The sequence below is a fragment of the Pseudorasbora parva genome, chromosome 7 (assembly GCF_024679245.1).
Source record: "Pseudorasbora parva isolate DD20220531a chromosome 7, ASM2467924v1, whole genome shotgun sequence".
NCBI lineage: Eukaryota > Metazoa > Chordata > Actinopteri > Cypriniformes > Gobionidae > Pseudorasbora > Pseudorasbora parva.
The window spans coordinates 26688233-26746769 of record NC_090178.1 but is presented as its reverse complement, the minus strand read 5'-3'; the positions used below and the strand labels follow the sequence as shown (position 1 = coordinate 26746769).

Genomic DNA, 58537 nt, shown 5'->3' with positions numbered 1-58537 from the left:
TTATCACATCAGTTCCATCAGCTGACTAGTCATGTATCTGTTGAGAAGCTGTGTGAAAACACTGAATATCTTAAAAAATACCATAACTGTTGTGTATTGACATTGCATTATCTTGTGTTGAATTATGTCTCATATTAAATTCTGCTTTTGCTCAAACAATTCAACAATCTTTACTGTTTGGTTTTCCCTGTTGAGAAGCAGCTAACCACCCGTAGATGGTTTTATCTGGTTTTATCGCCTGACCAAGCTGGAAGACCAGATGAGACCAGCAAACAAGCTTGTTTGATTGTGTAATACTTTTTTTGCTTTGGTGCTTTGGGAAAGGGGGTGAGGATGAGTGGAAAAAACATTATTGTGCAATGTCAAATTAAATACACAAACTACACTGAACCTTTGAACCTCTGTGAAATCACTGTTTATTACAAATAAGGAGGGCAATAGAAAAATAGATAAACATTTGTACACAACTTCAATTCAAATGTTAAATGGGATAGGCTCCATCTCACAGATACGTTTATAACTGAAATCACAGGGCACGTCAAACCAGGTTTTGGAGCGTGAGTCCAGCACTGCGCAGTCTTCTCCATGATCCCCACCTGACTGGTGATTATTGGGCTCTTGCTCACCCCAGTACCTACAGAGAGCAGCAGTGAGTCAGAAACAACCAGGAATACATCATAATCCCACCAAGTGATGTCAATTTAGCAGTTGTGTTGTTAGATTTAACACATTTTCAGACCCCCCCCCCAAAAAAAACAACAACAACAACAACAACAACAAACAAACAAACACTTATATTTAACTATTTTTAAAATTTATTTGATGACTTTTAGCAATTTTTCAAAAGTTGCTAACTCAAAAGGGTGTAGGCCACATGTTTTCCCTCTATACAAAAAGCAGGTAAACATTTTGTTTTAAACTGACCATTGAAAAAGTATAAAGTATGATTCTAAAGTATGAATGTGTGAATGAATGCACTACATACGCTATGTTATCATTATCATATGGCCTCATGGAATAGAAAAGTGTCCATTGAATATGCACTTCATAATATCGCTAGAAGTAGCAGGTCATCACCTTTTGCCTACTGTTTTTCGAATACTATGTATTTGGACATACTACTTTGGCATTATGTTTTAAATAGGCTACTATATAGTAGGAAAGTAGGGGAGACCGGGTATAGTTGTAACGCGGGGATAGTTGTAAAACTACCAGTCCACGAATCACGGATAAGGAGTCAGTTTCAGTTTCCTCTGGCTTTCTTTACGATCCCACATGGAGGTTTTCCAGTCTGTAATGCTATCTCTCCTGAAACTACAGCAGAAAATCAAACTCTGAGGTAAGAAAGGAAAGTAAAGTAAAAAAAAAAAAAAAAAAAAAAAAATCTGTTTAGTACTTATACCATTGTAGATTATGTTGAGTTCATATCAGGTCAAAGTGTAGCTTCTCTATAAAGAATGGTGTATCAACCTCCTGCTTATTTCAAAGCACGATGCTAATACAGCTAGCTAAGCAATGAGTGACAATGGCGGATTAGGTTGTTTACATACAACTAAGAAGATTTTAGAGATTTTAATCATTCTACAGAATGCCTATGTTTGCCAGCATCAGTTATGTTGCTTCATTGCCATTCACAAATCCCTCACACTCACAAATCACACTCAAAATCTTGATGTAAGAAGTAGGTTATCTGGATACTTTGTATCTCTTTTATGAGTACTGTGCATACTGTTACATACACCTAGCTAGCTTATATATTATGGAAGTAGGCCTATGCGATGTCGGATGCAGCCATAAAGATAATACGGTTTTAAGTCATAATAACAACAGTATACAACAAGTGCTGCGTAACATGCATTATGTAACATATGCCATTGGGCGATGAAATCACAACATAATTTAGCAAATTTTAGCAATAAATCTATTTTGCAACAGTGATCCCTTAGGGAAACCACCATTGATGTTTTGACTGTCACTGAGATGTTTAGAAAGAGTTCTAAAATGTTAGAAATAGTTTTTGAATCTATATTAATCAAAGTGTGTGTGTGTGTGTGTGTGTGTGTGTGTGTGTGTGTGTGTGTGTGTGTGTGTGTGTGTGTGTGTGTGTGTGTGTGGGCTAGTAATCACTACATTATGGGGACAAAATGTCCCCACAAAGATGGCAATATCTGAAATCCTTGTCGTTGTGGGGACATTTTTTGGTCCCAATGAGGAAAACATCTTATAAATCATACAGAATGAGATTTTTTTTAGAAAAGAAAAATGCAGAATGTTTCCTGTGATAGGTAGGTTTAGGGGCAGGGGCAGTGTAGAGGGATAGAAAATACGGTTTGTACGGTATAAAATCCATTACGCCTATGGAGAGTCCCCATAAAACATGGAAACAATACATGTGTGTGTGTGTGTATGTGTGTGTGTGGGCATGTTTTTGTGACATATGAGGACACAAATATGTATAATGACATGGGTATGACATATTACAAGGAGAGGGTGAAATATGAGGACATTGGCCATGTCCCCGCTTTTCAAAATGCTTATGAATCATACAGGATGAGTTTTATTTTGAGAAAGTAAAAATGCAGAATGTTTGGTGATGGGTAGGTTTAGGGGCAGGGACAGTGGATAGAAAATATGGTTTGTACAGTATGAAATCCATGTCCAAATAATGTCCCCATATGTCACAAAAACAAATGTGTGTGCGTATGTGCGTGCGTACGTCTTATTAACCACTGTGTTGTCGACCCATTTCCACACTCCCTCAGTCTCAGTGTCTGATAAACCAATCCAGAAATGATAGTCGAATCCACCACGACTGCGTGCGACACTCTCAAGTGTGTGCTGTATTAAAAAAAGGAAAAATATCAATAGTGTATGCCTACTATATTGAATAAATATACCACATTGAATAACATTAATTATTGAAACCATTTTAGAAGTGTATAAGTAATCCGTTAAAAAACACTGCCACACACTTACGTGTTGTTCATGGCTGTGCAGTATAGTCAGATGGCCGCCCATCGACGCACAGCTCTCTTTGCTGTGCTGCCAGTCAAGTTTATCATCACTAAAGAAATAACACCTCCCTTCTAAATGTATCCAGTCCTCTGGGCATGGCCTACATTTGATCACTGTGGAAGAGAGATGTTAATGATTCTGAATGGAAACCCTCGGGCGTTGAATACCATTCAGCAATACACTTATTTTTGTCCCATTCCCATATCATTTTTTCCTCACCTGTTTTCGAACAAGTCTGTCCCAGAGTTGTGTATTCTGAGCAGAGGCGAGAGAAACGCTCCTGCATGGCAGTTAGTCTGAGAGACAGAGACGCAGCCTCAGATTCATCACTCTTGACTGGTTCTACAGTGACAGACGGCCTGCGACTGTTTACCACTGCAGAGACACAGAGACAGAGAGGTGATAACATCAATATATTAACCCAGCAGTCATCAGACTCCAAAATCTTCCTCTGTTTTAAAAAAAAAAAAATCCACATTTAAGTTGAATCCACTCAGCCCTTTATTATTTATCAGTAAAACAGACAGAAATATTTGGAATTTAGATTATGAATTTTGTCTGCATATAGGCCCTTAATGCTGTATACAAAAATTCTATTCTATTCTATTCTATTCTATTCTATTCTATTCTATTCTATTCTATTCTATTCTATTCTATTCTATTCTATTCTATTCTATTCTATTCTATTCTATTCTATTCTATTCTATTCTATTCTATTCTGTAGGATATACATAATCAGCACCTTTTCACTCATTGGCCAATATTACCGGGGTCTTCAACGTTTTTCAGGGCAATGACCCCTTAGGCGATAGAGACATGGAGCAGAACCCCCGATACAAAACTTGTCAAACAAAGCTACATATTAACGATATCAATAGAAACAAACCATATAAAGTTATATTATGTTAAGACAGTAGATCAGAACTATGAACATTACTTTTTGTTGTTACACATAATGCTTTACTGTCTGTATATTACTTTTTCATTGTTAAAATTGACATTTATGCATCTAAACAAACAACATGTTGTTTAAATGGATATTTAAACAAATTAAGAAAAATCTTCATCCTATTCAAAAGTTTCCACCCCCCGGCTCTTAATGCATTGTGTTTCCTTCTGGATCATCCGTGAATGTTTGAAGCTTTTTTTAATAGTTGTGTTTGAGTCCCTCAGAAAAGATGGATCTCAAAATCATAGTCACTGCTGGAGAGGGTTTAAATATACAAATGATGCTGAAAAACTCTAGAATTATATATCATAATATTATATAATTATAATATTATATATAAACATTTTATGTACAATATTTTATTCAGTTCAAGACTAAAAATAAAAAGAGCATGCATTCCCAGATTCTGCAAAGGATTCAAATACTTTTTCTTGCTATATCTTAAAGGATCTATATCTCCATTGTTATATTGAACAGACACGTTCAGTATTTAATTGTAGTGTCTGTTCTCTATCTCCATCACAGTAATCCAGTAGCAGTGGCTTTAGGAGTGGCCTCACAGAGCAGCGAAGCATTCTGGGAATTGTAGTCTTTCATGTCCATGAGACAAAAATACATTCTCAGTCTAGAAGGCACCAAATTCAAAAATAATTTCACATTTCTACTACATTAATGACACAGTTTAAATACAGTTAATATGTATGCTTATTTTCCATAAATGTACTATCTACTATCTTTGACTATCATCTAAAGTCACTTGTAGCATTAATGTGATTGTAGTATTTAGTGTTTTTTATGTAATTATTTAGGCAAATTAGTTAAAAATATGAATAGCTTTTCAGTATTTTCTGGAATTTTTTATATTGATTCTATTCTATTCTATTCTATTCTATTCTATTCTATTCTATTCTATTCTATTCTATTCTATTCTATTCTATTCTATTCTATTCTATTCTATTCTATTCTATTCTATTCTGACAGCCAGGCACACTTTGAAATCACCAGAGGCAGACAGAGAGGCATGTTGATGAGCATAATGTGTACGTGTAGCGGTGTGTTTACTTACAGAGAATGCCAAGTGCTATGTTTGCACAAACCGAGGTCAGTAGAGCAATGAGCAGGACAAGTGAAGCCTGTCCCCTCAAACACTTCGTCCCTTTCTGAACACCTGGTGAAGCAAAAAATCATTAATTATTACTCTGACTTGTCCCACATGTCCCTTTGTATTCGACTCCCCCTCAAGTTCACAAGTTCACATAGCACTCACATTATTAACACACACACACACACACACACACACACACGCACACACACACGCATGCATTACCTTGTTTGCCCTGTGATGTGAGTATGGGTCTGTTCCCACTATGAGAGATATCTTCTGTGAACTCTTGTAAACTGGTGTAATTTTCAATATCTTCCATCTTAAAACATAAAGCTCAGTAAATCTGTCGACCACAGTCTTCTTTATTTAATAGCAGAGCTTTTTAAGTAGTCCGCCTGATACAAGTAATGTCTTTATCTTGCAGTCTTGTCCTCCAGACCACCAACAATGAAATCCATGAAGAGGAGAACAATCAAAAGTAAACTTCCCTGGAAGAATTAAGAAGAGAAAGTTCTTCGTGAGTTTTTCTGCTCAGACTTGTACGAGCTGCTCCTTTTTACAGCTCGCTCGGCTCCAACTTTTAACCCCTTTTCTCTCCCTCCCCCTTATGTCTGTGGTCATGTGCACATTTCAGGGCTGGAGCACCAGCAGGAAGAGTTAGAAGAAAGAAGTTTATGCAATACTGATTTTTTTTGAGTCAATAGTAGATGTTCTAGCCAATATAGTGAGCTAAGTTTTCTTTTCTTTTTTCAGATGTATTCCTGTAAATTGTTTCATACTGAACATGTTGTGAAATCCAGCTGTACTCAAAACACCAGAAAGTAAAAACAAAAGTGAAAACACTAGGTTTTTCATTCCATTTTCTGGGAAGTAATCTAATTATTAAATATACTTTTAACTGGTCCGCACAAAGCAGTGCATATCACAGATTATAAAATGCAACTAACCATATAAACCTGCATAAATAGTTCACCCAACAATTGTAATTATATCATCTTTTACCCAGCATCAAGTTGTTCCAATCCTGTATGGATTTATTTATTGTGCTGAAAACAAAAGATGGTATTTTGAAAAATGTAGATAACTATACTTCCTGATCTAATGACAACAAAAAGATATATGAAGCATTTTTTTCATAAGACTGAGTTCATAAGACTGTATATTTTGATGAGGGTTAATTCACCCAGACAATAAAATTGTGTTGTCATTTACTGACCCTAGAGTTGTTCCAAACCCAAGTTCTCTTTCTTCTGTTCAACAGAGAATCTGAAGAATGTTAGTAACCAAACAGTTGCTGGTCCCTGATTACTTCCATATATGTGGAAGTCATCAGGGACCAGCATCCTCATAAACCTCAAAAATATGTAAGGTAAGAAAATCTGACCGAGACCTCATTCTGTGGCCAGGGTTGAACACTATATCACTAAAGGTTTTGGCAGACTCTCTGAGACTAATGTGACATACAACTGCATGGAAAAACAAAAAAAAAGTCAAAAGCATATTCAGCACTGTCACAAAATGATGACGCAAGCTATTGGTCAATTCATGACTCAGAATTCATACAATTCTTTTATGCCCTGGTTAAATATGACACTGCTGTTTTAATATTTAGAGTGCTGTAATGTTCATTTTTTCCTTTTCTGGATCAGAATATAGACCTTTTAGTCAACCTAATGTGTGTACACAACCTCACACCATTTTTCCTGTGGAGATACATTTCTTTTTGCTGTTCTGTGACTGTCTCTTTATTTCAAAACTCAAGTTTAATTGCGTTTAACTTTTCCCATGTGTGACTGAGCCATTCCCCAGATAGGAGTCACTTTCCTATTTGAGATAAACAGGACATTCACTTTTTAGATAAAAAACCCTGAATGAGTACATTTTTATGAGGGAGTACCTCTGACTCGTCTGACTTGTGTTTGGTGTTGGATTGGTGTTTTACATCGCTTGTCTGCTTCCCCCCCCCCTGTCAAAGAAAATTAACTTCCATTCCACTGCTGTGGGAAAATACAAACTGAATGATCTTTTCATCTTTTCACCAGTGCATTTCAAAAATCACAGCAGTTGATCTGTTAAGACAAATTTATTAGATTTTCCTAATTTGTAAGTTGCTTCAGAGAAAAGCTTCTGCTAAATGAATACATGTGAATGTAAAACTCCATTTGTAGTTTATACTGACCATTCCCTTGTGTATATTTTAACATGTAATGCTCTGTATGTATGTCTTCTCAGATGTTTGTCTCTTGCAGCTGTCTGTTTATCATAAAAAAGGTTATTCTGCATGGCCTCAGCGGCATTCCTTTCTCGTCTCCAGCTGTTTCTTCACTTCCTGTTCCTGCTTTCTAAAAACAGCTGCATCTGCAGCTACATTATCTGATTTTAGTGTGAAAAATCACTTTGAGGAATCTATGATGTTTACATCATTACATCACAGTTATCTCAAAGTGATTTTTGTATTGGTCTTGAGGTTTTTTTAACGTCAGTCATACGTCAGTTGTTGTTATCATTCAGTTCCGTGTTATCTTTGGCAAAAAAACAAACAGACAAAAGCACGTCCTTTAAGATTAAAGACTCCGGCAGACTTCCTTAAATTGAGTGCCGTTGAATGAGCTCAATTCTACAAACTTTGTAATGTTCTTGAAAAAGATGAAACGCTTGATTTTATTTTCGTTTTAAAAATGTGTCCTTGAAGTTTCCCTCCGTCCACCAAACACTCAGAATACCGAAAATACTCAAAATGTTAATACCATTATTCCTATAACATTAGTCGTGTATTTTTCCATGTGTGATTCTGTGTGATAAAAATAGTAAACATAGGGTTTCTTTTCTTTCTTTCTTTTTCTATTTTCATTAAAGTTTTTTCTTTTCTTTTCTGTAGACACCCAGTATCCGCTTATGCTCCCCAGACTTAAATCCTTGTCCTAGAGATTTATTTGCACTAGGTGTGGTCCGGTTTATTGGGTACATTTTACTCTGCATCACTGCTGGTTCCTCAAAAGAAAGTGAGATGTGCATGTAGCACTCGTCTAAGAATTAGCAATAGTTTAATACATTGCTAACTGTGTAATGCAGATAGAATTGAAATTTGTCAGAAGATTTAGAGATCGCTAAGGAGGCATAGTGGGCAACAAACAGACACAAGATTAAATTAGAAATAGAAATATAATTGATTCCCCTTAAAAATAAATAGAAAGTTAATCGAAGAAAAGAAAAGTAAAATACAAGATCACATGGACAATAGACAATAAAACTGACTATGAAAAATGCACTAGTTTTGTTTTTCCTAAATATATGCACAGACCAGCCAATTCAATCCTCAAAAAAATAAAATAAAGCAATATACAAAAAGAAGTTATAATGTCTCTCTCAAAAGACCTTAAGTGTTCACACAAGGTTACAATGTCCCTTGATCTGGGTTTTAGATTAAAGGGTTATTTCAGTGATTTTGCATTTAGCTTTGTATTTAAACTTGGTCATTAATGTTGTAGAAATGTGAAATTATTTTTGAATTTGGTGTCTTCTAGACTGAGAAAATAGTGAAAATGTATTTTTGTCTCATGGGGATGAAAGACAACAACTCCCAGAATGCACTTGCTTCGCTGCACTATGAGGCCACTCCCAAAGCCACTGCTGCTGGATTACTGGATCACTTTCCCACCGTGTTAATTTTCATAAAATCAGTTCAGTTAGAGAACAGACACTACAATTAAAAACAGAACGTGTCTGTTCAATATAATGAGCCGTGCGAGGGTCACACAGCACAAACGCAGCAGGAGTCAGATTACATTCATCAGGAGAGCTGAGGTAAGCGCAGCCGGGGGATACATTCACAAAGTTTTCAGTTTATGCCTCTGGAAAACAACCCATTCTCACTCCCAAGGCGTCAAAATCCGAAGCATGGTCAAGTGCCGTCACAATAAAGACGCAAAAGGTGCCCCTAGGCGTCATTTTAATGCACTGGGTGCTCCATTCATTTAGAAACCTTTGGCGTCATACACAGATGCACTGAGTATGGGAACATTATCGGCATGATGAAATTTTATTGGTTTATGATTTTGCTATTATGATATGTTGGAGTGTGATTCTCAATATAATCATCAAGCATAATTTTATTTACATTTATTTTATTTACGCTGTTTAGATACATTTTAACATGTAACCCAACCCCATCATCCCAAAACCTACCCATTTGTGTGAAGATGATGTAAAACACAGGATATAACAGGCAGATACGAATGCATCCATAATTTATTTAAAAAGTACAAATAATCCAAGTTTTCGGAGGCCAAACGATTGATTTGTGTGAAGGAAATCCCCAAAAGTGATCAGCGTCTTCATCCGCAGAAGATCATGCACATCAAACTTCAAATATTGCCACCCGTTACGTCAGATTTCATAGTGAAATTGCATTGGCTCTCCTATGTGCTGTGACCAACTGGGTCATTACCTCAACTTTCATTGTAAAATGTCATTGGTTCTCGTATGTCTTGTGACCGATTGCGTCATGCTCAAGAGTTGTGCGTATCATTTGAATGAGATATGAATATATTCACAGTGCAGCGGGATCATCATTTCAGCGATTAAAACATTAAGATCAACTCTGTTCTTCACATGAAGATATCGTATGACTTCAGAAGACTTGGAATGCAACATGAGTTAATACTTTTATACTTTTTTTTGGTCAGTTTTTGCAATAAATACTTGTGACTGTACTTTTATTTGTCTGTTGTGTTTTATATTGTTTAGATGTGGGTAGGTTTAGGGTAGGAGTTGGGTTAGTTGATCCAAAATATATAAAAGTGGCCTTTAAATATTAATAAAATCATGTCTGCTTTTACAAATGCAAAGAATTGAATGCGTCTGTGTATGACGCCAAAGGTTTCTCATTGAAATGAATGGAGCACCCAGCGGGTCGAAAAATTATGCCTAGGGCCACTTGACCATGCTTCGGATTTTGATGCCTTCGGAGTGAGAACGGGTTGTGGAAACGTAACTTTCAGGAATTAATTTGAAAATTTGAAACACTCACTTTGCTCTTTGCTCTGCACCGCTCTGTATATGGTCCAGCTGCCCAAGCCGAGAGCTGTGAATGAGATCCTACCTCCCATGGATAACATCTGGAAACAGTGCCTTCTACTGGCTGTAGTCTTTAGCCTCTGGCCAAAACATCCTCTGATGACGCAAAATGATGATATTTGCATCATCGGAGGATTTTTTCCACAAATACATAAATCTCTTGTCTCAGGGGATATGAGGGGGGAAGCACGATCATTCAAATATACTCCCGGGTTTCTACTGATACAAAGCCTAAAACGCTGAAGTAACCCTTTAAGAGTTCCTTAGATTTAAATTTGTCTTGCTTCACAGAGCAACTGGAAAACTCAAGGAAAGGATATCGTCGTCCTCTCCACATTGTATTGTCTTCTTCCCTGCTACAGGTTTGGCTGGCTCACCATCAAATGTAATGTTCACAGGGTGTCACAAGATTGCTCGGGTATCATGTTTCCAAGAACAAAGAAGGCAGAAAAGAGAAGAAAAAAAAGAAAAGAAGAACAGAAACAATAGGAAGACAAAAAACTGGCCTCTTAATTAATAGCTTTCGCTCTTATACAGACACGTAGCCAACAATGGCGGTGGTGAAACTCTTTGTGATAAATTTTTGCTCTCACACAGGCACACTCCATGACAGGCGTGAGTTAATTCATTTTGTTTTATTAAATTAATAAAATTTAATAAAATAAAATTTGTTTTATTAAATTAATAAAACAAAACCACTCTGGAGCACAGCACAGGAAAATAAACAGAGGACCTCAAAATAAACCAATACCTCAACAATGACGAACAAAGAATTGGGGCTATTGCACAAACAAGGGATTAAGCCGGGATATCTTGCTGATCCTGGCTCTATTTATCCACTTACATAGAGTTATTTTTCATTATTGTTATCGTTTTTGCTGTGAGTGTGCCTTCAGGGTACGTTTACACAACAGCGGTGTACTAAATTTTGCATACAGATGACAAGCTCATCAAGACATCCCGGCATTTGTGCAATAGGCCCCTGAACTCAACAGGGGGTTTAAATATACAAGATAAGGATCTAAACAGAAAACAGAACATAATATAATAAGATATTGAGAATATTATAACATAAGAAACAACATCCACAGTACACAGTACAAAGTGACCACAGCATCTGGGTATTTGTCTACTCTTAAATGAGTACTAAAAATCTATTGTCACAAACAGTTTTTTGCTTAATATATAGTAGGGAAGTAAGCAATTTCGGATGCCGCCATTTGGCCTTCATAGGATGAACTTTTATTGTTTCACTTTGAGCATTTGTAAGAACAAGGTTTCGTTCACAGTACAAAAAAAAACAAAAAACAACAAAAAAACAAAAAACAAAAAACAAAAAACAAAGTCACTCTCAAATATAGTTCTAACATGAAATACATAATATGATATAATTTATGCTAGACGAATCCCCTATTCATAAACATATGCTTTATGGCTTAACAGATATTTACATGGAATTAAAAAGTAAAAAAAGTAAAAATTATTTTAACCTTTTTTAACCTTCTTTATTTATTCATCCATTTTTTTTTTATAAATACACATCATATTTATAACACTTACTATCAGTGGAAAAAAGGAAAAAGAAAAACTGGCAGAAAATGGTCAGATATCGCTTAAATGACTTAATAAGTTACCTGGTTGACTTAAAATTTTGACTTCATTGAAATTAAATATTTGAGTTAATACAATTACTAACATTTGAGAATCGACAACCTTTATTCAAATAATATTAAAAGATTTTATATGGATTTTGGGTAATTGTGTGTGTTTTTTTTGTGATGATGCAGTGAAACAAGCCAAATTATGCTATGTTCATGATTTATCACATTTTTTATGTGGTTCCGAAACAATAATATTTTGAGCTTCTATTTATTAAAACAATTTCCTTCATTGTCTCAACTCACATTTTTCATTTCAATAAACTCAGAATTTTAAGGCGACCATGCAGGTTACTTACTTTTTTAAGTTAAACCAACAAAATAATGTTTACAGTGTATAGCACCATCAAGTCTCGATTAAAATCTGTAGAAAATAATTGTTTCATATTCATATTTTGCATTTGTATTTCAGTCACATTGGTTGGTTAAGAATAAAGCTGTTGAACATATTTAACATGGTCTCTAACATCCTCACCCTACAGAGGACAAGTGGTTTGTAGAATGGATGGATGTATGCTTAATGCGTTAATCCATAAGTAATGTCAGTCATGTGTTATATATTCATTCATTCCTTCCCCAGGGTCAATAAGTGTTGCTTCTCATTTCTTAAATTGTGCCAAGGTTTATTTTTCTCCATCATGCCCTGATGGAGTTTTGGTTCTTTACCACTGTCACCTCTGGCTTGGCTTGCTCAGTTGGGGACACTAAAATTATGATCTAAGTTATTCAACTAAATATACAAAATAAATTATTAATTAGGTCATATTTAATTCTATAAGCATTGAAATAATCATCATTGTAAAAGCACGATATAAATAAAGTTGATTGATTGATTGATTGAAGTATGAATATAAACATAGTAAATAATAATAAATGCTGAAAATGTTCCTTGGCCAATCTAACCTGGTGGAGCATCCCTTCGATATTGGTCATAAAGGCAATGGGACCGTGGCAAAATCTAAGTAGAACTCCTACCAAGTTATTTGTCAAGTCTGGGCCTTGCAATAGTTCTTTATTCAGGGAAGTGCTGACCAAAATGGGAAGACCAAAAATGCTGATGCTGATGACAGTCGAATACCACACACAGCTTCTTTTTGCGTGGGTGCTTAATTCCATGATGTGGTATATACCAAAGCTTTTCTTTTTCTAGCTCCCTGCTGGTTACTTGGTAATCTCTGCACACCCCTTTGCAAATCACATCATTCATAAACTCCTTTATACAATCTTAAAAATAAAGGTTCTTAAATGTTTTTTTGCAGGGTGTATGAACCTCTAATAGCCAAATAACCTTTCCATTGCATAAAAGGTTCTTTGTAGTGCAAAAAGGTTATTTAAACTATAAAATGGTTATAAAAAGGGTTCTTTAAAGAACCTTTCACAAAACGGTTCTTTAGGGAACCAAAAATGGTTCTTCTATGGCATTACTGTGAAACCCCATTTTTGGTTCTTCCTGGCACCTTTATTTTTAAGGGTGTACTCGGCAAAGAAAGTAGCATCTCTTTAAAAACTTTTCAACAAGTGCTGTGCTCGCTGAAATGCTGTGTTCTTATTGTTTGCCATTTTTGCATCAGATTCACAAGAGGCAAATTTAAATAGTAATGTCCGTCTTTAAGTTCTGCGGTCTTTGAGATCATGTCCATGAATTGCCATTCTTCTACTGAAATTTGTGTCTTTTTATCGTATTGTTGTTCAATGATATCTTGATTGCACTGTTTGATCAACAGCTCCTCCAAATTTGCAATGGACACACTGCTCACTTGCATTTCAGGGGCATTATCTTCATCATCATTCATATCATGCTCAACCAGACTTAATAACTCAACCAAGGAAAGGTTTCACAGCATACTGTCATTTACCCTCCCCGCTGACTGTTCTCCATGGTTCAACATTGACACCTATAAGCAGCCCAATACTTGCATTAATTGCCGTCAAATCAGGTAAGACCATGTCCTTTTCTTTAGGAATGTTGTGATTGGTGACTGAGGTTGATTTCTGTGTACACATCAGGTAATTTTATTCATTTGTTTTTCTTTAGAGCAGCCAGTTCTAATTCAGAAACTCTGTGACTGGTCTCAAGCTTCTCCTGACCCGTAGTTTTCAGAAGTATTTTCAGTCTGCTTCCTGCAGCATTTAATTGAGTCATCAATTCTTCTGCGAAAAAAAATTGCAGAACTTCCAGAATTAAAGGGATCCCCTGGTGTTGAGACTTGTATGGCTTAATATAACATAAATGATGTCTCTTACTGAATTATGTAGTAGAAAACCCATGAAAGATCTACGTTATTTAAAAAATCGAGTTTATATTTGGACCATGGACGGCGCCATTTTGTTTGCGTTCTAGGTTGATGTTGATATGCAGTAGATTAACTGTAATGCCTTATGTATCCAGCAGAGGGAAATATCTAGGTAGGACGATGGGATAGGGTAACGTGAGGAAGAGAGGCAGGGTGTTTTGGTGATGATGAATGGGATTGGTTTGTGCATTAAAGTTTGAGCACAAGCTCAGTGAATTAACCTCAATCTTTAAACTTTCACTTTTAAGACACAAATAACATTCGCTACTTTTGTTCACTAATACAACTTGAAGGAGTGAATGAAGACGAGTGCGTGAAGTCGGACAGCTGTCGTGTGTAAATCGGCTGTACACTCGTTATTGCAGTGCAACGCGAGACTGAATGACTGCACTCAAACATGTCCACTATGGTGTCGGACAACACTACAAATGGCCGTCCCTTCAAATAATGCCCTATTTCAGGGTATAGGGGGTCGATTTCAGATTCAGCCCCTGTCGTGGAGACTGAGCAGCCCAACATCTCGATTGAGACAGCGCAGTCTCTCAAGTGTGTGTGCCCGCCCGCCGATCTGTTTGTGACTTGTGTAGGTGAGTTTGTGTGCACATGTATGTTTGAGTGTGTTTCAAGTACAATTACAAAGCAATTCATTGGTTTTGTTTAACTCTGAAACAATTTTCGAGTTGCATTGTGGTAAAAATAGCTACGGGTAGCGCCAGCTGATTGAGTAGTGCAACCATTCTACGTCATCAACCTAGAACGCAAACAAAATGGCGCCGCCCATGGTCCAAATATAAAATCGATTTTTTAAATAATGTAGATCTTTCATGGGTTTTCTACCACATAATTCAGTAAGAGACATTGTTTATGCTATATTAAGCCATACAAGTTTCAACACCAGGGGATGCCTTTAAGGAATGCATACGTCTGCACAACTTTGGTTCCCTTACACAATTTCACATTGACAGAAACTGTATAGACAGAGCACAATCTTTTGAACCAACCCCAGTACTTCCCATCTTTCAAGGCAACCAATGCACTTGCTATTTGATCTTTTGAAAAGACTTTAGGGATTTGATCTTTTCTTTGAATTTCCTTACCCTCGATGTGTAGAATAGTTGGGTGACGTTAATGACAAATCTCACAATTCTTGCGGTTTTGACAGGTTTTGCTCATATGCCCATGTTCCTAACATCCAAAGCACAGTCCCTTTGCTTTCATAAATTCCACTTTTTCTTTGTTAGGTTTACCTTTTAACACAACATAAATTTCTGTTGTGTGGTCTTTACCACAAAACATGCATGACTTTTCCACTGCATTTGAGGCCGTATGGCTTCATTTCAGCTTGTCATTAATCTTTTCCATCACTGTAACTGCGGTAGCAAATCTGCTGCCTTTTCTAGCAGATTTGACACTTTACAGTTGTTACTTTAAAGATTCCCTTCCTGTCTGTTGGGCTTTGTATGTTGCCAAATACAAGATCCAATACAGCTTGTGTCTGTCTTTCAATTAATTCAAGAAGATCTTTAAACTTGACTTTTCTTTTGCTACGTGGATGACACCTCTCCAAATAGGTGGCGATGTACACTAAGTAGGTTATGTAAATAATGTACAGTAGGTTATGTAAATCACCATTAAACAAAATTAGAGGAAGTAGAATGGCACACTTCCTCTTAGAGTCTGTTTCCATGGTGAATCATTGATTCATCACTCTTTAGAGAATGTCTTGTGTGTTTTTTAAAGTGGGATTTATTGAGAAATCAACTTTCCCTTGAGCTTTTAATATTTAAAAGGTCATGGCAATATAAGAATATCCTGTAAGTTTCAGAGATAAAAACATCCTTGTTAGTAAAAGAAAAGCTTTTAGACACCAGGCCCAGAAAATGAGGCTCTCAAATCAATGACATATTAGAAGCGTGAAACACCGTCTCTACAGATAAATATGTCTGCTTCTGCCCCGCCCACCGACTCATGGAGCAAATCGAGAGAAGATAGCAAGATAATCGTTTGTAAACAAGACACAGGCCACACTGGATTTGCAGACATATTGAGATTAAAACACAATGCTGTGCCTTCTATACTGCATTCTTACAGAAACGTTTGAGTTGTTGTTCTTGTTTAGAACACAACAATTCTTGTGCTTTCCTTGGAGTCTGCTATTTTGCCTTGTGCTGTTGTTGTACTGTACGACATCCACAACATTTCTCAGAACTCAGTTACCTTTAACATCCTGTCTGAAGTTTTGTCCTTATTCCTAATAAGCTGTAATACACTGTTGGCAGAAAACATGCTCACAGGGCAAACTTACTTGATCTCTGAAGTCACTCAAACATACTGAGCACATGAGGTGGAGCGACAGCATTGAAGCATGAAATCTCTTTTTTAGAATCCTCTAATGTTCAATGAAAACAGAAAGCTTTCCTTGTTGTAGTCAGACAAGTATACACTTTCCTGATGGGACAATTAAGTTTGTTCAGTCTTTTGTTGAGTGAGATCACACCTCTCGCATTAGAGAACAGGATGTTTCATATACTTCTGTATTGAATTAATGGATAAAAAAAAAAAAAATCCTACTGTAAATAATTTTGCTAATTTTGTTAGTGCTTGAGCTAAACTAAAAAAGTTAAATTTTACAACGTCTATTAGGTTAGGTTATATAAAAATATAGAAGTGAAACGTTTACATTTATAAAGTTTTTTGGACTTTCCTTAAAGAAAAAGTGGATTGTGGAGTTTTAGATCCATAAAGGATTAGTATTTACCCCATAATAATACCAATCCATAAGTTGTTCCAAACATATATTTTTAAGAATAGGGTCAAGCGAAAATATGTACTCCATTGACTTATATGAAAAAATATATACTAAGGAAGTCAATGGGACCCATCAACTTTTTATTTCCGACATTCTTTAAAATATCTTCTTTTGTGTTCAGCAGAAAAAAAACAAAAAAAAAAAACATATAGAGCATTGGAACAGCTTGGTGAGTAAATGATGACAGAATTTTTTTTAATTTTTCTGTGAACTATTCTTATTATTTCTCCCTAAACAATTTGTGTTATTTTTGCGGGCTTAGAAAATATTTAAATTGTTCAGCTGTTATGTACATGGAAAAGGTTATGGAGATAATTAACACTAAACATATCTTTAAGCTTAAGATGACCATTGACCGAAAAGTATTTGTGCTAATACAATACAATCTGAGTCTCAGAAACATAGGCATAAGGTCAGATATTCCAGTTTGGCTACTTTTCATGTTATACAACCTGTGGGAGGAACAATAGTTATGCAAGTCTAATTTAAATGAGTTTGAAACTGAAAGTGTTCACTTATAAAACAAGCACTTGGTAGAAGAACAAACACATCTAACAAAATAACATCATCACCTTTGGAAAAAAGACTAAGTTTATTCAACCAAAACAGCCTTGCTTAGAACACGATCTTGACCAGAAGGAATCTAAAATGCATTCTCCTTTGTCTTGGCAGATAAAATGTTCTGTGTGTTTGAATGACTTCATGGATCCAGTGACTCTCTCTTGTGAGCACTCGTTTTGTCGGGAATGCATCACGGGCCACATGCAGGCCAGCCTGGGACCAAGCGCCTGCCCAGAATGCCAAAGGCCTTATACAGAAAAAGACCTGAAATCCAGTCGTTTACTGAGGAACATGACCTCGACAGTGAGAGAGCACCTTGCTGAGAACAGATCCACATCTAAAGAAGGAACACAAGCCTTAAATTGTCCAGAAATGGAAAGGATGCTGATGTGTTCTGAACACGACGAGAAGCTTAAACTATTCTGTGAGACTGATCAGAAGCTGGTGTGTGTCATCTGCAGGGATGGAGACAAACATAAAGGCCACGTCTTTAAACCCGTGAAAGAAGCTGCGCAGATCAACAAGGTAAAACTCTGGCATTTACATAGGAGTCACGTCTGACTTCCTGATGAAAGAACTGCATGTTAGAAGCTCCTTTCTTGCTTTCAAGTGTCTTTCAACCTATGCTATTTGTGAAATGTTATTCATAGCATAATTAGGTTTCTAAATTTGAACCTCAGGCTTGTTTAATTAAAGATATCCACAGAATCGTCTCTGTTTTCTGTCAGTGCGTTTCAAATCATGCCTGGTGATTCTTCTGTAGGGGGAGCTGAAAACTGCTTTAGGTTTTCTTGCCAAAGAAAATGGACAGCTGGACTACATGATACAACAACAGACAACTGAGATCACCAAAACGGAGGTATAAAAGCATATAAACAAAGAGAAAAAATAATGAATGAATTATCTGCACAGCTACCAGGCTCCACATTTTATGACTGTGCTCATCATTTTAGCCTATTTATTAATTTATTAAGAAATACATTAAAACATAATTCATACAAGAATGACTTGAATACACCTCTTCCATGAGAAAATGTATAATTTATTAATTAAAATGAATTTAGATATTTTTGTTTTGCATGAAATATTTAAAAAATTGAGGATGATGGAACTGTCCTGATATTGCAAAATTCTTGTAAAATGTAAATTATATTATTCATTTTTTTCTTCTTCAGGAATTTTACTCCCAAAAAATAACAGTTAATAATTCAGGACATATGTAAAATAAATAAATAATAAATAAATAAAAACAACAACAAACAACAAATAAGGATTGCCATCCTCATTGATTCTGTAACAAACTGCTCTAAGACAGAAGGTTGAAGATCCACACGCAGTATTTATTAAAGGGTAATCCAAAGTCGTAGTCCATAAAACAGGCAAAAGGTCATACACAGGTAGGCAGTTCGAAAAGGCAAACAAAACAGAAGGAACAGGCAAAAGGGTAATCCACGGAGAAGGCAAGAAATCAAAGACCAAGATACATGAAACCAGAGAACCGCTCAGAAATGCAGTTGTGACACTAAATAAGACTTCGCAATGAATGACAGAGTGAACAAGGTATATATAGGCAGAGGTAATGAGGTGATGAGACACAGGTGTAAACAGTGAGTGCTAATGAGTCCAAGGATTATGGGTAATGTAGTTTGTGATGGAATGACAGTCCAGGGTGGAGTGCCCTCTGGTGGTGATCACGGACACTCACACTGATGAATTGTGACAGATACAAATCAAACAAATACATTAGGTTACACAAACAGATATGAATATATTAAACAGTTAGAGCAGATACACTGTAAAAAAATATTTAGGAAAAAAGTTACCTGGTTGCCTTAAAATTTTGAGTTCATTGAAATTGTAATTTTGAGTTAATACATTAACATTTTTTGAGATTCCACAACCTTTATTAAAATATTAGTAAAAGATTTTTTAAGCATATTGGGTAATTGTGTGTTTTATTTCTGATGATGCAGTGAAACATGCCAAATAGTGCTATTTTCATGATTTATCAAATTTTTTATGTGGTTTAGATACAAAAATATTTAGAGTTTCTATTTATTAAACTAATTTCCTTCATTGTATCAACTCAAATTTTTAATTTCAATAAACTTAAAATTTTAAGGCAACCAGGTTACTTACTTTTTTAAGTTAAACCAACAAAAAACAACCAAAATTTTTTACAGTGTAGAAACAGATCCTGAAAATAAGAATGGAAACACAACAAATCACTCATTTACGGCCACTCACAACTCAACATTGTTTCTCTCTCTCTATTTAGGATAAATCCAAAACCTTATCAGCCCAGATCTCTGCTCAGTTTGAAGAAATGCACCAGTTCTTACGACAAAAAGAGGACGAGGTGAAGAAATGGTTGGAGAAGGAGGAGAAGAAAGTTACAGAAGTCATGCAGAAGAATCAGTCTTTGATAAACAAAAGATTTATGGAGAACAAAGAAAAAGAGATAATTCTGCAGTCAGCACTGGAGATTGATCAGTCCGATCACTTTTTACAGGTTAAAACATATTCGATTCAATACTTCTGGTTTTAAAGGATTAAGTTGTTTTTATAAAAACAGTTATCACAATAATTTATTTATAAAACAGACATAGAAGTAATGTGACAATCTATCAGGACTCGTTTTCAGTCATGCTTTATACTGTACAACATAAAGCAAATTAATCATTTGAGTCTGTTTTTGTCTACAGTGGTGGAATGAAAAAGGGTTTCCAATGACAAAGAACATGAAGCAGAAAACCGCAGCGAGACCATCAAATACCCAGTAAATAACATGCAATGCTGTTATTTAGACATATTTCACATGAGTCCGTGTAAATATTTCATAAGGAATTGAAGATTCTGATGCTGACTTGACTTTCTGTTTTAGGTATATGTCAAGGGTGAAAGATCTTGCTGTGCTTCCTGACTCTTTCTCTCTTGGCACTCACCTGCAGTTCTTTGTGTAGAAGGAGATGCTGCAATCCATTAAAGCAGGTGAAGAATATGATAAACATGCATGTTTAAGTGCAACTAGATTTGAATCCCTTTAAGGAAATGCCAGCGCAGTTTTACATGGAGTTAGATTTCAGACATAAAGGTTTCATGAACTGCAGTGTTTTATTGTTTTAGGATGTTTCATAGGGTGCACTTATAATGTTAGAATTATTTTTTACATCCAAAATTGTCATAATTTATAAATAAAAGGCATTTTTCTACTCTGATTTTAGCCTTCTGCTCAGAACCCGTTTTAAGTGCGTGTTCGCTGGGAGACTTCAGTGTACTCTTTTAGCGCATTTTCACAGCTCTCATTGTTAGCTTAAGGTTGAGCATACAAGCAAGCATTGATCTCATCATTGCAACTCAAGTTTTTGTATACTAACGAATGCTTTCATTTTCCCTAACAGTGCAAACGTGATATAGTTAAGAGATTCAAAATGTCACTGATAAACGCGTCACTGATAAACTCCCTGTTTGATTGACAGCTTCAGTGTGTGCTGCTCAAACGATTGCAAAGGGAGCTTTCTTTGATCGCTTTCTATAAAGAATTTAATCTCCGATAAATAACAGATTATTTAGAGAAACAACGCAAGTTGACGTTTAGTCACTGGTTTGATTCACTAATACACAGACAAAGAACATCTGACTGTACATGAATCATTACATTTCAGATCAGGCATTAGAATGAACTTAAACAATGGCTAAGTGGCTAAACGCATCTCGTTGTCATGTAAGAGACCTGTTCATGTTGGACAGACATTTTAATTTTTTTTAATTTTGGCATTTTGTGTCTGTTAAGAGTCACAAAGACACCCTGCATGCCCCCAAACCAGTGTGATCATGGTCTCTTCTATAGTTAAAGGGGGGGTGAAATGCTGTTTCATGCATACTGATCTTTTTACACTGTTAAAGACTTGGAATCCCATACTAAACATAGACAAAGTTTCAAAAGTTAAGGTGGACGTTTGATGGGAGTATTTCTTTGTCAAAAATACTACTTCCGGTTAGTCATAAGTTTCGGCAAGTTTTTTGAGATCATGCGTCCCCATTGACGTTAGTGGGGGCGGAATTTCCTTGTATGGGCCTTACGGACAATTCTACCGGAAGAGCGTGAGAGAGAGAGGGAGAGAGCGAAAGTAACAGGCTACGCCCATCAAAGCGCTGGCTTGTAGGATGCTAAACAGGTGATATAACCAGTAGCTACTGACTTACCCACGGATAGGCCGGCGGTCGATCTGTATTAGCACTTTCCTCACGCGACGGGCGAATCACTTTCCTCACAGAGCGACTCACTTTCCTCACGCGCCAGGCGAATCACTTTCCTCACTGAGCGAATCACTTTCCTCACAGAGCGACTCACTTTCCTCACGCGGCGGGCGAATCACTTTCCTCACTGAGCGAATCACTTTCCTCACAGAGCGAATCACTTTCCTCACAGAGCGACTCACTTTCCTCACGCGGCGGGCGAATCACTTTCCTCACAGAGCGAATCACTTTCCTCACAGAGCGAATCACTTTCCTCACAGAGCGAATCACTTTCCTCACGCGGCGGGCGAATCACTTTCCTCACTGAGCGAATCACTTTCCTCACAGAGCGACTCACTTTCCTCACAGAGCGACTCACTTTCCTCACTGCAGCGCGCTGCTGCACACGTCATTATTTAGCTCCGCTCACATGACACGCCCCCACCCGCTCGGCTTTTTTCGGAAAGACTCGGAACAGCGCATCTTTCTTATATAATTATAAAAAAAATAAAGACTTTTCGGAGATATGCAGGATGCAATGCTACTCTATAGGTACTCAAGATTGACATGACACTGACTGAAACTGAGTGTTTCACCCCCCCTTTAACCTAAAAACTTTACAAGGGATTGCTTTGTAAATTAAATTGAGAATATAACAGATGCCATTTTAAATAGGCTACTGTAGTCTATGAGAGATGCGACGTCTGTGAAAATGCCATGTCAGGCACGCTACAAATATCGATCTTCACAATGCGTGCGCCTCAATCTGCTCCGTCAGTAGTCAGGGCACTGATCAGGGAGTCAGCCTTTTGACTTACCCGTATGTCCTGATCAGTGCCCTGACTACTGAACTAGGGAGCTGATTAAGACGCACCTAATATCCTCTCGTCTCTTTTATGTCTTAAGGGTGTCACACCCAAGCCTCGAAGCTCAGCTCCGCGCAGCCCTGTCTCAAGCCTTAGTTATACTTTCGCCTGTCTCCGCTGTGCGAGCCTCCGCTGACTGCGCGCACTCCTCCCCAAACGGACGAGGCGTTTATACTTGACGCGCTCGCTGTTGTGCTATTCCTTGAAAAATGACAGAGGGCGATTCGGAGTAATTGTATATAAACCAACGCGTCAAGAAGTGGGCTAACGTGCACAGGTGGTGATATTTATTTAAAGAGTTACTTCAGCGATTAACATATGGCTTTGTATCAGTAGAATCCCTGGAGTATATTCAAATGATCGTGCTCCCCCCTCTTATATCCCCCTGAGACGAGAGATTTATGCATTTTATTTCTGGAAAAAATTCCTCTCGTGAGGCAAATTGCCGATATTTGCGTCATGAGAGGAATGATTGCCCAGAGGCTAAAGACTACAGCCAGCAGAGGGAGCCATTTCCGCATGTTTTCAACTCGTGCATGGGGAATGGAGATCACACTTACAGCTCACCTCAGCTACAGGCATTAATTTAAACGGATGCTAAGCAATAAGTGTTTTAACTTCTCAAATTCATTTTTATGAAAGTTAAGCTTTCAAAGGCATGAACTGAAAACGCGTTGTGAATGTATGCCGCGAATTTGGTCGCGATTACCTCAGCTCTCATCACGAGAGCTCATCAACTCATTTATGACGTTAAATGTAATCTGACTCCTAATCTGAGTCTGCTGTGAAACTCACGCGGCAACTCGATCGTTATATTGAACACACACGTTCAGTATTTAATTGTATGAACTCAGTCTCTGTAATCCAGTAGCGGTGGCTTTGGGAATGGCCTCACAGGGCAGCGAAGCATTCTGGGAATTGTAGTCTTTCATCCCCATGAGACAAAAATACATTTTCTGTCTTTTCTCAGTCTAGAAAGCACCAAATTAAAAAATAATTTCACATTTCTACTACATTAATGACCCAGTTTAAATACAGATTCATTTTCCCAGCGCTGAAGTACCCCTTTAAGTACATTTCACCAAAAACCACACCACAAAAGAATCGTGTAAAACTCAGTAAACCTTGGCTTGATATTATTACTTGTGGGGGCCGGTGTGATGAGACGTCATGCTCGGCTAGATTCGCTGAGAACTCGTTCATCTTCAGATGCGGAGCTGCGTGTGTTAAAAAAAATGCGTATTATTCTGTTGTATGGTAATATTTTTGCAAATGTTTCTTAAAAAAATCAATGATATTTGTCCACTGGAACAATTGAGATCACTAAAACGATCACTTTAAATTGAAAACGGTTTACATAAAGCAATTATATTTAAAACAGATGGAATTGGAAATACAGGCCTGCCCCTAATAAAAGCCTGCTTCAAATAAAAGCCGGTTCCCATCGGCAGTTCAGGTAAATAAAGGCCCTGGTCTTTATTTGAGGAATTACGGTATATGACATTTCTAAGAATTTGACACATGGTAGTTCAAGCTAGAATTTTTTTTTTTTTTAAAACATGCTTTTAAAAAAAAAAAACAATCAAAATTTACCATAAAAAAATTACACATGACCAATCGAAATTCAGTATTCAAAATATCACAATAGATATTTAGTCAGTTGCATATTGAACATCAAACATTTTATTAAAGTAAATCAACAATACATTTTCAAACTTTAACCTTTAATTCTCCTACAAATATACACTAAAAATAACACAGTTAAGTTGAAAGAATCAAAAACAAAGAATCAGGGAATCTGTACACTTAGTTTTAATTGCAAAAGTTAAGTTGTTTATGCGTTTAGGTTTAGAAAAAAAACATAACCAGAATGTTCAATGCAAGAACTGCAATAATGTCTCATTCTAGAGTCTCATTCAACAACTGATTCATAATCTAATAATGTTTCTGTCATAATCATAATCTGATGTTTCTGTTTGTGTCTGTGCTGTAGTTCCTGAGAGTTTAACCCTGAAAAACCCTGGCGAGTCATACTTAAAAGTGTCTCCAGGGGGCGCCAGAATCCGACAAGCTGACAGAATGTCTGGCCTGTATAAAGACTTCAATCCAGGAACAGTTTCAGTGGAAAACTTCCAAACTGGCCAGCACTACTGGGAAATAGAGGTCGATAAAAAGCCAGACTGGACTGTGGGAATTAAGATGGGTGCAGAAAAACAGACAACAAAGTCAGCTGAGAGTGAGATCCTGCTCCACCTTAAACACAATAAAGGATACGTCCTGTCCTGTGATGGAAAGGACACTCCATTAAGTACTCGAGACAAACCACAGAAAATAGGGTTGTATCTGGACTGTGACAGAAAGCAGGTGTCGTTCTATAATGCTGACAACATGTCTCAGATGATCCAGATAAACTACAGCTCAAAACAGCCTTGCTGTCTCAGTCTGGTGCCAGGACTTTATCTGGATGGAGCGAATAGTGACCCTCTCACTGTCTGCTCATATGAGTTTAACACTGGCAAACACTAACATGTTATAGCTGCACATTCTTCTAGACATGATATTGTTACTAAACAGCTTTCAAATCACACCGATTGATATCTCTGTCAAAAAAGACGGGATTAAATTAAAAATAATTGGTCTTTCAATTATCTTTCAAAAATATTTAATTGTGTCTCCTAATAACACATCATGATGGCATGAACTAAAATTGTTTAAAAGTATGTTGTGGATGGGAAAAATAATCATTCATATATTTTCTTATTTGGGGTTAGGAGGAAACATACACAAGCATTTGACTTTGACTTGAAATGATCACTGAACAAATAATAATAATAATACAAAAAAACATCAAAATACATCTATACTTGTGTATCGTCATTTAGAATGGACTATTCAAACGTTCAAAAGCCTTCTTTTCTTTAAAAAAGTTTAAAGATCAGATGAAATAAAGTTAGAGAGCTGAAATGACCATGTATGCATCTTATTATTGAGTCATAAGTGGAACTAGTGGATTGAGTCGATGGGTGTGGATATAACCATTCATGCTTATTAAGGTAAATGTCTTCTTTTGTTTATATCATTTTTATATGGAGCACTTGAAAATGAAATATTCACAAACATGAAGATGAGTCTTGCTGTAATCTTCCCTGTTGTGTGTGTTTTATTCTAATACTGTAGACATCTCCATTTCCTCTGGGCGGTCCGAGCCTTTCCTTCCTGCAAAATAATTAAATACAATTTACTGACCTGTCATAAGTTATCATGAGCACAGATGGTAACAGATCAATGAAAATCATCAGATTCTGTCTCAAAACTCACCAGCTCTTCTTGCACAGATGATCTGAAGAAGAATCACAGTAGGAGCAGCAAACGCCGCAATCTCAAGAATAATCATAATCACTACAGGAAAGATAGATGGACAGATGATTAGATAGAGAGAAAGAAGAGAATGAATCTGTGAAGCTGTAAATGACATTTGAAATCAAGAACATAAAACAATGAACTATTTACAAATTTATTGACAATGTCATGATATATCAGCATGAACATGCAAAGACTTTTCATACCTCTGAATAATGATCCATCGTCCATAAAGACTTTATTATCTGATTTTGTGTAAAACGTCAAACAGTTAATACATAAACACTGGAATGTAGAATATTTATGCATTGACAGCATCTAAAACGTACAACCTTTTTTTAAGAAAACATTTCACATGTACAATTATACAAAATTCTTTCAAGTTTTGTATAATGAAATTATGGAATTAATCATTTTAATGTGGGTAAAGCTTTTATTGAAGTCGGATAAATTGTGACAAAAAGTGCCACCACTGAAGTGAGAGAGTAATGCTGTGTGACTGATCCTGTACCTTGTGTTGGAGCTGCTGTAGTTTGGTTTGATTTCTCAGAGTTTGAGCTGCTGACTGGAATCAGTGTTGATGAATCGACTAGAGCTGCAGAAGATCAATGTTCATATGCAGGACATTAACATCATATTTTCATAGTCAATCATTACATCACATTACATGACATGACATATTTGTGATCCATCACTGTGGCAGTCGTTTTGAAGAGAGGTGTGTGTTTCGAAAGCGATTGTTCAGGCCCAAGCCACTGCAATGCAGAGTGTTTTTCTTTTTCTTTTTTAAATATGTGCCTCAGTTAGACAGTTTTAAGGGGCATTGTGGCCCAAGAGGGAAGAGTTCAACAAGAGAACTGTAGCTCAAAGATTTTTCATCCTCATGAAGCTCACTTACTTAAGACAAGGCAAAGAAAAAACAGCCAGACCACATACATGAACGTAAGCCGCTTTAGGATTAGATAGTGAATGTATTTAAATTTACATGAATTAAATTTCAACAATTAGCTAATATATCCACGTCTTGTTTTTCAGAGGCATGTATGTTTTTACATTAATTTTGTTGCTATCCATATTACTAAGGTGTAGACAAAAGAAATAGTGTAGCTATGACAACATCATTGATGAACTTGCTTCCAAAGAACAAGAAATTCTGTTCAGTGAATAATGGAGGCGGGTAGTAAGAATTCTCTCATGGCGTCTTTATGCCAAGAAATGACCCAGCGGTTATAATAAAAGCCTCATTTATTTGAGAGTGAAACACACTAGAAACCTTCAGTTTGTCCTGAATTAAATACTTTATTAATCATCATGTCATGTCTCTGTTTCAGAAAAAGTGTACTTAAAATTAAAATATAAAAAATTTTGTTCAATTTTTTTTTTTACCTAAATCCTTGACAGTAATTGTGGCTGAGGCCTTCAGTTGATTGTTCTGAGTAAGCTGACATCTCCACTCTCTGTTGTGATCTTCATTCAGGAGTGTTGTAGTCAGAGTGCTGGTACAGTGTGTTGAGGAGAATAATATCTGATATCTGGAGTCTGTCATCAGATTAACATTAGCCTGATTCACCCACATCAGCTGAATTCCCTCAGAAAGGACCAAAGTATCACAAGGGAAATATGAATACAACTGACAGGAGAGAGTCACAGATCTGCCGGATCTGATCTCAGACTGTGAGGAGGATGAAGAGACTGAAACTGAAAATAAGACAGAAATCACATGACAGACTTCACTCTTTTCATTACATGTGCAAGTTTAAAGGAAGAATTTGGCATTTTTAAATTGCCCTAAAATTACCATGAAGAAAATGCAGATAAACAGGTGCATAATTTCCTTGTTGTTGTCCATTCACATATTGTCTGCAGGTGTAAAGCCCATAATCTTCTTGAGTGGCGTTCTTGATGTTCAGAGAGCAGTCAGACCCCACACTCAGTCTCTCTCGTCTCTCTGTGTCATTCTTCTTTATCCCTCCATTAATCAGTTCAACTGTCTGTGATGAATCTCTGTTATAGTTCCATGTAGTTGATGTGCAGTCAGAAAGAGCATTATTACAGGGCAGACGGACATTTTCACCAGAAGTGCTGAACACATCAGTTTTGTTTGCTCCAATTATACCTGAAGTACAGTAAATTTGAGTGATAATTTTTTAATAAATCTAAATAAATTGAAAAGTAAAAAAACACCACGAGATCACAACTAGCGGTGTAAATCGGACAGTTCATCACGATACGATATGATATCGATTCTGTCAGTCAGCGATGCGATATTTGCCGATACCTCTAAAAAATTCCACGATCCAATTATGTTCCGATTCGATTCAGGGCTACATCAATCGATTTATCGATATTTAGATATTATGTGCCCGGCTTACACTACCAGTTATATTTTACTTTCCTCAATTCCATGTTTTCCTTTCAGATGCGCAGACAAGTTTGTAGTATTTCAGCTGGAACTGGCAAAGTTTACAAATAACGTGAGAATTCTTTGCTTACAAAATGTTTCCAAACCCATGATTTGTGTCCTACAGCAGGCACAAACTTTTCTGCATCTGTCTTTTCTCTGCTACAGCTGCTTTGATTCTGCATCGCATTCACAATCTGACACTCAGGACTGTGGAAGCTTATGTGTAGCAAATTTGCAATGCAATATGCAAAATGGCAATGCATTTCAGTATTTAAATTGACATTTTCCATAACATATGTGCAACAATTAGTGCAAAATGATAATATATATATTTTATATATATATATATATATATATATATATATATATATATATATATATATATATATATATATATATATATATATATTAATGCTTTATTAAAATGCATTACAGAAATGATTAGATGTGTTTAACATGTTCAAGCAAAAATTGTAGCAAAATGAAAATGCAATCCGAGCAGATCAAGTCTCCGCTCCGCCCTGTCCATCATCGAACCACTGGTGTGAAACCCTAACATCAGCCGCATCAGCCAGACACACCAGTCAGAAACTGTTGCCTGATGTAACATTCTCCTCTCCAGCCAGTTCTGTACATCTTCCTCCTCCTCTTTACTACTCACTAAAATCAGACACATTTTCTTACCACTCAGTAACATCAGACAACTACTAGAAATGTAAACGGTGCTTGCAGTGGCAAAACCTGTCACTCGGCTGCTATGGGTGTTCTGGGTGGTTGCTAGGCAGTTGCTAGGGTGCTCTGGGGGTTGTTGGGGTGTTGCTATGTGATTGCTAGGGTATTCTGGGTGGTTGCTAGAGGGTTGCTAGGGTGTTCAGGGTGGTTGCTAGGGTATTGCTAGGCGCTTGGGTATTCTGGTTGGTTGTGGGCGGTTTGCTTTGGTGTTTTTGGTGGTTGCTAGGGCATTGCTTGTCGGTTGCTAAGGTATTCTGGGTAGTAGCTAGGCAGTTGCTAGGGTGTTCTCGGGGTGGTTGCTAAGGTATTCAGGGTAGTTGCTATGGTGTTGTTAGGTGGTTGCTACACTGTAAACCCTAATAAGTTGAGAATACTCAAATGATTTGAGGAAAGTGATTCCCTCAATTCAATTGAGTAATGGAGTCTCCTAAAACTTGAATATTTAAGTTTACTTAACTTGGTGCTCACTTTCACTGTACTTAAATTGTTAAGTTCAAAAACTGGCTACACCAGTTCAGTACACCATGCTGGGTACAACCAATCAAAACTCCCCCATTGGTCCCAACATGCATTGCGGCATGAATAAATTATGCGTCTGAATTGTGACACATTTTCTTTGAATTCTTACTATTTGCTGTTACTTTTGCTGTTTTGTTCTGATGTTTTTGTAGCTTGTTTTATGTTCAGAGTTGATCTGTTTATCAGAATTTTTTCACCTTTGTAAAAAGATTTTTGTCACCATTGTAGAGATTCATACGCAGATTAGTGATGTGTGTATGTGTCTAACTAATGCCATAGATTTAAACATTTTGTGCACATAAAAAAAAAAAAAATAATTATATTAGCACAATAGTGACGATTCTAGTATTATTAATATTTCAAAACTATTAATAACTGCTTTGACATCCAAAGCATTGGACTCTGCACAAGATCAGGGATTCTGCCTATACATGATGATGTTATTATCATCATCAATGAATAAACAACACAACTTGATGATATTTTCTCTTGGCTTTTTGTTACTTAACATATGTCTCACAAACACAAAGCAGCCAGAGAAACACTAATAATACATTAATATTTGTCAAGAGCCCAACTAAAGCAAACACTTATCTCCATCATGGTGACTTCCAACAAAACTATTATGTTCATTAAAACAAAAATAAAGTCAATTTGGTTATAAGTTAGTTCACGTATTATTGTTAGGTTTAGTAACTTGCACACAATGAAAAAGTCTCCATCTTAATTTGAATCAGCAACAAGCAACAGATGAGGCGAAAAGGACCGCCTTTTGGAAATGTCCTCCAATCAGTGAATTCGTTCTCTTGTTGCTAGACAGAACTCCTTGCATGGCCAATCACATCAAAGATTTTGAGTTCATACAACTTGAAATCTTAAAGGGTTACTTCAGCGATTAGCATATGGCTTTGTATCAGTAGAAACCCTGGAGAATATTCAAATTATTGTGCTTTCCCCCCTCATATCTCCCTGAGATAAGAGATTTATGCATTTTATTTCTGGAAAAATTCCTCCTATGATGCAAAATGACGATTTTTGCATCATAGGAGGAATGTTTGGCCAAAGGCTAAAGACTACAGCCAGCAGAGGGAGCTATTTCCGCATGTTTTGAATCCGGCATTGGGGGATGGGAGATAACACTCAGCTTGCAGGGAGAGCTCAGCTTGCAGACAGGATCATTTAAACGGAGCTATGGTGAGCAATGTAAGTCTTTTAACTTCTCATATTCATTTCTATTAAAGTTAAGCTTGTAAAGGCATGAACTGAAACGCGCCAGACTGAAGTCGCGTTGTGAATGTATGCCGCGAGTGTAGTCGCGATTACCTCAGCTCTCATCACTCCTGCAGTTAGTGCTCAGTGCTGTGATACTCGCGCGGTGACTCATTATATTGAACAGACACGTTCAGTTTTTAATTGTAGTGTCTTCTCTAACTCAGTCACTGTAATGAAGTTGGTGGCGTTGGGAATGGCCTCACAGGGCAGCGAAGCATTCTGGGAATTGTAGTCTTTCATCCCCATGGGACAAAAATAAATTTTCTGTCTTTTCTCAGTCTAGAAGACACCAAATTCAAAAATAATTTCACATTTCTACTGCATTGATAACCCAGTTTAAATACAGATTCATCTTCCCAGCGCTGAAGTACCCCTTTAAGTTTATGCATTTTGTAGGTTAATAAGTTATACTAACTTATATGACTGAGTTTAGACTAAACTAGTAATATTTAGTCAAGTTTACTTGATTTGTTTAAGTAAAGACAACATTAGGGTTTACAGTGTAGGGAAATACTGTCATTGCTAGGGTGTTGCTAGGCAGTTGCTAAGGTATTGTGGGTTGTTGCTAGGTTGTAGGTAGGTGGTTGCTAGGGTGTTCTGGGTGGTTGCTATGGTGTTGTTAGGTGGTTGCTAGGGTAATCTGTGTCATTGCTAGGTTGTTGCTAGGCAGTTGCTAAGGTATTGTGGGTTGTTGCTAGGTTGTAGGTAGGTGGTTGCTAGGGTGTTCTGGGTGGTTGCTAATGTATTCTGAGTGGTTGCTATGGTGTTGCTAGGCAGCTGGTAGTTGTCACAGATGTTCTTAGCCTGATTTAGCACGTAGCTAATCACTTTCAGAATGAAAGCGAGGGCGTCAAGGTGTGCCAGGTTTTGGAAACTCATGGCAGCAGCAGAAATTTCCTCTAATGATATATTGTCATGTTTAGCAAAACATATCAAAAGGTTTTATTACTTTATTCTCTTTAATTAGGTGCTCTTGATGAGGCTTTGGGAAATACAAGCTGGAGGAACTGGTTTGCGTACATCTCCCGCTTACTGTTTCGCTTGAGCCACTTTAAAAGCCTATTTCGGCTTTAAACTGACCACACGGACTAAATTGATAATCTTCTGTTAACCTGACCTCCAAATCGAGTAAACAAAGCAAAAAAGAAACCAGATCGGACATTGCTGACAGCGATTCCTGCGAGCTCAATATGGCGGGGATTGCTAAACTACTGGATGAACATCGTCAGGCCCTCTCGTCCGAATTTAAGTCGACTATATCGTCACTCGAGGCCAAGATCGACTGCGTTCAAACTGCAGTATCTGACCATTCCTACAAGATTGCCTCCCTTGAGACAAATGCCAATGCTCTGGATCAACGCATGCTTGCGCTGGAAGCTACTTGTACCGCTCTGTCTGACAGCAACGCTAAACTACTAGCTAAAGTTTCGGATCTTGAATCTTGCAGCCGCCGCAATAACATTCGCATTGTTGGCCTACCGGAATCGATTGAGGGTCCCCGTCCTTCTGCCTTTTTCTCTCAGCTCTTAGTTGATGTTTTGGGAGAGGATGTTTTGTCTTCTCCACAGGAGATTGATCGGGCCCATAGGGCTCTCGTCAGCAAACCCGCGGCCGGAGAGAGGCCGCGCGCTGTCATCATCCGGCTTCATCGCTATCAGCAAAAAGAGTGGATTATCCGCGAGGCTCGAGTTAAAAGAGGCAAGTTGCTGTTTCAAGGCAGCCCGATCGCCATACATGAAGACTATGCACCTGAAGTGATGGCACAACGGTCTAAATATCGGCGGGTGATGACAGATCTGTACAACCTGGGATTTAGACCAACCCTACTATTCCCTGCGAGGCTATCCATCAGGACCAGAGATGGGAGCAAAAGATCGTTCTCATCGGTGAATGAGGCTGAAGAGTACGTGACATCTGTCCGGGCCGACTTTCCTTTGGAATGAGATTAGTTCCATACGCTTTTTTTCCTCTTTAACATATACGCATCTCAAATATGTATAGGCCTACTGCATATAATGTGCTTTTGTTGGTATATGAGACGTGCGCATGTATACTTTAAGATATTTTATGGGACTGGTCCGAACCAGACCATTGGTTTAACAGTCATGTTAACTTTGAATTCATATTTCACATTAAGTTCAATGGATGGCTCACTGAGGGGCTGTACATCTTGTTCGTGTTTCATATGTAGATGCTGGCAGTTTGTTTAATTTTTTTTTTTTTTATTATTATTTTTTTTTAAATGAATTATTTTTAATCATTTAATGCAACAGGACTTTGTTGATTCTTCTTTTAATTTGACAGTGGGCCATTTGCTCCATTTACACTAATGCAGTGTTGGGCTTATATTATGACAGTTTTACTGTTTATTTAAGTTCTGTCATTGATCTAGACTGGACCACTGGTTAAGGGACCACGTTAACTTTTAATTTTAGGTTTAATTTTACTTTTAATGTATGCCTCTTTAAAAGGTTGCTTATTTTGTTTAGGTTTCACCTAGGTGCCTTGCTTTGTTAATAATTCTAATTCTAATAAAATTCTAAACCAGCAGCTCATTTGCGTCCTAACAACAGGATGAAGTTCGTGTGGTTATTTACACGTGTGTGTGAATGCTCTAATTATTGATAACATGGGGAGATTGACCTAGAGAGAGATAAAAGTGGTAGAAGATGTGGAGCCTGAGTGCTCAGTCAAGTCAAGTTTTTCTATTGGGTGGGTTTTTTCACAGTGTTTCCTGTAATTTTTTTTTTTTTTTCCTTTGTTCATTTTCCTCTCCCTCTTTTTTTGCATCCTCCTCACTCTTCATCCAACTTTCCTTCAGTATTGGCCTTACCAGAATTCATTATGATTTTAATTTGGTAAAATGGCTAGTATCGCTATGAAGACAGGTCAGAGACTACGTCTGGTCTCATGGAATGTCAAAGGACTGAATAATAATGTCAAGGCTGGTAAGGTGTTATTGCATTTACAGCACCTAAAGACTGACATTATGTTTCTGCAGGAAACACACTTGCGAACTACAGATTTACTACGCATCAAGAGAGCCTGGATGTGTCACTTGTATCATTCCAAATTCTCTCAGAGATCCCGTGGGGCTGCTATCATTATACATAGGAAGGTCATGTTTGAAGAGACCAATACCATCTCTGACCCTAATGGCCGTTTTGTGATGGTCTCAGGTAAACTTTGTAATGTACCAGTCATTTTAATTTCAATTTACGCTCCTAACTGGGACGACGACAAATTCTTTGTTACGTTTTTTTCAAGCCTTCCAAATGTTGATGATCACCATATAATTATTGGGGGTGATTTCAATTTGGTCCAGGATGTTTCACTTGATAGATCTTCTCCTAAACAATCTGTCTTATCTAAATCAGCCAAAGTAATATCAGAGTATGCCTCTCAGCTGGGACTCTCTGATCCCTGGAGATTTAAGCATCCTCAGATAAAGTTTTTTCATAATTTTCACACGTACATCATACATTTTCAAGGATTGATTTCTTCCTCTTGGACAACAAATTGTTAAATTGTGTTGATACTTGTAAATATCACACAGTAGTAATTTCGGACCATGCTCCCGTATCTATTGATGTGGTTTTATCCCCTAATAGACCTGCACCTCCTACCTGGAGATTTGACTCCTCTAAATTATCAGACAACAAATTTAAAGAATTTGTTTGCTTCGCAGATCAGTCTATATTTTGAACTTAACCAGACTCCAGATATCAGTAGTCTTACTCTTTGGGAGGCTTTCAAGGCTTTTATTAGAGGGCAGGTTATTTCCTTTGTTTCTCATTTAAGAAAGACTGAAACATCTAGGCTGTCTACGATTGCAGATGATCTGTTCAAATTAGATGCATTGTATGCCATTTCACCCTCTCATTCCCTTTATACTAAACGGGTACATTTGCATGCAGAATATGACCTTCTGATGACAAATATAACAGCGAGGAAACTTAGACAATGTAGGCAACGTTTTTTTGAGCATGGTGACAAAGCGGGGAAATTATTGGCTCATCAGGCTCGCATGGCTAGTGCTTCTAGGTGGATTGCGAAAGTCAAATCGACAGCAGGTGAACTGGTATCAGATCAGATGGGAATTAATTCTATATTTTTAGATTACTATTCTACATTATATACTTCAGAGAGCTCCTCAAGTCCTTCGGCAAGCTTTGAGTGTCTCAGCTCGTTAACTTTTCCAAAAAATGATGAAGGCCCTGCCAATAATTTAGGTGGTCCAATCACTGAGGCAGAGATAAAAGAGGCGATTAAATCTATGCAATCTGGAAAGTCCCCTGGCCCAGATGGCTATACAACTGAGTTTTACAAATCTTTTGCATCCTCACTAACCCCGATCTTAGCAAGGCTGTATAATGACTCTTTCAAGGAAGAACACCTCCCTCCAACGTTATGTGAGGCTTCCATTTCCCTGCTTCTCAAGAAAGATAAAGACCCCACCTCTTGTGGCAGTTACAGACCAATTTCCCTTCTCAATGTTGATTTTAAGATTTTAGCCAAAATTTTATCCTCGCGCCTTCAGTTGGTACTACCATCTTTAATTTGCTCAGATCAGACTGGTTTTACACCAGGGAGACATTCATTCTTTAACACTAGAAGGCTTATGAACATTCTCTTCTCCCCCTCATCTGGCTCACCAGAAATAATTCTGTCTTTAGATGCCGAAAAGGCTTTTGATAGGGTTGAATGGGTTTATTTATTTTTTATTTTAGAAAAGTTTGGGTTTGACTCCAATTTTATCTCTTGGATTCAGCTTCTTTACTCATCACCAGTTGCTTCTGTACATACTAACGGCTTACATTCACCTCTTTTTTCTCTCCAGCGCGGGACGCGTCAGGGTTGCCCCCTTTCCCCTTTACTTTTTAATCTCGCTATTGAGCCTCTTGCTATTTGGCTGCGTAGCCATAATGGCTTTGAAGGTATATCACGTTATGGTTTAGTTCATAAACTTTCTCTCTATGCCGATGACCTTTTGTTGTACATTTCTAACCCTGTCTCCTCCTTGCCGGTAATATTAGATATCCTGGATAAATTTGGCTGCCTCTCTGGCTACAAAATAAATTTGCAAAAGAGTGAACTATTGTTTGTCAACTCTGAGGCCAGTAAGATACAGTATTCTCCTTTTCCTTTTAAGATAGCTTCAGGGGGATTTAAATACTTGGGGGTGTTTTTCACAAATTCATTTAACAATTTATTTGTCCGAAATTTTCAACCGTTGGTCGATAAAACCAAGTTAGATATGTCTAGATGGACTTCACTTCCCCTCTCCCTTGTAGGGCGCATTAATCTAGTTAAAATGGTTATTTTGCCCAAATTTCTTTATCTGTTTCAACATATTCCAATTTGCATAAATAAGTCTTTTTTTAATACGTTTGATGGTATTCTGCGTTCATTTATTTGGGGAAACAAGCCAACGCGACTTAAGAAATCATGTCTTCAACTGCCTAAATCTAAAGGAGGACTTGCACTTCCCAACTTCCAACAATATTACTGGGCCTGTAATATTTATAAGATCCTTTATTGGAACAATTCTGCCCATGCTGATATATGCCCCCCTTGGGTCCATTCAGAGATTGCCTCAACAAAAGGCACTTTATATTCTGTTATTTGTTTCCAACTCCCCTTAGCTATTAGTAGAATTTCAGCTAATCCAGTCGTCTCAAGCACGATCAAAATTTGGGTCCAGTTTAGGAAACATTTTGGCTTACACAGAGCATCTATTCACACACCTATCTTAAATAATTACTTCTTCTCCCCATCTTGCTCTGATCCCGCTTTCCGAATTTGGTCAGTAAATGGACTTGTCGAGCTCAATGACTTGTATGATGATGGGCGGTTTGCATCCTTTTTATTTTTGTCTGCTAAATACAGTCTGCCCAATAGTCATTTGTTTCGGTTCTTTCAGATTAGACACTTTGTTCAGAAGTTGTTTCCCCACTTTCCCAACCGTCCTCCTGAATGCCCTCTTGATAATTTTCTCGCTCTAAGAGCAGGCCAGAAGCATCTAATTTCAGTTATTTACAACTTAATAAGTTCACTTAATGTGGACCCCACTGTTTCTCTGAGAGAATCGTGGGAGAATGACCTAGGTATCTCTATCACAGATGATCAGTGGTTCAACATTTTAAAGTTAGTTCATTCCTCTTCTATATGTGCCAGACATGGCCTATTACAGTGCAAAGTGCTGCACCGGGCTCATCTAACTAATGCCAAGCTGGCAAAAAAATTTCCAGACAGGAGTGATGCTTGCCATCGTTGCAAGCAGTCTCCTGCCAACCACACTCACATGTTCTGGAGCTGTCCTCGGTTGACAGACTTCTGGTCCAATGTCTTTGACACGCTTAATAATGCTCTTAACATAGATTTGGACCCAAACCCCTTGACTGCTCTTTTTGGCATCTCCTTGAGACCCGGCTTAACTCTCTCATCTCGCCAGGTTATCGCCTTCACTACTATTTTAGCCAGACGAGCCATTCTTCTTAAATGGAAACATGTCACCCCTCCATCGCATGATAGGTGGATTCAAGAAATCTTTAACTGTATAAGGCTTGAGAAGCTAAGATTTTTGCTTTCAGGATCTCTCAAAACTTTTCATAAGACTTGGGAACCTGTTTTAGACCACATAAAAGGTTTACTCTGTTCTCCGGATACTATATAGTGCCAATACACAATAACTGACTTCTATTGGAAAGAGGAAGGACAGATACTAGAGAGAGGATTGTTTATTTTCATATCGCTATTTATGTCTATTACGCATGTTTTTTTTTGTTGTTGTTTTTTTATTTTTTTTATTATTATTATTATTATTATTTTTTTTTTTTTTGCTTTTATATTGCATGTATAATTCGGGGTGGGAGGGTTCTAAAAGGGGTTTATAATGAGACAATTTGTGATCTCTTATTTTTCATTGAATGTATAACTATGTCTTGTTAAATAGCAATAAAAAAGATTGAAAATAAATAATAAATAAGTTTGTTTAGAAAAATAACATTTAAATGATAATTTTGCTAAAATTTTAGCTTGAACATGTTAAACACATCTAATCATTTCTGTAATTCATTTTAAATTAAATTTTGCAACTTATAAAGCATTAAAAATATATTTAAATGATCTGTTAAAACTAGTGTGTCACATGTCTGTGTTTGTTCATCTGTTTCTCATGTAGTTCCTGGTTTCAGTTTGATCACGTTCCTGTGTTCTGTTTCCCGCCACTTTCCGAGTCCCCCATTAGTTTCTGTCAGCTGTGTCTTGTTATCTGTATCACCTATTCCCGTCATTAGTCCGGCATCAGTGTGTGTATTTAGTTCCCTCGTGTTCATTCCTTCCTTGTCTGGTCCTGATGTTGAGTTATGTTAAACTGAGTTTATATAGGTTGAGTTCGTGTTGTTTGATGTTCCGTTTTTGACATGGTATGCAAAATTTAAATAGGCTACTGAAATGCATTGCCATTTTGTATATTGTGTTGTGGAAAGATTGTAATTAGTGATGAAGAATATTGATTATTTAGAGTGTGTTTGTATTCATACAGGAGGTCTCTGCCATGCAGGACACTTCTGTGCTGTGTTGAAAGCCTTGTTCAGACTGCACGATTTTCAAACTCGTCGGGTCACTGTTCTTTTCACACTGCATGACTGGGGTATCATTCAGTCACTGCTGTGTTCACACTGCACGATGGATCGGCGACAGAGGGGTTCACACTGCAGGACTGTACAGGGGGAAGAATCGCAGACAATTCTCTCTCTCTCTCCGGTGTGCAAACTACGTTTCCCAACTACACGTGTGATGTGACAAATAAACAACGCGAGATCACACGTGCGTCAGACTGGAGTTCTCGCACAAGACTTGGAATTGTTATTAAAAATGATAAACTGCTCAAAGTTTGCTTCAAATTGTATGTGCGCTGATTTGTGGAGAAAAAGAAAAAAGATTATGGCGGAGATAATTGTTGGAGAGACAGAGGGAGCCAGGATTGTGTTCTGCAAAGAGAGTTTGAGGTGAATAAATATTTTTGTAATGTGCTGCTGCTGTGGCTGGATGTGCAAATGTTTGGCCTTTGTTTCTGTTTGATAGAATTGTAAATATATCTATAAAAATACGGATGATCTGGTCTATAACTCCTCCCTGAACCGCCTGCAGCTCTGTATCTCACTCTTTCATTGGCTGTCGGTCATCGCCGGAGTCATTTTCAGTCAGAACACATTTCACACATAGGCCGTAAAGAAGAATTTGGACGACTCGACATCATCTGTTTCTGCTTGCCAGATTTGAAGCTTTTAGACGGCCTGCACAGTGCTGACATCTTGGGACCGAGTCTGCGCAGTAGCGATTTCAGCACCGGAGTTGCGCAGTAGAGAGCAGGAAGTACATTTGCGATATCAAAAGCCCGCTGCACTTTCACAGATGCAGAACAATTAATTATGTTGGTGTGAAATAAACAGTTATGGAAATGTAGAAATTAAAGCTAAAGCTCCAATCTGCTCCCAAAAATCCCGAAAAAAGTCCGTTAGTGCCTCAGTGAGAACTTCACTCAGAGAAGACGTCGATCTCCGCTGTCAATCATGACGCATTTTTATAGCATCCAAATAACTTACTAAAACTAAACTTATTTTAAAAACGAACACTTGAAATAAAATCATTGTGATGATAACTGCCTTCAATGACATAAATAACTTTGGGAAAAAAATATTTGAGGTGCAATTTTATAGTTTAGTTTGCCTCGTGTCCATTAGAAAACACAGAGGGGCGGCTATACTGGGACCGGTCACCGGGGGGCGATCGAGGCGTGAAAGCTTCAGTTTCTGAGAGGGAGACTGCAGGCCTGATTTCACACAGAGTTTGAATGAGCATCAATGAGCATTTGAATCGCATCTTTGATCATTCACACTGCATGATTGTCACTCGCATGCACGAGCACCGTTTTGCCTATGATCTCGGGCATTTGTCGGCAATTTCACAAAACAAAAAGCCAAAATCGAGGCAAAAATCGGGCAGGGTGAACTAGGCTTAACACTCTTACCATGTGTGGAAAACTCAGCCGGATCTCACGAAAATGTGTATAAAAAGTACGAGTGTGTAATCTCGTGGAATGTATAAGCCAAAATGAGTTTTGGCGTGCATATGGTGCACTGTTTTTCACGTGCAGATGATACACACTTTATGGCGTATTATATGCATGAACCACCCACCCCACCACCCTATCCTACCCAAGAGTATTGATACGCATTACCATGTGATCGTGTTGGGAAAACCACTGAGAGGGATAGTTTTGACAATGGGGGTACTAGAGATTGTGACTTCCGTTATGTCTTCAGTTCACACTCGATGCAGGCACTGATGACTGTGTTGACTGTGGCTCTTTCTTGCAAGAAATAAGCCTTTATAAAGATAATTGGCTAATGTTTGTCTCTTATTCAGTAAAGCGACGGAGTTAATTATTTTGCCATTACAATTGCAAATAGAGGGAATGCATCGTCACTTTCCTGCCGAAACACGCCCGAAACACAGAAGAGCTGCTGTGTGTCTGGAGGAAATAGAAATAGAAATAGAAATAGAAAACTTTCAGTTGGAGTGTAGAGCAAATGATTATCTGTTTAAACTAAAGGTTGGGCTCGATATAGTGGTCCTTACAACTTACCAAAGATTCAGGGATCAATGGATAATGACATGCAGCCAGGAATCGTGTTTTCCTGACATTTTTGTGAGCCTGATTTCGACATGAATTTTTATAACTGTCAGTCATCACATTTCAACGAGTGAATCCTACATATGCGGATGGGTCAGTGTGTTGAAGCCTAGACAGCATGCAAAGAGCATTCCCTTTATAATCACTAAAAGCTGTCACTCATTCAATGAAAGCAATCTCACAAAATGCCACTATATTAGTGAATATTAATACAATGAATCTCTTATTTTCACAATGTCTGCACTTACAGAGGATTGACGTGCGTGTGAAATTTGCTACACATAAGCTTCCATACTGGTTGACTGTATAGTGAGAAACCTAAAATGCAAGCTTTTGCGGAAATGCGAACGCTATGTGAGGTTGTCAAAATAAAGGTACCTCACAGGGGCGTCGGACAGGGGTCAATAGTGGAACTGAGTAACGCGCCCTCGGCGAGGGGGGCCCACATATATTGATAATCCATAATATTAACATACATTAAAATGACATAGTTTATAGGGGCCCACCCCTTTGGTTCTGTGACCGGGGGCCAACATTTGGTGCTACACCCCTGGTACCTCATATCGATATTTTGTATGTGGCATCGATGCATCATATCATTAGACGTTTGATCAACACCTCTAATCACAACATGAATTCCATTAAGAATAAATAATAAAAACTCTGTCTCTCAGTCAGACTTTATACTGTAGAATAATTCAATGAATTCAACTAATTAGGATCTTCACATTACACAGATCGTTCATAACATTGTATAGAGCATATATAGATTATATTTTTACCTGTCAAAAGTGGACAGAGAATGATCAGTCGCAGCAGACACATATGACACCGATCAGCCATGTTCTGTTTCTTTCTTTCAGTTTTTCTTTTCTTTAGTTCTTCAACATCATCAGCCCTTCGTGTGGTTGTTAACTTCCTCTAATCTGACCAACTGACTGTTGACACAATATTCAGATGCATTTCACTGACACTGGCAGGGTGGATCGCCTACAGTGGTTCTGACTACAGGGTTGCCGAACGACTAAAGAAACGTTATCAGCGTGATGGTAGAAAACTGAGAAAAAGAGAAGAGAGCAAAGAGAAGAGCCAAAGAAGGCCCTATAGAAGAGACAGCCAGAGAAAAAGACAGCGTCAGAAAAAGACCCCCAAGCAACAGTTGCAATCTTCTTTTATCAATCCCTTGACCATGTGACTGAAACCCTGAGACATTCAAACTGACCAACCAGACCAAACTTCCCCCACTGTACTACTGTACACTGGCCTACCAGTGGCCCTCAACTATTGCTTAGTGTAAATATAAATATGCTCTTGTGGAATTATTCTTAAGTCAAACGTGTTATTCAAAGATGCCCGATCCATAATGGCAATATATATGTTGTTGTTGTAAATAATCTTTGGAATTTAGACTCTGAATGGAGCCTTTAAGAGTAAAAATTTGTTTGCAACTAAAGCAATCAAGAATATCTCATGAAATTATTTAAAAATCTGTCATGGACGCCATGGCCCTCACAGTGCATTATGGGTATTCTCCATAGTGTATCAGTTGATTGTACGTTTGTACACTCATTACACTCATTATTGTGAAGCATTATGGGATTGAATGAATGCTTGATAAAGTCCACTATGATTTCAGACACAACAACAAATGGCTGTCATTTCCAATAGTACACTATATAGAGGTTGACTCTATCACTGACAGAGTTTCCAGCATATACACTCTTCAGCCGAAACAACACAACAACGAAAAAACACAACATGTTGTGGTTTCACAACATGAAACCACAGCATGAAACAAAGAGCTTGACCAGTTGACTTTTTTTAGCAAATCAAAAACATATCAACAATATTTTATACGTATTTGGCAGGGCCGTGCACAGGGGGGTGGCCCAGTGGCTAGAGCCACTGCCCCTTTGCCCTCATCAGCTAAGGTGCCCCTCTTGCCCCCTTCCTTCCCTCACCCTCAGAGGATTCCCATAAAAGTGTAATAAAAGCGCTCTGTTCCGCTAAAAATCCACTAATTCCGCTAATCCGTTCCGTGTTTTCCCGCTCCCTCCGCAGCATCGCTCACAATCTGCAGCGGGGTCCGCTCTCTGTGGAGACGACAGTTCCAGGTCCCATTAACGGGTAAATCACAAACTACAGTCTACATTACAGACAGTGGTTGATCCGCGGAATTATTAGTTTGTTTCTTTCAACAGTTCAAACATAGATTAAAAGCTCCAGCATGCCAGCGGATAAATCGTCATATACTGTATACTGAATAGCTGACAGTTTGTCACTAGGCTATTTAACTCCTGTAAAATAGATTTCCGATTATAATACATTTTTGTGAGTTTACACTTGTATCTATAACATATGTCATGTTTATGATATTTTATTTAGACCATATTAATTGTATAAACAATTTTAAAAAAAGGTAATAAAGGCTATTATAGATATGAGTTGTATCAGGGTAGCCTACAATGGGGCTAAAGCATACCCTAAGAAAAATATGATTATTTAAAAAAAAAAGTTCATACTTTGAATATCAAAATATCTAGCAACGTTTGCATTATTTTCTGTTTATTTTGATGAATAAAATAACAATCTGTTATTAAAAAACTGTTGCGTATGATTTACATAAATCATAAACAAGACCTTTGTCTCAAAATATATTCAATAAATGATTCTTATTTGCTACTTAAATCTCCAATAAAAAATAAAAATAGAAAAGAGATCAAATTAGCCCAGAATCAACTTTTTGGAAGAATAATTAAAACAACATAAATGTAATTAGTACTAAAGCCTAACAATTGTATTCATTCTCTATATTAGGATGATACTCAACCCCCTTATAGTGCTCCTTTTTTGGTTTGGGCCACTGCCCCTCAAAATGTCTGTGCACGGCCCTGGTATTTGGTGTGATGTCCAAGGGAGGGCTCAACTTTGTTAAATAAAACTTCATTTAAAATACTGTCTATTAAAACACCCCTCTGTCAAGTCCAAGTTTGTCACAAAGCTCTCTCCATCTCGAAAACGACACGCCGAAATTGACCCTTGTTTTATTTCTCCATTTGTTCCAAAGCCTGCTTGCCTCAGTTGATCTACTTTTCTGTTTGATTTTCTGTACTCACCAATGAATAATCGTGATCCATGATGATGCTAGATGCTAACCACCACTTGTCCACGTGTGTTGCCATGGTTTCTACAAGTGGAAACCAAGGATAGAGCAGATATTACGTCATTGATAGGCAACAATGACAAGGGACAAGCCATTATTTCAATTTGGATTTTCTCTGGATTTACAAATCCTTGGTAACTTTTGGGATAATGTAAGTACACGACTGCATGAAATATGACACTGTGCAAGTCGTTTTTTTTGGATATTTTATATTTAAAAAAAATTTTTTATAGGTGGTAAATAATTTCTGAGCATCTGCATCAGTCACTAATGAGAGGATGTTTTCAGTGTAGCTTGAGTCTTAAAACAGTTATGGTGCATTATATTTAGAATTAAAAAAAAACAATTCTGACCTCAGTGCATTCTACACAACAGAAACAGATTTGAACAAACTCAAACTCCATTGCATATATATTGAAAATACATAACACTGTAAATATATGTGTTTGACAAGCAACTTCATATCATACATTTATTATTGACAAATACAATCTAATATTACAAGCATTTCTGAAAGCTGCTCAAACGGTTCAATTAAAAAAAAAAACTAATCCTATTGTTGATGATTAAATTATCATTTGCTTTGCTTTTCATAATTAAAACAAACGTAATCAATCAACACAATTGACGATTTAATGAGAATGATATAAGAAAAAATCTGTAAAGTTTTTAATTCCTCTATGAATCATATCACCAGGTCTTTCAACCCGATCACACATAAATACGTATAAATAATACGATTGTGCAATGTCGTGGAATGTAAACTCATTTTGGCGTGCATATGATACGCTGTTTTTCGCGTGCATATGATACGCACTTTATGGCGTATATATGACATGCTCTTGGGTAGGTCTGGGGTGGTGGGGTGGGGGGTTTGTATGTATAATACGTCATAAAATGCGTGTCACATGCACACGAAAAATAGCGTGCCATAGACACGCCAAAATGAGTTTTGGCGTATACATTCCACGACATTGCACACTCGTACTATTTATACGCATTGCCTGTTTTTCTCATTTGTGACTGTTCTTGTTCACAGAGGCATAAAGTTGACTGCAGTCGTCCTGAGGTCCAGCCGGTTCTCATCTGACGGAAGCGTAAGTCACTTTATCATCAACATCAACATGAACCTGAATGAACATCACAGATATTGTCACACAAGGTTTGAGTTTCAACCCACAGATATTACAGCCTCTTTCTTTAACTTGAAGAAGAACTGCATTTCAGAATAAAACTGATTTCAGTAAAGCCTACAAACTATTATGTTGAGGGAAGATGAATGGCATTAGTGGACAATGATTAGAAAGTTTAGGAAAATTGTGAAGTTTTTACTCACCTTGTTCTCTTTGTCTTTGTCTTTTTTGTACGTGACAACCTCAGTATAAGTCACATCATCTTTCTGCTCCTAAACAACCAAGACATGGTGAACCAAGTTATTATGAAATACCTGAAATGTTGCATAAATGGTTCCACTATATTTATCTGTGACATTTAGACAAGAAACAATACAAAATTTGTACACTAATACGTTTAGCTGATGCTTTTACAGACTAAAAACTACACATTTTACAGGGACAGTTCAAACTGGAGCAGTGATTATGGACACAATACAATACCAGCTCATGGATCAGCTTCACATGTCTACGGCACTTACCACAGAATCATCAGTCCCGCTTCTGTTATCTGAAAAATAACGGTGCCTCATGTTATAGAAATACTTGATGAAGACAGAAAAACAAAACACATGATGTCTGCAATGCAAGTTAAAAGTATCTAGAAAAAATAATTACTTTGTCTTGTTAATTGATTCCGTTTCACTTATTAAAGGAATTATGTTAAAATTACATAATTTTGAAATCTGTAAAATCTTACAAACCATAGTTCAAACCAATCACTTCAACATCTTTATCATCATATCTTTCTAAATTTCTATGATAAAACTGAACCTGACATAAGATTTCTTGAACTTTTTGTCTGTTGTAATAAAATAAGAGGAACTAAAACTCACCAGGTTTTTTTTTACGAATCGCCGATAGAATAACAGCCGTGAGAAGAACAGCCAATGCAGCAACAACACCAACAATCACAAACACTGAGGGAGAGACTGTAGAGGGACACATTCAGAACGTCTACTGTATATTACAGTAGGGTGAATTCAAGGTAATTGGGACACTTTTTGGCATTGAGATGACTTGGGAAAAGTGTCCGAATCACCCAGAATTCACCCTAAATTACAGTATGATATAATAACCACACCTGGTTAATTAGACATTTAATACCATACTTATTTATAATGATAAAAAAATGAATATTTGTGAATGATATGTTAACAAAACCTTTATTGCTTAGTTTACAGCTGCCAATAGGGCGGTCAAACACCATTACAAATAATAGTCTATACAATGTAAAAAATAATCAGCTAAATAACAAGATGAACACTGCTGCAATATTACATTAATATTCACTATAATCAATAACACAAGATGGTGGCAGTTGTGTTTGAATGAAACAAAAGAGCGAGAACAGTTATTTTAACATGTTGAAAGTCATCTGCACACTCATATGTTTATTTAGTATGTGTGTGTCCATGACAGAGATATTTACAACTGGATGAGTCTGATGTCTCATTTATCTGATTATTAAACTTTTCACATAACAGTAGCTCATTCGTTTTCATGTTGATGGTTTTGGTGATGCGTACACGAGACAAAACATAAGAGTCAAAGTTTATTATCAGCTGCTCTAAAATATACAAATATGAATTATTCACACAACTTGAGATTCAATGACTGTCTCTGTAGTTGATGCCAGGATGGATTTTAGTTCAGAAGTGCCATTTATGTAAATTCAAAAATACTAATTGACTGAACAAAAATAGGATGTTATAAGCAATCCTTTTACAAACATATTTAACATATTTAGTAACAGATTTATTTTAACTGCTGTTGTCACAAGGTTTTTGAAAAGCTGTACTTTCTCAACAAAAGAATAGATATAACTATAACTGGCACTGTAAAGCACTGAAATGGGTAAGACCAAGATAAACGCCTTGCTGTGTTTCAATTACATGTCTGTGTGCAGCTGAAGTCACCTCAGCATTAGAGATACGGTAATGTTCTGAATGGCTGACTGTTATATTTAGATATTGCGACTATTATCTCAAATGCTGAGATGACTTCAGCTGAATAATTCCTATTTGTAGATTTTAGAGCAGCTGATAATAAATTACATCTATACACACATCATGCCTCGTATATGTTACAATTTTTCTGTTTTTTTCTGATGATTGATTATTTTGAGAGATTTATATAGACACCACAGTCATGACTTATGATCCATGTCTAACAAAGGATGTGGGGCCTAACGTAGAAACGTTCGATATGCACAAAATGGGCTTTGAAATATGTGTAGGGGGAGACCGGGTATGGTTGTAATGGAGAGAGTTGTAACATCACCAATTCCACCAGTGTTTACCTGCTTCCTCTCAGATCCCTTGAAATAGGCACTTGCTGATTTTATAAAGAAAAACATATTTTGAGGTTATTATTTTTGACCAAAACTATATTTTGTTTAGTACTTTTGTACTAAACAAACTTGTAGATAAAATCATTAAACTTATATTAGATTAAATTGTAGTTGAGTTGTGTTAAAAGAGTAACCCTTGACTAGCCTGGTTAAAACCAGATCATTCTCAGTAACTGAGTTTTGGTCTGGCAAAGCTTCATAGACAAATCATTTCCAAAGGGGCGTCACATACGGACGAGAACGTATGCAGAGCGACGGAGAAACATCTGAGACAGCAATTCTCTGTTTGTGTTTTTAAGGAAGATGTTGCAATGGCTTCTGACGACTTTTACTGTTGTTGTAAAATAAATATAATAGCTGGTGTCCACCGCCATTCCATCAAATTTTTGCCAAATCTGTAACACCTAATATCATCTCAGACTGACTGAAACATCTCGGATTAACGGTCGAACAGAAAACATCAAGCTCTGATTGCATTTGCCCCTGTTGTAAGGCATTTGTATTGCGATTAGAACGAGATTTGCAATATTTTGAAAATAAAATAATATTGAGTCTTTGGAAAATTGTGTCACACAAACTTTATTCAGTAATTTCAGATGTGATAGGACATTTTCAGACTTGAGCATAGTTACGCTAGTTATTTGTTTACAATTATTGACATTATGGGCATGATTACCAGATCTAGTCTGAAGAAATAAGCAGAGAAAGGCCAGCACATGATCACACTCCCCATCAAAGATGTGTAATCCACATCTGGTAGCCAAGTGTTGTTCTTTGCTCGGGTTTTAACGAAAAAAATTAAACGTTTAAATCACTTAAACCAGACGCAAAAGCTGATTCGAATGAGTGATGTTCCATAGCGACATCCATCTGTGTTATGTACAAAATCTGCTTCACCGTCATGGCACTGTCGTCATCGTGTAAAGCCTGCCCCAATGTTTCTGGTTGGTGTCGTGATTTCGACAGAATAGAAATGGGCTTGAATGGGCTCTTTGCTCATGTTATATTTAGATATTAAAGCTCTGAAAAAAAGGTTACTTTCCAGATATGTGTGATGATAACCCGTACAAAACAAAAATATATTGCCATATATTGGAAAATATCTACCTAAATACATTAGGTAATATATTCACATTTATTGGATTTAATATTTATATTTTCCAATATACTGCAATATATAGAAAGCAGCAATCATTTGTATATTTTGCAATATATTACATGAATATATAATATATTTTATAATACCATCAATATATTATTCCATATATTTACAATATATATGGTAAATATATTTTCCTTTCGTAAGGGAAAAAGTTTGTGAGAGCCAGATCGAACCACTGAAATGAGAGAGTAATGCTGTGTGACTGATCCTGTACCTTGTGTTGGAGCTGCTGTAGTTTGGTTTGATTTCTCAGAGTTTGAGCTGCTGTCTGGAATCAGTGATGATGAATCGTCTGGATCTGCTGGAATCAGTGTTGATGAATCGTCTGGATCTGCTGGAATCAGTGTTGATGAATCGACTGGAGCTGCAGAAGATCAATGTTCATATGCAGGACAATCAATAATTACATCACATACATGTTTGTTTAATCATTATTATTTACTGTGCAAATGTTGAGAAGAGAGATGTTACCATATAATCAAATTAAACAATTAAATTTACATTTAAATGAAATTGAAACACAGTGAGCTGAAGCCCATAAACCTTTAGTTTGTCCTGAATGAATGACATTAATCATCATGTCATGTCTCTGTATCAGAAAGTCTTCTTAAATAGATTAAATGTTATTTTTACCTGAATCCTTGACAGTAATTGTGGCTGAGGTCTTCAGTCGATTGTACTGAGTAAGCTGACATCTCCACTCTCTGTTGTGATCTTCATTCAGGAGTCTTGTAGTCAGAGTGCTGTTACAGTGTGTTGAGGAGAATAATATCTGATATCTGGAGTCTGTCATCAGATTAACATTAGCCTGATTCACCCACATCAGCTGAATTCTCTCAGTACGGACCAAAGTATCACAAGGGAAACTATATGAATACAACTGACAGGAGAGAGTCACAGATCTGCCGGATCTGATCTCAGACTGTGAGGAGGATGAAGAGACTGAAACTGAAAATAAGACAGAAATCACATGACAGATTCAGGCTTTACAGTAAATAATTCAAAGAGAGGTTTTCTTTTGAAATTGAACATAATAATAATAATAATTCATTCATTCAATACTAATTTACAGAAACACTGACCATGAAGAAAATGCAGATGAACATTTGCATCAGCTCCTTGTTGTTGTCCATTCACATATTGTCTGCAGGTGTAAAGCCCATAATCTTCTTGAGTGACGTTCTTGATGTTCAGAGAGCAGTCAGACCCCACACTCAGTCTCTCTCGTCTCTCTATGTCATTCTTCTTTATCCCTTCAGCAGTCAGTTCAACTGCCGGTGAATCTCTGTTATAGATCCATGTAGTTGATGTGCAGTCAGAAAGAGCATTATTACAGGGCAGACGGACATTTTCACCAGAAGTGCTGAACACATCAGTTATGTTTGCTTCACTGGAACCTACATATTAATATAAAACAGTAAAATAATATGGTTCCTTATTTAACAATTAATGACATACAGGGAATATTTTCTTGATTATGAAAAACAAAACAAAAAATAGCCTACATGACACAGAATTTCAGCAAGATAAAACCATGTACACTCAATCTAACTCTCTGCCATTCTCTATACTAAAGTAATTCAATTATTTTGATGACAGATGGTGGTTCACATTATACAGATCTTGCATATGTCTTATTGACTATATATACATATTTCTTTACCTGTCAGAAATAGACAGAGAATGATCAGTCGCAGGAGACACATATAACACCAATCAGCCATGTTTTGTTTCTGTCAGTCTTTCTTTTCGTTATATAGTTCTTTCTTTAAACATCATCAGCCCCTCCTGGAGTTGTTAACTTCCTCTGATCTGACCAACTGATTGTTTAGTGCTGACACTATGATACAAACGTCAGACTTTACTGACACTATACTGATGCACAATAAACAAACGTCTATAAATATATGTTGTTTAAAGCTGTTTGGTTTGTTCTTAGCGAGGGGCCACTGAAACTCATGACTGCAATTTTAAAAGGTGCATCTTTGAGTATAATTGAAAGTTATTATTATTTTATGAAATCACCATGCTTTTTTATCACAGTTTGTGTACTGCACTTGTTTTCTAGTTAGTACTTCACACCAAACTCACATCACAAACCCACATCAACTACAATTGCTTTCACATTTAAAATAGTTAAAATCAGGAATATATTTATTATAATGAGCTTCAAGCTCATTGGCTGTTAATTGTGTATTGTGACTAAAGTAGTTGTGTTCATGTCCTGTTCTTTTTTCTCAGTCCTAATGGTTGTCTACTCTTTATAATATGTTGTTATAGTATTTCCAGTGGTGTGAACACAATGTTGAGGTTTGGAAACATGTTAATATAGAGTGTGAGAACTCACAATGCATGGTTCATCCTACAGCATGTGACTTATCTCTGAAACCACTTTAGAATGATAGCTGTGAACTCTCACACATTCTGACAGCAGTTCCTCTTCTTTCTTTAAGTGGGCTGCTGCATGACTTTGTATCTTTTCAGTTTGTAACAGCATACTTTCAGCATGTTTAATAAAAAGTTAAACACAATATTAATTTATTATCCAAATAATTTGCTATCCTCAAATTAATTTGGAAGCACTCTGTTCTACAGCAGGTGATATCGAGGTCAGATTGATCTAACCTTTAAGCATCATGTTAAAAGTGTCTAAGTGTGTGTTGCTGGTTCTCTGACAGAATCACATGTCAATCAGACTTTAGTGTCAAAGAAAAGAAGTTAGAAAAATAAGTAGCATCAAAAATCAAAAATGTTTCTCTTGGGTGATGGAGCGGCACACACACTGGTTCAGGCTCTAATGTGCTCTCACTGTCATTACTGCATGTCTCACTCGACTGACCTCTAATGAATAACTAAAGGTCAAAACAGCAGAACCAAGTCTCTCATTATAAATGAGAATATAAATAATCACATTTATTTATAAAGCACATTTTAAAACAACAGCTGTTGGCCAAAGCGCTAGGTTAAAACAGACAACACCGAGGGTAAAACAAAATCTAAAACACAATCACAAACAAAGTTCAGTTAAAGTAATACCACTACATGTGGGGACAGACTCAAGGCCGCAAACATGTCAATGTCAACCAATATTATTAGATATTTATTATTATTATTTAATAATATTTAGCCAATTTGGGCTTACGTGTCTCTATTACTATGACTCGGCTACCCCTCTTTGTTGTGTTGTGTGATGAATAAAGACTGCCGGAATTGCCAGTTTAGAGGTTCTTTATCTGCATGAGTTGAAAAATGCAGTATTTACGTTGCATTCAAAGTCAATCAGCCTTCTCCTCGCTCTGCTCAGACCTCCTGTGGACTGAAGCGAGTTCACAATACACAATCTCATTTACAGTAATAAAGCATATAAATAAAATAGTAATAATTAATGCCACATAGAATAGAATGCTGTTTTACAGATGCTAGAAACGTGGCTTTCAAATGAGAGATTTGTTTCAAAGAACACACCCAAGTTTCCAACTGACAACGAGGAATTGACCGAGCAGCCATAAAGTGTTAGACAGTATAATCTAGGTTACTACTTGTGGAGGTTTTTTTGTCCAAATAATTTTTTTTATTTTTTATTAAGTTGTAGGAAATTACTCATCCAATTTTTTATATCAACTATGCATTCCGTTAAGGGTGTCATAAACCGATGTTCTTATGAACGTAAATCTAAATGTATTAATGTTGAAAACTTTATCAAAACAACATAATTATCTATTTGTATCACATTCAATGAGCTCGTTCACTCATCTTTCTCTTGTGACATTATTGTTTAATCATATTCAATACCCAATTCTTTATCAAAATCTTTCCATAATTAGGATTTCCTTTAAAGTAAATTTTCAATGTTCAGTATTTAATGTTTTGTCAATTAAAACTCCAAAACTGTCATAATTTTACCAAGAACAATGTTTTTCATATTACTTTAATCTTCTTTTCTTTTCGGCATCTTCCTCCATCTAGTCCATTTGCCTGCATCCTGTTTTCTCAGACCAATTACCTTCATGTCCTTCTTCCATAAGCCTTCTTTTTGGTCTTCCTCTCTTCCTCCTGTCTTTTCCTTAGTGCAACTGTCTCCAAACCATACAACATCGGTGGTCTCACTAACTGTCCTGTACACCTTTCCTTTCATTCTTGCTGGTGCTCTTTTAACAATCAACAGACCTGACACTTTTCTTCACCTGCTTCAACCTGCCTGCACACACTTCTTCCCCTACTTCTCTTTTCCCTGTAATCTCACCGTTCCATTTGGTTTCTTCTCATTCATACACATGTATGCTGTCTTGCTGCCTTCATTCCTCTTCTCTTCATATCAAAACCTCCACCTTTAGACTTTTCCCCACCTGCTCCCTGCTCTCATACATATTACTTCAATAAAGTATTCAAATTTGTACTATAATTCCAAAATTTATTCTAAACTTATTTTAAAACAATCTGTATTTTTACCTCATCTCAATCCCAGTCACACAGAAAGCATCACAGTCCTTTGTTGTTTTATTTTTATTATTCTCTTACATTAATTGTAATTCTCTCAATGAATCAAATGTCTTGCTTCCCTTCTGAGGAAGCATACAAATTAAACTTTTTTATTTTATTTTTTATTTTTAGAGGTTTTATTCCTTTGTTCGCCCTCCAGCATTTCATAAATGAAATAGAGTCTCTGGAATATCATACAATGACTTGTATGAGATCACAAAAAGTGATTTCAATTCTCCCAGAATATCTTGACCACGGTGACCACAGAACTCAGACTTCCTCTATGGTTTTATCTTTTACAATTAATTTTAAATTTAATTAAACCCAAATTTCTATTTAAAAAAATACAAATAAAATTATTCCCCCGAATTTTGAGTTAATTGTCTCTTACCAGAAGCATCCCGTTGCCTTTTTTTCTGTGAATGTGCGCTTGTCAGTGATAAGGTGTAAGGTATTGGCAGTGTAAGGCACAACTGTCAGGGCTGAAGCACTGACATTAGGTCACCACAGGAATGTTTCAACAGACATAAGCCATCTACAAAATAAGCTTAGTTACAACATTATCTTTCTCACCAGCATACACAGTTTGCAATAACACAATAACCATAACACGTTGTTCATTATGAACGTGGGATTATGGATTATATTGAGAACATCATACATAGAAAGGATGCCATATGTCCATGTACAAAATGATAGAGGTATATAAAAACTCTAATCTCGGCTTCAGGTAGAATGTGGTCATGTTTCAGTTCAACAGCCATGCGTCTGCCCTCTTGGTAGTGGAGATCCCGTGAATCCAGTTTATGTTTGGTGGCCATTGCAAGATAGACAGGCAGACAGACAGACAAAGACAGACAGAGAGGAAAGGTTGAGAAATAGATAAACATATAGATTGAGAGATGGATGGAAATATAGATAGTGAGACTGAGGAAAAGAGGTCACAAGAAGAGATGAAATGAAGAGATGGAGGTTGGCTCTTGCCTTTGTTTTCTTTGTTTTGTTTTTTTAATCAAGTGTAGCAATTATCGGACAGGTGAAGGTGAAAAGGATCTTCAGGATGAACAGAAAATTTTAATTATGTTGATATAAGGTTTAAACCTTATATATATCAACATAACTATATAATTAGTGCAGAAAAACAGACAATCTCAATAGTGAGAGAATCACATTCATATAAATTGGTCACCATTTCTTTATGGTTGTAAAACACAATCTGTTTTATGTGTCTTTTTCTATAAAATAAAGACAGACATCTCACACTAACTTGACTCTTCTTTAATAAACTTGTGAGCCCCATACACACATTCTTTACATGTGGTTACCCCGGGTGTGCACCCTCCTCTCTGGGCCCCCTCTACAACAGAACATACAACAATAGTTCCTGTTGTTACACAATCCGTTTTTAACACTTGTAAGTGTTTTCATTGAAGAGTTTTCATTGAACATTAGATGATTCTAAAAAAGAGATGTCATGGCTTCAGCGCTGTCGCTCCACCTCATGTATGTTTGAGTGACTTCAGAGATCCAGTAAGTTTGCCCTGTGAGAATGTTTTCTGCCGACAGTGTATTACAGCTTATTAGGAATAAGGTGTCCACAAATGCCCGGAATGCATATAAATTGTTGAATAAAACGTGAGTCACTGATAAACGCATCACTGATAATCTCTTGCTGTTTGATTGACAGCTCCAGTGTGTGCTGTTCCAACGATTGCAAAGAGCTTTCTTTGATCACTTTCTTTATAGAATTAAATGTGTTTCGATAAATAACAGATTATTTCCATCCTACTAAGAGAAACAACTCAAGTTGCCCAGCAGGCACACAACGTCATAAGACATTGATATTTAGTTATATTTTGGTAGCGACGTCAGTGTAGCGACTCAGGCGAATCAAACACACAATCGCCAGTTACATTTAACAAATATGTTTTGAATGCTTTGTGCTTAGTAACAGACCTTCCCCCAACACAACAGAGAAAGATTCTCCGTTACCCTGCAAAACCATCTGATAAGACGTTTTACGGCCCAAAAGAATTTGGCCACACGAAAAGTCCAGAGTTAAAGCTTGTAAAACACACGCTTTTGCCTCAAATTATAGACAACCATCTATAAATGAACATACACCCCAGGACATTGTATGTAAACACATAACTGTCTTTTAAAATGTTTCTTCTGTTTGGTATTTTGCATCTTTTTGTCTTTGTCTTAACAACTTACTAGTTCAGGTAACCTCATATATGTCATGTCTCCTATCAAATTAATGCTCACTTCAAGACTTACACTTCCATGTATATCACTTATTCAGAAAATACAGTGTGTGTTTGTTGCATTTATTAGAGTATGAATGGTCAGAGACCCACTGATTCAAGCTTGAAACAAAGAGCCATAAAATCTCCAGAGGAATTTCCCGCTTGGAGATCCCAACAATCTCATTGGTTGAGTCTAACCCAGGAGGGTGGGACTACTCCCAGACCTTAAAAAGGGAGGTGCTCGGATGCCCTCCCGCTCTCTCTTCTCTCTCTGGCTGAACCAACACGTCCCTCCAAGCAGGGAGGGCCTCCATACACAGAGCCATGTGCTGTGTGGGACCAGAAACCGAGGCCCACACACACTATTGGGCCAGCAGGCCCCAGCTCTTCCTTTTCTCTTCTCTTCTTCCTGCCGCTCTTCGCCTCTGCATCGCATCCAACTTCCTAGCAACCCCGAGGGCATATTCTTCAGGGAGGAGAAATCAGCACACTTCAAGCTACCAGCCGCTCCACACCGACCTCGGAAAGAACCGCCGGACACGCAGGACATTTAAACTCAGAATACACGCACACACACGAGAAGCCAAAACTAAAGCAAGTATTCTTATTTCTAAAATCCAAACTGCTCTTAAAAGGGTTGTGCCATTTCCCGTTGGGACAAGTTAACTTCTTGAGGCCTCTGTGTGTGATAAACTGAAAGTGGAAGCTGTTTCTCTCTCTCTCTCTCTCTCTCTCTCTCTCTCTCTCTCTCTCTCTCTCTCTCTCTCTCTCTCTCTCTCTTTCGTTTACTATCTATATTTCTACTCTCTTTATGCATATTTAGTATGTACTTTCTGTGTGAATTGTAGTGTTATTTTTAGTCTGTGTTTATTAAACCTCCAAAAGACATTTAATGAGTTGAATCTTTTATTCTTCCACATACACGAAGTCAATGAAACTTACGATCTAACGTTACCTAACTGCTTATGCTACTATTTTAGTAAAGTAACTTGTACGACCATTTGAAATATTGACTTTTTCCTGATCAGTAAAGTTAATGATTCTTATGCGCTCGTAAAGCAGTAATCCCTTATTGAGAATTGATTTGAAAGTCTATAACTAATTTGCAGGACAAACTTAGTAAGATAATTTCAAGCAATTCCGTAAAGGGTTACTTGTATTTAATTAAACATTTTTCCCTTTCGGAAAATTTTAATACGTTATGAACTACTAGCAAATTATATTCATAAATTCATTAATATTGAATATTAAATCCCTTTTGAGTTAATTATTCCCTGAGACATCAAACTCACAGTCGTTGTTGTTACATCAGTGACCAAAATTCTACGTCAGCTCAATGTCTAATGCCAACGTTAATTTGACGTCCAGTACCAACGTCAGCTGACGTTGATATTCAGTTGTTTTTAGGTTGTGTTGTAAGTAACCAAAATTCAACGTCAAGCCAACGTCACAATGGTAACGTCCACACAACGTCAAATTCTAACATCACTAGACGTTGATATTTTGTTAGTTTTAGGTTGTGTTGTAAGCAACCAAAATCCAACGTCCACACAACGTCACAATGGTAACGTTCACATTACGTTAAATTCTAATATTATTAGACGTTGATATTTTGTTACTTTTAGGTTGTGGTATTTACTAACCAAAATCCACCGATGAGCCAACATCTCAAGCCAACATCATATTGATGTCAAATTCTGACATTTAGTCATGAGGTATGATGACCGAAACACATCGTCCACACAACATCATGATGGTAACGTTTATACAACGTCAAATTCTAACATCATTAGACGTTGATCTTTTGTGAGTTCTCTTTCATCATCTCGTTTCGAGATCCACCTATGGGAAGGGCATCCGTACCTGACCTCTGCAGAAGCATCCAATTGCACCAAGTCTGACAAGACAGGCAGGAGCGCGCAGCCAATGCCCAGTAAGGCCCCACCCCTTACCAGCGGGCATATATGGGCTGCATACGCTACTGTACATCAGTTGACATTCGCTTCTCGTGATCTCTGCACTGACACAGTTCGGTTAGATTTGCGCTGCTCACTTATTGTCTGCAGGAGGAAATATCGCCAGATCAGCCTCCACCGGGCGTGACAGTTCTATTCTGCCACATTCTGTGTCTGCATTCGGAGCCGCTCGCGCTCTCGTCCGTCTTCCTGTTCCACGGCTGCCGCCACGGACCTTTCTGAGTTTTTCGCGGGTATGTCGCTCTCTCAGTCTTCTCCTTCTGTGTCTAGCCTATTACGGGCCTGCCTGGCCACGTGTGGGTCTCTTATCGCCGCTAAGGATTTTCACCCTTTCTGTGTGGTCTGCTTGGGCCTCAAGCACGCAGAGGAGGCAATAGAGAACCCGGAGAACTGCAGTTACTGCCTGGTACTGCCTAAGAAACTCCTGCGACACCGCCTTAAAGTTGCCGCTACTCAGTGTGGCGAGCTCGACTTGTCGTACTCGGATATGGAACACGGTGACGACAGCGCGCTACCGGGGACCTCCCGGGGACCTCCCGGGGCGCGACGGCTCTTGTTTTGGCTGACCAGCCCAATCCTGAGTTCCCCGAAGAGGACATCTTCACGGGTAACCTCCCGCTCGCCGACGATCTTGCCGGGTCCGGTGATTACGACGACGCGGGCCTTCTTGAAATTTCGGAGGACGAGGAGGCCATCCCGCCCTCTGTTATTCCCCAGGCTAGCGCCCCCGCGGCCTTGCCTCAATCCATCCTCCTGGATGTGTGTGAGCGAGCGGCCGCTCGTCTCAACATTAAATGGCCGGCTCCACAGAGCGCCACCGACCAGGAGAGGGATATTTATGACGGTAAAGTGTTGGGTAAAGTGTTGGACGGTAAAATCTTCTCCCTCTCCTGCACTGTGGAAGGAGATCATCACGGTTAACGACTTCGTTCTCCGTAATGCTCGTCAGGTCGTCCAAACCTGCGGGCGCTCTATGGCGCTTTCCATGGTAGGAGAGCGCTCGCTCTGGCTCAACCTGTCTGGTCTCCCGGATAGCGAAAAGAAACGTATCGCAGGCGCCCCGGTAGAGCCCGGCCGGGCTCTCTTTGGCCCCGCAGTTGCTATGATGCAACAACGATGCGACGACAAGAAGGAGCACGAGGCCTTCATATTGTATCTTCCCAGGAAGACGGTCCCACGCCAGGCGCCCCCTGTGCGTTTGCCTAACCCCCCGGTCCCGGGACGTAATTTTAATCAGGTCAAGGAAAAGCCTCGAAAAAAGTTTTCTGGGCTTTCTTCCTGCCCCAGAACCCCTGTCCAAAGGACGGAAGGTTCCTGCTGTAGGGTGTCCCCCTCCCGTGGCTGCCCAGCCCATGTGTTTAGTGGACAATGTGTGTTCCCCCCTGTTCAAGGGGATTGTCGTGAGGAAAAGTTCAAAAGCAGTG

The 58537-nt window shown here is 37.6% G+C and overlaps 4 protein-coding genes and 1 long non-coding RNA gene across 5 annotated transcripts; 1 reads left to right on the top strand and 4 right to left on the bottom strand.

Annotated features, from left to right (window-relative positions):
* Window positions 1-388: 388 nt before the first annotated feature.
* Window positions 389-5666, bottom strand: cldc1 (C-type lectin domain containing 1). The gene is made up of 6 exons (XM_067448830.1): window positions 5292-5666; window positions 5031-5132; window positions 3235-3390; window positions 2977-3128; window positions 2717-2838; window positions 389-634 (listed from the first exon to the last, which is right to left on the bottom strand). Exons 1-6 carry the CDS (start codon window positions 5386-5388, stop codon window positions 475-477), a joined length of 789 nt encoding a protein of 262 aa, XP_067304931.1. The 5' UTR covers window positions 5389-5666; the 3' UTR covers window positions 389-474.
* Window positions 5667-17446: 11780 nt separating this feature from the next.
* On the top strand, window positions 17447-25196 carry trim108 (tripartite motif containing 108). The gene is given in 6 exon segments (XM_067448826.1): window positions 17447-17992; window positions 18231-18326; window positions 19746-19979; window positions 20173-20246; window positions 20352-20458; window positions 24566-25196. Coding segments are annotated over 6 exon segments (1482 nt in total). The 5' UTR covers window positions 17447-17554; the 3' UTR covers window positions 25099-25196.
* Window positions 25197-25732: 536 nt separating this feature from the next.
* Window positions 25733-29012, bottom strand: LOC137083923 (obscurin-like). Its single transcript, XM_067449860.1, has 7 exons — window positions 28874-29012; window positions 27731-28048; window positions 27319-27630; window positions 26444-26527; window positions 26139-26177; window positions 25891-25971; window positions 25733-25788 (listed from the first exon to the last, which is right to left on the bottom strand). The coding sequence occupies exons 1-7, from the start codon at window positions 29010-29012 to the stop codon at window positions 25733-25735; spliced, it is 1029 nt and encodes a 342-aa protein (XP_067305961.1).
* A 15717-nt stretch (window positions 29013-44729) lies between these two features.
* LOC137083113 (uncharacterized) lies at window positions 44730-48771 on the bottom strand. Its single transcript, XR_010906456.1, has 5 exons — window positions 48624-48771; window positions 45731-45826; window positions 45377-45405; window positions 45059-45127; window positions 44730-44852 (listed from the first exon to the last, which is right to left on the bottom strand). It is a non-coding gene; the product is annotated as an uncharacterized lncRNA (long non-coding RNA).
* Window positions 48772-49025: 254 nt separating this feature from the next.
* Window positions 49026-50139, bottom strand: LOC137083921 (uncharacterized). The gene is made up of 3 exons (XM_067449859.1): window positions 50073-50139; window positions 49492-49806; window positions 49026-49357 (listed from the first exon to the last, which is right to left on the bottom strand). Exons 1-3 carry the CDS (start codon window positions 50131-50133, stop codon window positions 49026-49028), a joined length of 708 nt encoding a protein of 235 aa, XP_067305960.1. The 5' UTR covers window positions 50134-50139.
* Between the last annotated feature and the right edge of the window lie 8398 nt (window positions 50140-58537).

Bases quoted from the DNA above. Each gene is read 5' to 3' on its own strand.
- cldc1 (XM_067448830.1), bottom strand. From the start codon at position 5,388: ATGGAAGATATTGAAAATTACACCAGTTTACAAGAGTTCACAGAAGAT. The intron at 5,133-5,291 runs GTAATGCATGCG...TTGCTTCACCAG, and splicing joins CACATCACAGGGCAAACAAG to GTGTTCAGAAAGGGACGAAG. The intron at 3,129-3,234 runs GTGAGGAAAAAA...TCTCTTCCACAG, and splicing joins ACAGACTTGTTCGAAAACAG to TGATCAAATGTAGGCCATGC.
- LOC137083923 (XM_067449860.1), bottom strand. From the start codon at position 29,012: ATGTGTCTGATTTTAGTGAGTAGTAAAGAGGAGGAGGAAGATGTACAG. The intron at 25,972-26,138 runs GTATGAAAAGTC...TCTTTCCTGTAG, and splicing joins CGATGGATCATTATTCAGAG to TGATTATGATTATTCTTGAG. The intron at 25,789-25,890 runs GTGAGTTTTGAG...ATTATTTTGCAG, and splicing joins CATCTGTGCAAGAAGAGCTG to GAAGGAAAGGCTCGGACCGC.
- LOC137083921 (XM_067449859.1), bottom strand. From the start codon at position 50,133: ATGGCTGATTGGTGTTATATGTGTCTCCTGCGACTGATCATTCTCTGT. The intron at 49,807-50,072 runs GTAAAGAAATAT...ATTAATATGTAG, and splicing joins TCTCTGTCTATTTCTGACAG to GTTCCAGTGAAGCAAACATA. The intron at 49,358-49,491 runs GTCAGTGTTTCT...TCTTATTTTCAG, and splicing joins TCATCTGCATTTTCTTCATG to TTTCAGTCTCTTCATCCTCC.